Here is a 72,089-nt window from a genome sequence, read left to right as displayed (position 1 = left end):
ATGTAAGGCTTGCATTCAGATTTATTCCATTTATATGAAAGCCTATTAGTGTCAATAAGATAAAATATAGTTACAGTAATTGATACACGTTATATAACGCGAAAAAACACGTTATTACGGAAATAAGGCGCTTATTTGGGTTATAACGCGCAAAAAGGTGTAATAACGCGAAAAAGGCACAAAATAATGCAAATCGAAACACATAATAACGCGAAAAATGCACGTTATAACGTAAATCGAAACACATAATAACGCGAAAAATGCACGTTATAACGTAAATCGAAACACACAATAACGCGAAAATTGCAAGTTGTAAAGTAAATCGAAACACACAATAGCGCGAAAAAACACACAATAACGCAAATTGTAACACGTAAAAACGCGAAAAAACACGTTATTACGTATTCCAAGCCTATATAAACTCACGCATAAGACACATTTAGACATTCGATGGATGAGGTGGTGTATGTGTACATTGTACTTCCAACTAGGAATTATCAAAATAGAAATATTATCAATACTATAGCTCATTTAGAAAGAGTTCATATTAGCATTTTCAAAAGAACACATGTAGATGTTCATTAAAAAATCAGAAATGAGCTGCTAATATGTGCAAATAACCCTTAATTAAGATAGACCGTTTGATATTGGACTCTGTCCAGAATAGCTTCCGTATACATTACCAAGTCTGCAAATGATAATGCATGTGTTTATCATTTTATTTTCTGTTCATCACAATCAGCATGTGACTATTTTACAATATCAACCACACGAAAGTTTGTTTTCATATAATTCATAATCGAAAAAGTTGATAATATTTGATAAATCAGAACCTCAACAACTAAAGCACTACTAAGTTAGTTTCTGAATATAACTCATCCGACAGCCTCTAAAGTAATTTCAAAATTCAAAAGAAGAAAAAAAGGTAAAAAGCCTTGTTCATCATCATAAATCAAATAGGTCATTTTGAAATATTCATGGATGTCAATGGACATTGTACATGTAGTTGATTTAAACATATTTTTATTTGTAACAGAACTTTACAAAGGAATTGGGCACAAGTTATACAACTTATATAAAGCCCTTTCCCGATATAATTATACATAATCATTACAACAAGATGGCATATTTACATATTTAATTTGAGAGAGAGAGAGAGAGAGAGAGAGAGAGAGAGAGAGAGAGAGAGAGAGAGAGATTGCTGCTGGTACTATCGTTCATCACTTCCTATACCAATGTTTCGTTCTCCTTCCACACCGTACTTCCTTGAATATCAGTTTCTCTTTTGTTGTCGGCATCGGAAAAGATTAAGTATATTCAATTGACACTTTACATTTATATCTAAAAACGCAATCTATACGCCACTGCAACCAAAACTTAAAAAAAAAAAATGGCTACATCTCTATTGTAAGATCCATTATGCATGGAATATGGGTCTAACATCTGGGACAAAACCAGAAATTGAAAAGCATGAGAAAATCAAAAGACAGACACTCAGGTTCATAACCAAAAATTACCCCAGCCGAGAAGACGGTTATATGACAAAAATGCTTCAAGAATTGGATTTACCATCAATCTAATCCAGACGAACAGCATAGCGTTCAAAATTGTTGAGGGGTTTGTGCTAGCTATACTATCATCTGATTACCTTCAAAAACCAAGACCAAAGAGAGCCATCAAAACAACTAGAAACTCAGATACCGTAGCAGGTACCGTAAGGGTAGCATCATATCAAAGAACATTGTGAACATATCGATAATACATGTATATAAACGCCACCAGCAAACCCTAGCTACCAAGTCCAATATGCTATGTACCAACAGATGTACAAACATGTACAATTTATGGATGTTTTTAGAACTTTCTTTATTGGCATGAGCTAATAAGTTTTAGCGTTGGGTAGATTCAGCATCCCACATACAGCATACAGAGATCCTGACTGAATTTTGACGCGCATGGATTACAGAAGCCTATGTATGTTGGTGGGTACCAACGATGAAAGGATATAAGGCTCAAACTGTCTATATTACCTATATGTAAATTATTGGCAAGTCTGAGGCGCGTAAGACTCAAATATTTTATACTAATAGACAGTTTGTGGCTTATATATCTTGCTAAAAACACTCTTTTTTCCTTTTTGGTTATTAATGTTTATATTGGACAATAGAATTTATGGAGAAATTGCAACTACGGATTCAATGGATGTTAGGATTAATGCTGTCAATGTGTCCCAGTAAATTGGGTTTTTTTGATCATTGCAACATTTATAAACCCGGTACTTGTTCAAAAGTCACCGGATTCGGAGCCAAATGACAGGTCTTGTGTACTTAATCTAGCTAAATGTTTTTGGTTCTGACAACAACCGACCTTAAGCAACCGAACCCTATTTGACACTGCTCAGGTTCCACGGAAAGAAGAACGAGACAATAAAATATCAGTATTTTCAAGATCGTAAGCTCGTGCGCCACAGGCATACGAGCTGAAAACTCTCATTCTGTTAACACCTGGGCATACACGAGAAAACAGTACAATCAGTAGACACAATCTGCTACCCCACCAACTTTGATTTCGTGTGCCGTGGTCAATTGCACGCGCAACATCGAAGGCCGCTTATTAAACTTCCAAAACTGGAACGGAGAACGACCCATTCCGGTCATTTCATTGGCTAAATATTTAGGTCCTACGGAAGCAACAGAGTGCTTCCCGGTTAATAGTAAATTTATTTCTTTACGCATCGTTACATTAGTTTGAAGCTTCCAAAACTATCAATTTCAATTGTGACAACGTTATTTAACTTCGGCCCGTTCGTAAATCCAGGATCCCATCGTCTGCTACAGGCAGAAATTAATCATTGCGTCAAATTACATATTATTACAAATTATGATATCAAAGCTTGGCTTACGCTCTTACATTACGGATCATTCGTTTACATAATAAATCTAAACTTGATGACAACGGTGTGTAGTTATATTTTAGGTATTACATATCCAATTTTAACAGTCTAATCATTAATAAACATCAAGATAATAATACTCTGGCACGAAACACTTTGCTACATCGTTCTACCGGTTGAAGTAACCTATTTCGAACATGACGGCACTGTGGGTACCAAGTGGAACAAATGTTAAGTTCGAAGAAAATAGATTTTCGTTCGTTTTTGCTTTATGTTCCATTTTTTTTGTATTTAACAGGCCGCCATTTTCGATCCGAGTTCTTCCAGAATGAAGCATGGATATGTAAATAGATATGTCTAATTGTGATGGTGTACTTTTGATTGCTAATTTTGTAGATTTTATGATGGATTCATAAAAAAATGTTATAACATGACCCCGAAATGCATTTAAATGTAATTTAGCTGTTTAATATAATCAGAATCGTAACTTGGATTATTTACGATCTGCGCAGTGTTACACGACGCCCGTCATAAGTTTCACGCTAGATTGAAAGTTCTGCAGGTATTCCGTAACTAGGGAAGTTAGTGCGATCATGCGTGGCCACTGTGTTTTACTATATGAATATATTAAAATAATCGGATTTTCCTCTTGCGTACATAAGCGTCTTGAAATTGAAAATTATATTTAGACATATATGGTGCAGGGAGATAGCATGCGGGCGACTAAAATCCAGGAATGTGCACATTGGCATCGATGCAAGTGTACGTCCCACTAAAAATCGCGTGCTATCTATCATATCAGACAAGGTATTTTATTTTTATATACAGTATGTACACGTGTTATTTGTAGTCAAACTATTTTTCTTCAAAACTCATAACTATCTTGTTATTATACAAGCGTATCTAATTATTCATAAATCGCAAACAAAAGAACAATAATGGACAAAATGACACAGGGGAGGGAACAAGGTATGGTCGAACCTATTTACGTTGTTAATGTCATACATTTTCTATTTTGCTTTGTGAGAAAAATGAATGCTTATTGCGGGGAGGATCAACGATAATTTCTTTTTCGATTTATATGTTTTGGAGAACTATATGTTTGTTGTTGAAGGAAAACTTCGCTATGAATGACCGATGTTTACAATCGTTCAAACTTGTTTGTATTCATTCACATTTGTCATAATGTAATTGGATTCGCAAGCTTAAGCTGAGAAATGTTTTGACATGAGAATGGTATTTAAAACCATGCTGAACGTGTTGAATTAATTGGATTATCAAAAAGTCAATTAGAAAAGCACCTTATAAAAGTGAATGCAGAATATCCGTGACTGAATTAAAACAAAATCGCACATGTTAACATTGCGTTCAGGGGCGTAACCATGGTAAAAACAACTCGGCAAAAAACATGTAGTGTCCGAGGATGGCGTAGCGACCCGAGCCTCCTAGGGGGATCCAGGGGCATGCTTCACCGGAAAAAAATGATTATGGATCCTCTCTGTTGCGATTTCCTGCGTTCTGGGAGAAAAAATACTTCCTTGAAAATAGATCATTCATTGATAAATTCCACTTAACACTAGATACATTTGTATCGATCAGGATATAATGCACACGGTGCGTGTAATGGAGGTTGCATGGATAGCGGTATGGTACTGGGACCATCACCATGTAATTACATTTAGTGTAACACCATTTTTCAAAAAAAAAAAATTCGAGTAAATTATTGAACTTTCAAGTACTAGTCTAGATTTGTATCAAAGAAATGTTAAAGTGCTTAAAACATTACCAATATTTGATTTTCAACATTGAAATCTATGGAGAAACACAGAGTGTTGGATATCCATTCCTGAATAGAGCATCATCCTCAGTCATATTGGTCATATATCCCGAAATGTCAATAACCGTGATAATTCAATGGATGTATTGTGTAGACAACACCTTAACAGAATAGAAGTTAAATCTATTTGGCCTTCTAAAAAATTGTATCTATATCTCATACATGTAAACTAATAGCGGGTACTGGTTTGGTGATCATATAGTACCCTTGTACACAGCCCACGATATTAGAATTAGAAAATGACCAAACTAGTTGGTAGGGCGATCCACGCCATGACACGAGGGCATGTTTTGATGAGATTTTCCTTCAATAACTTTTTATAGAATATACATATAATTATCCCAAATATATCAATCAAAAAGAAATTATCGTAGATCATCCTCGCAATAAGCATTATTTTGTCACATGTCTGCTATCCCACTATACAAAGGATTTTTTACTCACTTCTGTGCTCCGAAGCGGATGGACGCAGCCATTTTTTTCTCACAAAGCAAAATATGACATTAGCAAAGTAAATATGTTCGACCTTCTGTTAAAATACAATGGCTCGAAATAACACCGAGATATTCAGATTTAGTGAGAAAAGTGCACGAACTAACAATGAAACACATAAACATAAGGATGGTGTTCGTTTCTGAAATCTTCTTCAAATTGGATAAATCATTATAAAAACACAATCTTGGTCAAATTCCTGTTTTATCAGTCATCATCTTAAATGCATCTACATGTATAGCGGAGTCTAGTTTGATAAAAGTCAAAAATTCTAATCTATTCAAAGCAGCATTTCTGATATTATTCACAATTAACCTTTGTTATGGAGATATAACCGGAAAGCGGTTTACGTTAACAGATGATTACATACCTTTTAATTATTATAAAATAAACCCAAGACATTGTCGGTATAGCTATGTAAGAGAACAGAGTTTGATTTGAAAACGAACAATCAGCAAATCTGAACATTCTGATCTTAACAGTGTTGGTCCGAAATTGATCATCTGTGTCCTAAACCCCATCATGAACAAAATACAATAGAATATTTCTCGCCTTTCTCATGAATAACGGTTATCAGAACTTTCCATTCGTGTTACGGTTTTCAGAGTGTAAAATAAACAAAAAACAAAACACAACAAAAAATTAAATATATACATGTTATCAAACAAGAAAAACAACGAAATCATCGAGTATTATTTATTTATTTATGTTTTCCTCCATGAAGAATCTCACAGACGGTTACACTAACAAGGTAAACTAATATGGGCTTTCAATGAACAACATGACATGTTTTATGTACAGGCTAATGGCAATTTACTGTAGTAACAACACATTTTATCGCGGTCAACTACCCCTAGTGATAGGGCGGCACAATCCGTGGTATGTACAGGATTTGATATGGATAAAGTTTGAACGACCTGTTAATAGGTTGGGTAACATAGGGTCACTGCACAGAAGGCAAGTAAATAGTAAATAGGCTAAAATGACACACCGAAAGATACACAAAAGTGAAGCAAAAACAAGTTAAGAATCACAAGAAAAAAATATGAACCCTAACGTAGGATCCACATTAGGCGCCTCCTACAGGGGATACAGCTGGAGAACACAACCCAATAATATACATGTATATACTTTAATATCTCAAAAGGGGGTACCCTTTAAGACAGGTATCTGTAATGTCAGGGCTTATTTTATGTTTTGCTGAAGGAGTGAATCTGCTCATGATGGAAGTCCAAAGTCCGGAGTCATACAGGACGGAACTATAGGTGTAAGTGTTTATATATCTCATCTTCTTGATAGCAAAGTACTTAGAAGTTACAGCAATTTATTGCACTTGGTACAGTGTATAATAACGACATTGTTGGAAATCACTGCACTGGCCCTGTCTCTAGAATATCGAAATCATTGTCCGATTCTAACCAGGGTGTGGGGGTAAGCTACTGGAAGAATTAGTTGGACAGGCCTATTGTATTTTGATTACTCAAACAAATCGCCCTATCATAATTATTTAGAAATCGTTTCATTTCTCTGACATCACCATGTCTATTCCTTATACACTTAATATGAAAATATTACATTTTAAACCTTTATCTTTAATTTTATCAGATTTAAACTGCAATAGAAAACACCGTGCAAAAAAACTATAGCAAGTCTATTATCATCGTTAATATTAGTCACGTTTTGTTCCTTTAAAGCCTATAAATTACTATGAAAAGAAACTCGACGAGCGTGATCTTTGCTTATCGATGATGGTGTATCGTATATTGTCGATAACGGAATTCATTACTTTAGGAATGATATGGCCATAGATACATCCATTGAACAACGTCCAAGACGTATCAACATGATGAATGTAAATGTGGCGAATGCCCAAGATATCTAGTGTCATACTTAGCACTTAGATAGCGAGGATGAAGAACCGCTAGGTTCAGGTGTTGATCGATTTTCCTATTGACCTTTCTCCCGGTCAGTAAATGACATAAACCTTACAAGACATGCACGTAGTTAATATTAACCATCGTATACATACACTGACTTAAAAAAGCGAGAATCTGAATCTATCACAGATAATCTATGTAAAAATTGCTATTATCGAGTAAAATATAATCCTCACCTGTGAAGTCAATTCCTCGGTGCATGAAAGAAGGTCATTCACCCAGTCTCCCGTCATCATTTCTGTATACTTCTAATCCAGTGCAGTCGTCTACCCACGCGTAAGTGTTATTATGATCGTATCAGCAAACAATTTTGTTGTGGTTGTAAGGCGTTTAAGGTTGTTTTGTTTTATAGTAAATTTTGTCACGTTCTCAAATCCAGCGTTTGGCATTAGTGTTTGTTTGTACTGCGTACAGCTGGAATGAATATAGAAAATAGGTTAACAAAGTAGAAATACAAAGATCTTTCATCGCAATTCACACATTTCATGTTTTTTCAAAAGCTTTTTATATGCATATTCATTTAAACAAAAATATGTTACTCGACTCCTCTCCATGGCCCCGGAACTTGCCTCGGTATTAAAGTACGTTTATATGTGAAAAAATGACTAAGGCAACATCTCACAGTGAAGCACCCAGCGACCCAAATCAAGGATAAAGTGAAACCGGATGTAATATTTCTTTATTTTTATTCCGATTGCTCAAAATTATAGAAATTGACATTTTTCCGTGATTAGATGTACGCCTTTTTAAAATATATTTAGTTTCGAATACATAATAGCTTCATTCAATTCGCAAATATTAATGAAAATTATTTCAATTTCTATTTTTAATTCATTTGAGTTTTAAACGTATAATAACGTTTTTTAGATGTCCGAATTAAAGCTATGTAAGGATATTGTTGGCTTAACCTTACTAGCTTAAGGATTATAATTTTAGACTGACATTTTAATTCAAAAGGATTTCGTATCTTTATCGTGTTTTTTTCTGTTTTTGTGTCAGCCGTAGTCTTGCAATATTTTAATAGTTTTAAATTTTTGCTTTTGTAAAAAAATAAAAAGAAACGATACATTTTTTTTTTAAATGATAACAAATAGATAAATGAAATATAAAGTTAATGTTTATTTCACTTTAAGGTGACCATATGAATTATTTGCGACCTGACTTATGTACATTATATAATCCCTAGTCACATGTGTCTGGTAGCTTGGTACGACCACTAACACTGTATTAAATAATAGACTGTCAGGCAGTCTTACGTCAACAGGTGGTGTCATCAGATTTTTGTTAACTGTTTAGTGGTATTTAAGCCAACTCGTTCTATTTATGTATTATCATAGCAGTATCAACTGATTTACTCACTTTGGTCCTGTCTTTTAAAGACGAACATGCGATAAACTAATGTTATACCGTCATTCACTATCGATTTTTTCCACGTGTTCATTGAAAAACACTCCTGATCTGTATTATCGCCGTAAACAAGCCTGCTGGAGTTATATGTCGTTTTCCTTCATCTGTTGGGATTGATAGATAATTTTAAACCACGTTTGAATAATACACAGGAACTACGATAATGAAGAGATATTACTAAGTATAAACATTGTTCAGAGAAACCACGTGACACTATACCAGTTGTTGATCTCACCACCAGATTGTTAAATCAACTTCTTTTCAGTTTCGGCCTCCTAGGTCACTGGCGAGTCAACGAATGAGGCAGCTATATAACACGGTTTAATTAATCTTGGTTAAAACATTAATCATACTACATGAAAACAGTGAGTTGTACATGATCGTCTATAGATAGTATGATATGAATACTTGCCCGAGTTTACTGTACAGATCTAGTAGTGACACTTGGTGGTATTTCACAATCCGTAAACATTCGTATTACACATAAATGCGACCACAGCCTTTTGGCATTTTTTAAAAATGTATTTTAGCAAGGCTAGCGTGTGATTCAACGACTCAACAAGGAAATACTGCATTCCATCGGCAGTTATATTATAGTGTGTAGCGCCTATGTATGGTAGCCCTGCGTTATCGCTTTAGAAAAATCATGTTTAGATGAGTGATAACCACGAGCATAAAACCAGGAAAGATGTGTTGACAGATTCATGCAAATCAACTATGTATATATATATCGCATGTAGATGATTCATTGAATTTCTGTTTTAAATACATAATCTTCTCTACACACTTAGCAATTGTCAGAATGTACATATTTGTATATGTGAATTAATTTTAAAGCCTTGTGGTAGTTGACATCATGCTGTATTTAATTATCTAAGCGTCTACATATTATATAAAACGACTATTAAAATTAGAGTATATCAGTTGTGTCTACAATTTACTTTTTACTTGTCATTATTATACTTTACAGTTCTCTGATGTATTTGTTTAAGACGTGTTTCTGTAGTGTGTGAATGTTTTGGATATAGAGAGGATGATTGATATAAGCTTATATATGATTTATATTTCACGAGTATGACAGAATATCGATATTTTTCATAAGTGCTAGGGATGAGTGAAAATATCGATATATTCTGTCATACAAGACAAATATTATTTCTTTTTTTTTTAAAGACGAAAAGAAACGAGAAAACAGGGTCGAAAAAGCGCGGGAATAGTAACATAATCTTTCAGCGTTATCTGCTTTTACCTGGTGCTCATCATATCTGTTGTCAAATAAGTATTTAATAACAATGAAAATAATAATGAAAATAATAAAAACTGCAGTGTATAAAGCAGAAGTTTAGTAAAATAACCACTTATTTTACATTCGCTTCCTTTGTTTCTGAAACTAAAAAATCGACAGGATTTCTATTTGGTAAATAGAATGCAACTTTCTGATTGGTCAAAAAAAATATCATCACAATGATAGTACGAGATTCTTATATCATCACTTGTGATGATTTTCTGAAGTTAGGAATTTCTTACATTTCACTGGTTAAATTTGATATATATATATATGTTTTTGTATTAAAACATACATTGTATATCATTGCATATCAAACATCTTTACAATTTAAAAGTAAAACAAATCTAAATCTTAGATAAGAACAATTAAGTCCACACAGTCCTTGTATTTGATATGTAAAACAAATCGAACATAAAACATAACATAGTATCTTAAATTAAAACAAAATCTCTCGAGTACACTATAATTTCAGAATGAAGGTTTATCACATTTTCTGTATCTGAATGAAACTTCCTGTTCTCGGGTTTTAAATTATATACATAAATATCCATAACAAAAAAATAAACACTATCTACTTCATTTCCGCCATTAACTCTCCAAATACTGTCTAGGTTTTGCTTGCATTCTAAAACGCTAAGGCAATTTAAGTACACTTGTGTATTATTAAATGTGTGCCATGTGATTGATCTAACTTGCCTACCAGATTTTCAACGGGAAGTATTCATCCATTTGACCATTGATTGATAAATACCACACATGTGAGAAGGCTATTTGTAAGACGATTTACAGACTCGTTCGGAAATCTTATTTATAAAACAGTGTTTTATTGCAGCACGGAATGTGCGATCAGTCGTGTAGAATTGCTTAGATTCATATAATGGTAATCTACAAATAAACACCGAACAAACAACTCCATTTCAGTGATATAACAACACAGCAAAATAGTTGTGCATGAGTCGTATAACAAAATACATGTATCTTAATGAATATTCAAATATCTTACTATCCCGTGGTTGTCACAGATTGACATACATGTCTTATTCGTAATATATTCTGTTATTGTAACAGACATGATGATTTTTAACCACGTTATAATTATCATTAGACCATTTGTGGTGTGTGTGAGATGAAATGTTCCTATATGTTTAGCATCTATCAGCTATTATAAATTAGAACTGCGAGGAATTTCTGGGAATAGTGTTAAATGATCAAAAATCTACTTAGATATCTATATTTCATATGAGAGATCGAGTCATATTTATAACCAGAGGTGTAGCCGGACCAAGTTTGATGTACCAGCGTAGTCGTTGTAGGCGGTTATGGTGGCATCCGATCATGTTTTATATTTGAAGTTCAAATGGTGACATTTGGTCGTATTTGGGCTATACAAATACCAGATACGGTAAAGATTTAAACGTACTGGTTAGTTAGTGAGATGATACCAAAGGTTTAAAGCACATTTTAACACTGCTTGATTTACAGTGTAAATACACCTGCTAACTGTGAATGTGATTCACCATACTGGAGGTCGAAATGGATGTTTGATTGTCGTCGAGTTATGAACAGACATGGAATCAAGAAAGATACAATCAGCTCTACTTTAGTTACATCAAATAATTATGTCTTACAGTCTACATTTGTAATTAATGTTTGTAACCTACCCACAATATATTATCATCATTGGACTACGACCGAACAATGGAGACTTTATCGTCAGGCAAAACGTGTGTGTCGTTCTTTGATGATGAGTGAAGTGATGTAACGACCTTGTACTAATATTGGGATATTGACAGGCTTCTGAATAAGTTAAATACTTATGTAGGAGTATGTTATCAGTGATTTAGAAAAATGTCGTATCAAATTGCAAGAGCGAAGCGTTATATTATTCACATATTCAGAGTGAAGCGTGCGAACTTTATTATGTGTGAGAGAGCATCAGTGCGCTTCAGGTATATAGTAGTCGTTAACACAAAGTGCCTGGCAAGTTTGCAAACACTTTGTTCAAATGTAATTCCTTACGGACATGTGATAACTCAGTATTGCATTGTATCTAAATTGTTTATATGCCAAACGGGCAAGTGACCGGCAATTATTGTAATATTGTGTTATGACAATGACTTCATTATCCGAGAGATTATTTTTCGGTGTCGGACAAGCGCCGATTGATCAGATCAGATAACGTGATCTCTAAAGAGTTTATTGAGTGATGGAATTCAACTGGCTTTGTCAGATTTGCTAAATCAGCGACAGATAAAGCATCGCTCCTGCAAGATACTTAGCCCAGGCAAGATGGCTTGGGATTATATGGATTTTCCATACATTCTTGCTATTACAAAGGGTTAATCAACAATACGAATTATTCAATAAGTAATTAAGAGAATTGTTGGTGACACATCTATACTAGATTATTCCTTATTCTACCATGTTTGCTATGCAACGCCAGTTTTGATTGGTTTAAAACCATGTATTATTTTCCAATAATACACGCTCGTGCCAATAATACACGCTCGTGAGTCAAGGCTGTTACAATTTTATATATCTAATATTCACACACTTTATGTAAGGTTACTATAGCCGAGTGGGCTAATGGGTTAGTCTTTCGTTCAATTTTTATCACGACGCGAGTTCGAATCCTACGAGGCCCCTTCCATTATTTTTCTTTTCTTTTTTTTACCCCTTTTTTAATTTTCAAAATCAATGCCATATGATAGATGCTCTTGACCGTAGAACTGTAGTGTCTGTAAAGAAATGTATATTTCATCAACAAATAATGCAATACTCAAGAAATAAATTACAAGGTTTTCCCGGGGTTTCTTTGCTGTTTTTCTATTAGAAAGAGGTCGATCTCAGAACTAAACAGTACATGGTAGAATAGAAATAATCAACTTTGACTCGTGTATTGTTGCAGGATATGCAACTCGGACTCGGATATTTTGCAATTTAAATTAATAACTCAGGCCTGCGGCCTTCGTTATTAATTTAATTGCAAAATATCCTCGTCCTCGTTGTATATCCTGCAACAATACACGAATCATCGTTAATTATTTCTTAAATCTCAAACAATGCTATATATGGTTATAGAAAGGGGGATCCCTACTTCTTTAAAGATTAATGAAGTCCAGATTCTTTACGGTCTGAAAGACCTCAAGAATTGTTTTTAGAACATGCATTCATCACTTTATGACTAGTAGCGATTTAAATGAATTACATTTATTTCCCCTAATGGGCCCCGCCCCTTTGGCCCCTCGGCGGTCAGAGTCATCATTTATGCAAAATCTATTCACCTACCCACAAGGATGTTTCTGGCCAAATTGGGTTCAAATCCATTCATAACTTTACCCCCCCTACAGGTAAGGGAGGAATGGTTCCCAACCTACTGGTAAGGGAGGTAGGGACCGCGATCTACTGGTAAAGGAGGTATGGGCCCCCGATCTACTGGTAAGGGAGGTATGGGCCCCCAGACTACTGGTAAGGGAGGTATGGACCCCCAAACTACTGGTAAGGGAGGTATGGGCCCCCGATCTACTGGTAAGGGAGGTATGAACCCCCAATCTACAGGTAAGGGAAGTATGGACCCCCGATCTACAGGTAAGGGAGGTATGGACCCCTAATTTACAGGTAAGGGAGGTATGGACTCCCAATCAACAGGTATGGGAGGTATGAACCCCCAATCTACAGGTAAGGGAGGTATGGACTCCCAATCAACAGGTAAGGGAGGTATGGACCCCCAATCTACTGGTATGGGAGGTATGGACTCCCAATCAACAGGTAAGGGAGGTATGTACTCCCAATCAACAGGTAAGGGAGGAATGGTTCCCAACCTACTGGTAAGGGAGGTAGGGACCGCGATCTACTGGTAAAGGAGGTATGGGCCCCCGATCTACTGGTAAGGGAGGTATGGGCCCCCGATCTACTGGTAAGGGAGGTATGGGCCCCCAAACTACTGGTAAGGGAGGTATGGGCCCCCAAACTACTGGTAAGGGAGGTATGGGCCCCCGATCTACTGGTTTTAGTTTAGTTTAGTTTATTCAACTTGAAGCCTTACGGCTCATAAGTATAACATAGAAGCATCAACATACACATATATACAATACGTAACTAATTGTTATAGAGGATGAACAAAACAGTAGGCGTAACTGGTGAAAAGCATCCGAAAACATTGATTTTAACAACAAAAACACAATCAGAGTATTCAGGGGGGTGGACAAAACAATAAACATAACTGGAGACAAGTACCTTAAGTCATTAATAAAAAGTAAATAATACAGACCGCGATCTACTGGTAAGGGAGGTATGGGCCCCCGATCTACTGGTAAGGGAGGTATGAACCCCCAATCTACAGGTAAGGGAAGTATGGACTCCCAATCAACAGGTAAGGGAGGTATGGACCCCCAATCTACTGGTATGGGAGGTATGGACTCCCAATCAACAGGTAAGGGAGGTATGTACTCCCAATCTACAGGTAAGGGAGGAATGGTTCCCAACCTACTGGTAAGGGAGGTAGGGACCGCGATCTACTGGTAAGGGAGGTATGGGCCCCCGATCTACTGGTAAGGGAGGTATGGGCCCCCAAACTACTGGTAAGGGAGGTATGGGCCCCCAAACTACTGGTAAGGGAGGTATGGGCCCCCGATCTACTGGTTTTAGTTTAGTTTAGTTTATTCAACTTGAAGCCTTACGGCTCATAAGTATAACATAGAAGCATCAACATACACATATATACAATACGTAACTAATTGTTATAGAGGATGAACAAAACAGTAGCCGTAACTGGTGAAAAGCATCCGAAAACATTAATTTTAACAACAAAAACACAATCAGAGTATTCAGGGGGGTGGACAAAACAATAAACATAACTGGAGACAAGTACCTTAAGTCATTAATAAAAAGTAAATAATACAGACCGCGATCTACTGGTAAGGGAGGTATGGGCCCCCGATCTACTGGTAAGGGAGGTATGAACCCCCAATCTACAGGTAAGGGAAGTATGGACCCCCGGTCTACAGGTAAGGGAGGTATGGACCCCTAATTTACAGGTAAGGGAGGTATGGACTCCCAATCAACAGGTATGGGAGGTATGAACCCCCAATCTACAGGTAAGGGAGGTATGGACTCCCAATCAACAGGTAAGGGAGGTATGGACTCCCAATCAACAGGTAAGGGAGGTATGTACTCCCAATCAACAGGTAAGGGAGGTATGGACCCCCAATCAACAGGTAAGGGGGGTATGGACCCCCAATCTACTGGTAAGGGAGGTATGGACCCCCAATCTACAGGTAAGGGAGGTATGGACCCCTAATTTACAGGTAATGGAGGTATGGACTCCCAATCTACAGGTAAGGGAGGTATGGACCCCCGATCTACTGGTAAGGGAGGTATGGACCCCTAATTTACAGGTAATGGAGGTATGGACCCCCGATCTACAGGTAAGTGAGGTATGGACCCCCGATCTACAGGTAAGGGAGGTATGGACCCCCGATCTACTTGTAAGGGAGGTATGGACCCCCAAACTACTGGTAAGGGAGGTATGGACCCCCGATCTACTTGTAAGGGAGGTATGGGCCCCCAAATTACTGGTAAGGGAGGTATGGACCCCCGATCTACAGGTAAGGGGGGTATGGACCCCCGATCTACAGGTAAGTGAGGTATGGACCCCCGATCTACTTGTAAGGGAGGTATGGACCCCCGATCTACAGGTAAGGGGGTAAGGGCCCCGATTCACTGGTAAGTGAGGTAAGGGCCCCCAAACAACAGGTAAGGGAGGAATGGGCCCCCAATCTACTGGTAAGGGAGGTATGAACCCCTAATCTACTTGTAAGGGAGGTATGAACCCCCAATCTACAGGTAAGTGAGGTATGGACCCCCAATCTACAGGTAAGGGAGGAATGGGCCCAAATCAACAGGTAAGTGAGGTATGGACCCCCAATCTACTGGTAAGGGAGGTATGAACCCCCAATCTACAGGTAAGTGAGGTATGGACCCGCAATCTACAGGTAAGGGAGGAATGGGCCCAAATCAACAGGTAAGGGGGGTATGGGCCCCCAAGCAACAGATAAGTGAGGTATGGACCCCCAATCTACAGGTAAGGGAGGAATTGGCCCCCAATCAACAGGTAAGGGAGGTATGGGCCCCAAACATCAGGTAAGTGAGTTATGGACCCCCAATCTACTGGTAAGGGAGGTATGGACCCCATACTGAACAATGCATCATTTCCAGGCATTGAAAAATGTGAAATATATAAAAAGTGTTTCGATAAATGATACGATTATGGTTATTATATCAAGACAGCACGAGTAATGTTACGTTATACTCCATACATATGTTAGTAACGTGATATAAGTATTATAATAGGTATGGATTTAATATCAATAAGGACAAATGTACTTACATGTTTATGTTCCTGGAAGCGTTCACATATATAGTACAATATATTAGTCTTATCGTCCTTCACGTGTGCCCTATATTGTTATCTTAATACGGACCTGCTTGAAACCGGTGAGTGACTTCGATATCTATTAAACCAAACGTAATTACAAACAAACTTACTCATATTTTTATTTACGTTTTATGCATTGTGAAAAAAAATCCCTTCAAAAGACGCGAAAAGCCGATGTCTGTTCTTCTGTTAAGTCACGAAAAATGCTATTTTAAGGATTGTGGATATGATTGTCTTGTCCGTGTTCGAAATCTAAATATAGTTTATTGTCAGGTCATTGATGTTTAAATACAATCTTAACATCAACACTCAATGCACAACGTTCAACAACCACACCACACATTATGGAGCAAGTGCAAATACGGATTGTGGAGCGAGGAGAGGCAACTTGATAGGTTGGATGACGTAATACAAACCGGACTACCTTAACCAACAGGTTTAGCTGGCTTAGGAAGAATTGTACAACAGTCACAAGATATTATAACAAAATATATAAGTGATTTAAAAAAAAACATATTCGATCCTTTTCTTTTTATTTTACATTTGCAAACATCCATTACGATTTGGCCTTGAAAATCAGACCTTCAAACCTCAAAATTTTTCGTATGTTATTTAGACCGAGATATTAAAATGTAGATAACTTATAACTCTAGTCTAAGATACCACTCTGCAACCGTTACGATCACATTATAAAAAAGAACGACAAAAACGATTATTTTATGTTTCAAGTTCAAATACAATTGCAACTACGATGTATACTAGTTCTGAAGCCCAGATTAGTTTAAAGCCGTATATAACTGAGAATTAATAGATAATTAGAGTGATGTTTTAATTTCTTGTTTCAAAATGTTTAAGATCATCAATAACATAATACCGAATCGGAATCGGTGGAAACGTTAGGATATGCGTCATATGAGGTACAGGAAACATTTTCTCCAGATCCGAATTTTTCATTCTACCCCGCATTTTGTTTCATGTGATGTAATATTTTCATATGGAGATTAAGTAGTTTCAGACAAACAACACAAAGGAGCAAAATTCTAAATATGGAATAGTTGATTACAAATTACCTTGGTATAGTTGATTATAAATGACCTTGGAATAGTTTATTACAAATGACCTTGGAATAGTTATTATTACAAATGACCTTGGAATAGTTTATTACAAATGACCTCAGTATACCACGAAGGATGACACATACGGACACATGTAACAGGCTGGTGTACGTGATACTACAGCGTTTTCATTGCATTAATCACCGGGAACAGGAAACTACAACTGGTTCAGAAGTGCAATGTATAGTATGTGCTCGTTGTAAGGCTTACACATATCAATTAATACCATGTATTTACACATACACACGTTTTTGTTTTGAAGAATCTTGATGCAGATGATTGATTATGTGTTTTAGACGTTATAAGAGTGGTCGACCACTTATTTACAAATCTATTATGTACATGTAGTCCTGAAAATATCGGAGTGCAGTACAGGGGAGGTAACTGATCAAACCTATCTATAACAACTAAATTGAATCAACACTGTCTTATGCTTTAAATTGGCTGGGGAATAATATGCTATAGTGCATAAGGATATTCTCAATTATACTGTAATTCAAACTTATATACTTTGAGGTCTAATTTAAAGTAGAGTGCAATGTACAAAATGTATCGAATCGGATACGTAGGATAGTCAAGAGAAATGGATTTTAAAGTTTGGGATAACATAAAATGATGTTAAAGTCAATAAGATAATTAAAATATATAAATATCACAACCAACCAAATGATATTGAACACCAAATTTCTTGCGGCGAAATAACAAATAACACAACATTTCATACTATAGTAGTTGTGTCAAGACAAGGATAATACTACAAAAAAAACAGAAGTCAAGATAGAATAGAATGGGATAATTCATACCCTAATACTAATGTCAACTTAAAAGAATGGGATGTTTTATACCCTAATACTAATGTCAAGACAAAATAGAATGGGCTGTTTTATACCCTAATACTAATGTCAAGACAAAATAAAATGGGATGTTTTATACCCTAATACTAATGTCAAGATAAAATAGAATGAGATGTTTTATACCCTAATACTAATGTCAAGACAAAATAGAATGGGATGTTTTATACCCTAATACTAATGTCAAGATAAAATAGAATGGGATGTTTTATACCCTAATACTAATGTCAAGACAAAATAGAATGGGATGTTTTATACCCTAATACTAATGTCAAGATTAAATAGAATGGGATGTTTTATACCCTAATACTAATGTCAAGATTAAATAGAATGGGATGTTTTATACCATAATACTAATGTCAAGATTAAATAGAATGGGATGTTTTATACCCTAATACTAATGTCAAGATAAAATAGAATGGGATGTTTTATACCCTAATACTAATGTCAAGATTAAATAGAATGGGATGTTTTATACCCTAATACTAATGTCAAGATTAAATAGAATGGGATGTTTTATACCCTAATACTAATGTCAAGATTAAATAGAATGGGATGTTTTATACCCTAATACTAATGTCAAGATTAAATAGAATGGGATGTTTTATACCCTAATACTAATGTCAAGATTAAATAGAATGGGATGTTTTATACCCTAATACTAATGTCAAGACAAAATAGAATGGGATGTTTTATACCCTAATACTAATGTCAAGATTAAATAGAATGGGCTGTTTTATACCCTAATACTAATGTCAAGACAAAATAGAATGGGATGTTTCAGAGAGACAGACAGAGATAATATATTTGTTTTTATCCTAATAACGTACAGTTGGCACCTCGTGCTTACCATCTTGTTAATGACGATTCAAACACATCCTACGAGGACTCGTCAGTGAATCTGACCGCTAAAGGAATGACATTTATGACGAAACTATGAAAATCGAAGTCGGCAAAAACAAACTAGAAACTATTTAAGAAAAACTGCAATAACGTTCTGATGTCATCAAGTTAGTGAATTTAGTATCTTAATTACACTGATTGCATTATAACTATCATCAATGTGGTTCGGAAATTGAAACGGAAATCTACAATATTGGTTCTATTTTGATTTACAATAGAAATAAGCAAATTCAACGAAGTCTGAAACATCTAAATGGATATTCAAATGTATTTAAGTCTTTTCGCATAACATGTGATTGTATTGTGATTGTCATTTATATGCTGTCTTAAAAAAATAATAATAACCGAATATTCCACAAATTTTTCAGTTTTGTGTTATCATTATTTAACATTATGAATTACATTTTGTACATTCCGGTAGAACTTGGCTTTTGTGTTTGAACGCATATACTTGAGTAGGAGATACAATGCACTTTTCAAAAGTAATAAGGCTCAACGAGCCTGATATTATAGCTATAATGTTCGAAATACTGTTCAATATTATATATTGTTTACAAACGGAGTGCAACAGCCATTATGTTTATCACGCATTTACCGTGACGAGACATTTTGTAAACAATAAGGTATCTGGTCTGTTGGGTTATAAAACCTGTGCCACTACGACACGCATCATTGGTTTATCCCACGTGTTTGGTCATTAATCAGCGCTTGGACAAAGACAACTCATGGTCTATCTGTCACATGTAGTGTTAACAGTTGTTGGCTGAAACGGGCAAGGTCAGCATTGCCGATAAACTCATTTGACGACAACATGGTTTCTATAGGTATAAGGTAAGTGTTTACCATAATATTTGACATATTTATAAGTCAGTTTTAATTCAGAACTTAAATTTTTATGTCGGTCATTTTAGTGTCTAATTTTGTCTATTTTCATAGAATATTCTACGGCATTGAAAGAAAGATTGGCATTTTCCATGCGAATAAAAACTGCAAATAATTTAAAGCTTTGCTCCATTATCCAAATGAATTGAATATATGTTTTATCTAAACCGTTATGTCGAAACGTAACGTGTTTGTTTATGTTTCGGAGTCTAAAGTAACTACTTTGTTGTGGACATACTGAAAGATATCAAATCAATAAAAAAAAACAAAAAAAACCAACAAAGCAAACAAAACAAACAGTATTTTGATCCAAAACAGCACCCTGGCGAGTTCTTTCCTGCTGTGCAATTAAGATATACAAGTAGGTAATGGAATTATTTATTTCTTCTACTTCATACTCCCTGTGCCCCGATGAAACCCTAAAAGCTGATTGGATACACCGATAGTTACACTTTTGAAGAAACAGATTTGAAAGCAAGTAAGTGACAATTGTGGTGATCATGATGTTTAAAAAGTTCTTTAAATTGTCTACACCCATACCTCTCCTTATTGCCAATATCAATTCTCAATTATGCTGCGCGGTTAGATGTTAAGGTAGAGTATATCCGTCTTATCATGTAGTGTATATTAAGGGGCCGCGGTAGCCGAGTGGTTAAGGTGTTCCGACACTTTATCACTAGCCCTCCACCTCTGGGTTGCGAGTTCGAAACCCACGTGGGACAGTTGCCTGGTACTGACCGTAGGTCGTTGGTTTTTCCCCAGGTACTCCGATTTTTCTCCACCTCCAAAAACAGGCACGTCTCCTTAAATAACCATGGCTGTTGATAGGACATTTAACAAAATAAACTGTATATTAAGATATGTAATCTAAATATATATGTATATTTATTTTCGCGAACAGTCTTTGGCATTTCACTTCGACCACTTCGCTTACGTTTGTTTGGTACTGTCGCACGGCAGATTACAAATAATTGACTGGACTAGTCTGGGGAAAAACGCAAAACTATCTCTGTTCAATTAACTGGTAAACCGTTTACTGGATAAAGTGAAATCTATTCACGCCCCTCTAAGAAAAGTGTGATTTGGAGGCACGTCGGTCTAGTGGTAGATTGCAGGGCCACGTGACGGAATGTTCGCTTGTTCAAGTTTCGGCACGGACGCTGTGTTGTGTCCTCGAACAAGATACTTTACTCCGTTGTGTTCCAGTCGACTCAGCACGTGGTAGTGCAGTGCAGGAAATGTCACGTGTAAGTTGTTAGCGCCGAAATGGCAGCTCCGGCTGTATGTCCCCAGAGAGTTGAAAAAAGACAATTGCTGGTCGCTAAGGCCCATTAACCACGGATTATAATTTTAGATGATGATTGGAAACATAGTTCGGACCACAATAAAGTAATTGTGGTACACTGTGTGATGATTTCTGATTCTAGACATATGGACATAATGCCGGGAACACAAACCATGTTGCGGTACATCTTCATCACAGCGCTAATATTGTTTGGAAATGTGTACTCCTTAACACCTTCACAGTGAGTACAATTAGCTTTAAGATTTAATCTTGTCTATGAAATATACTAATTCTAAATAACCACAGGCAATACAATTACTGATAGACAAAGCAAAGTTATACATTTAAAAAAATAGATGTATTAAAGTGCAATTATTATAAACACATTTAACGCAATAACTGAAGTATACACAATTTTGTAATTGTAAACACTCTTATTTTGCTAGTGTATATTCCAAGTAATATGAACCTTGCTCTTCTCCTGTTTTATACTTTTATAATTATAATGCGCTGCTCATTCATATATTTTTACAATTTCATCTAGGATTACTTCATATACCTAAATCTTATTTTTTATAGGAGACAGGAAATAGAAACCATGCTCCAGAAGGATCATTCCAACCCCCCATTTTACCACACAGGTAAAACCTCCTTCACGTTTATACGAGTCAGTGTATCGTTTATATGCTCTATATTTCTACCATATTATCTACTCCGTCCTAATGAGGCCTCTATCATCAACAATACCTCGTTGCTAACACTAGTTCACTATTTATGTTGCCCCTGTCGCCAATATGTTCCGGTACTCTGTATTTTAAAGAACAAACACTTATTTTTCATACTGCCCTGTGTAGCCAAAACACATGATTATTCCGAGCTTTATCAAGTGTTTTCTCGAGACAATATACATTGTATTTTTTTTTTCTTTCTTGTTGACGTATTTAGTTGTTAGTGGTATTAAGAGTGTGGCTCTACTGTATCAAAGTCTAACAACCTGATGTTAGTTGTATTAAGAGTTTGGCTCTACTGTATAAAAGTGTAACAACCTGATGTTAGTTGTATTAAGAGTTTGGCTCTACTGTATAAAAGTGTAACAACCTGATGTTGGTTGTATTAAGAGTTTGGCTCTACTGTATAAAAGTGTAACAACATGTTGTTAGTTGTATTAAGAGTTTGGCTCTACTGTACCAAAGTGTAACAACCTGATGTTTGTTGTATAAAGAGTTTGGCTCTACTGTACCAAAGTCTAACAACCCGATGTTAGTTGTATTAAGAGTTTGGCTCTACTGTACCAAAGTCTAACAACCTGATGTTAGTTGTATTTAGAGTGTGGCTCTACTGTACCAAAGTCTAACAACCCGATGTTAGTTGTATTTAGAGTGTGGCTCTACTGTACCAAAGTCTAACAACCTGATGTTTGTTGTATTTAGAGTGTGGCTCTACTATATCTAACTCTCATTCTATTCAGAAAGATGCCATTTTTTTTTTATCTTTTAGATATTAGTAATCATCAAACAACGAGAAATACCAGCATATCCATACTAACTATGATTTGTACGTGTTAACACATATTGCCGTCGAGAGCACACACAATTAAACAAAAGCATACATTTATGATTATTTGTCATAAAAAAGACACAGGTTTACTATTTTTTCTCATGAACACCTGATAAATCGTACATACCTTATTTATAGCGATGTCTGTAATTCTTGACCTGCTTGGTTGTGAACATCAATTACAATGTCATACCCTTTGCTTGCGTAATCAGTTATCATCTCGACGAAGTTATTTCACAATATCCGGAGAACATTATATATTGTGTAGGTGTGTTGCCATGCATCATCATCATCATAATTGGCCAATCACATCTAGAGGTGTTCTGGAACTCAAATGACATAAGCATTTTCAGTGCAGACCTGCTGCCACATTCTCCTGAGTGTTAAATAGTGATGTTTTTCAAATCTCCATGGACCATAAATAAATACAGCTTTATAAAAGGGAAACACGAGATCCGAGGTCCAACTTTGTATTGCTATCCCCAAATGGACTGGCGCCATGTTCCTTCACCTAAATAAATGTTATTGATTACAAATACAAGGAACATAGGTTTTTATTTTTATCCTAGAATCAGTATGATATTTCAAATAAGTAATACTTACTACAAAATAGATAATAGTAATAAATAAATAAATAAATATACATCCAAGCTGTTATATATTTTACAACAATACCAAACGTATACTTAACAATATTACTAGTAAAACCCTCGAAAAGTTTGAGCTTCTAATTTTATCATTTACCTTCAAAGATATCGTAGAGGGCGACTCAAGACTCGGGGATTTTCTTCCTTGTCTTCAGAATACATTTAAGAGAATACAATTGATCCGTTGCCCCCTTTGCAACACTTTGGATCTAAAATGTTCTTTGCTCCACTCCCTTGTCTTTATGTGCTTTGTTTTCTTACTCTAGGTCTATTCCTGAAACCCTCATTTGACACCCTCATATGACTTGGGCTGTTGCGAGGACGTTGAACCCTTAAAATAAAATAAATAATTCGAACCGAAAACGAGGTCAAAGTATAAATAAAAATACAAATTTGCAGGGAGACTGCTGAGAACAGATACGAATAAGACCAGGTGACCCGGAAGAGTAAGCGTCTTCTGCTGCATCTTCTTAACCAATTAACTGCATCATGAAGAAATCATATCGGGCTTCCTTCCATTTTGTATGTTGATATATAATAAGCGAGGCTTTTATTATTATAATTGTTATGCCTTTCTAAAGATATACATTCCTCAACATTGTTTGCCATTTCGGTAAATAGAGTCAGTGTATAAGTTGTCGGCGATGTAGCGTCATTAAGATATTGTGAACCGATTATCAAAATGAAAAAAAAATTGTTTGTGTAATTCTGCAGGTAACAAGACCGATATTAAAATGAGCATCTATATGACGGAGATGAGATTTTTGGAGCGGGTTAGTAGATCAAATTACGTGTCGTATACTCTATAATATATACACAGAAACAGCTATCAGTATTACAATCGAACATTCACTAAATTAAACTTTTAACAGTAATTTGTGTAATAAGGGTCATAAGCTGTGGTTCCAAACACGATTCAGTGTATATGAACTATAAGTTACCTTCTCCTGAGAGCGACCTTTATAGACATGTTACATATAATCTGTTTATGTAAATGATTTTGTTGTTGTTGATATATTTGTTAACTATTACAATGCAATGGTCGTTTAGTGATGTTTTACTATACTTCATTCATATATTGTAGAGTGTATCTATAAATTTCTTTTGATGGTCCTCCCGAAGTTTGTTGTATGTAAACGCTATATAAATAAATGATATATTTGCAGACTGAAGCTGATTTCACATTCTACTATTATCAAGTATGGGATGACCCGCGACTAAAGTACCCCTTTGCTAATAATACCGATTATGGTATTAAAGACTACCACGTTGTCCGCAGTAAATACTTCGACAACATATGGCTCGCTGAGAGCTATATTGAAAATGAGCTACGTTCCCGTGTCCACGACTCGACCATGTCTAACCGTTTTGTTTGGCTCCTTTCCAATGGGACACTCGTGTACAGCATGCGGTACGCTTCATTTCAGCACATTGTCTATATATCTGACTTTCGCAATTCAATAGAGACTCATTCACGTACCTTGATTTATGAACATTTCTTCAAAATACAAAAAAGTGTATAAGAAACCATGTGAACAATCTCAATTCATGTTATTAAACGTACTTTCGTGTTATATACATATGATAAATCATCTATTTTCAACTTTTCAGAATCACAGCTGGACTTGCATGTACTTTGAGAGGTGTTCTTTTCCCAAATGCTCTATTTGTCTGCAGGCTAAAGTTTAGAATTCGTAAGTTTACGTAGTCATAGTCTAGTCTACAATGTGTAATAAAGATCAAACGCATATTGTGGTCGTTCTCATAATGAAGTGGCAGTAATGACGTATTTTTATTTGTTTGTTTATGTAATTTTTCCTATGATGACCTCAAAACAATACAGATAAATCCCTTTCATGATTGAAATGCAACCTATATTTTTCACAACAAATTAAGTTTTTTTCGAAAAGTAAAATACATTACGAAGGTGTTTTATGTTAAATGACCAACATCACTTCAAGTTACAACCGAGAATTCCCTACACATTTTATAATAGTGATTTGTATCGATTTCTAGGCTATATGCTTCGTTCACTTTTTAACCAGTTACTATTGATTTGTGGTTTATACATAGCCGGTTATTTTCGTCGGTAAAAATTTTTCGATTTTCATTTTAAACGAAGGAATTAAATTTGAACGAAGAGGATATCTTCCTGAATCAGTTCCGAATGTATATTAACCAATGTTTTTTTAGCATTGAATACCAATATGGTTAATATGATTTAAGAACGAGTATTGCTTACAAACGCAAGTATTGTGTGTAACCAAGTTATTTTTGTTATAACATTTAAGAACTATCCAGATATATTCGGCGGAAGTTATATATATTAATCTGCATGCAAAGAATAGGATAAAAAAGAAAATAATATAATTTCCAACTTCTTAAGTTATATATTTCGTTTGGTTTGTTTTATTATTGTTTAACGTCCTATCAACAGCTTTATGTCAATGAAGTTAATGTACATTAATATGCATGCAAAGAATATAATAAAAAAGAATAACTTATTATTTTTAAATATTGAAGTAAAATATGTAAACGTGCATGCAAAGAATAAATATGATAAAAAAGAGTAACTTATCATTTTCAATCATTGAAAATATATTAATGTGCATGCAAAGAATAAGATAACACGTTATTTTCAATTGTATATTCTACTTAATAATAAAGTATCTTTATAAGATATTAAGTAGAGCTGTTTTCAGTAAACTAATATGGGAACAAATAGAACAGAAATGGTAGCATATTCCCTATTACGTGACATTACTTTCCTTTGAAATACTCAACAACCGATTTATAACTAAATAATCTTATCAACCAATGAAAATGATTTAAGTCATCTTATTGGAATATATCTAGCTTATAGTGTATTTGTCGAGGTAAATGGAACATGTACATATGAAAGAATAAAGGATGATACGGAAACAAGTAAATCATGTACTAACGTCCTTATGCATACTTTTTCTTATCAACTATAAAATTCTGCTGAAAATTACTAATCTTTACAACCTATGAAGAAAATATATATAAGGTAATGAGCAGTGAAATATTCAGAGGTGTATATCCTTGCTCGAAAAAAACGTGTTTTCTTATACATTTAGATTCGTACACAAAAGACAAAGTATCATTGAAATGGGATACTGATCTGCAACCGATGCTTCCTGTGGATTTCGACAATGAGGAAGTGTCCTTAGATAAATGGGAAGCACTGCAGTGTGTACTAGACAATAGTGCAGGTAAAATTATTAAAAGACAAAAGGAAATGTGGATATAAAAATAGTAATTACCAATTTGGTAATGCAGGCATAAGGTGTCGGATAAAACATTCCTTGAATTGATACATAAGAAGTCAAGTTTGATTAAACGTAAATAAAGTAGCGAAATAAATTACAGTTGTGCATATTGTGTTTTCACTTTAGATCTGTTTTTATTTTATACAGGTTCAATACTAATAGTTCGGTCATATGTTTACTAACACTTATTTACATATAATATTGTACATATTTATTTATAAGGCAATACAAATTCAGTTGGTATGGACTCTGAATGATCGCAATCCTTAAAGCTACTATTAATATCGAAGATATAATTATTCTATTTCAGTGACCGATAGTTCGTGTTTGGAGCTCAAGGTCAGCATCAAGGTCAGTTTTGCTAGCAATGTTGTACGTATATTCATGCCAAGTATCTTCATTGTATTAGTCGGGTGGTTAAGTTTCTGGATTGAACGAAACCAAGTCTCGGCTAGAATTAAGCTTGGAACCTTATCTATGTTAGCAATGATCACGGAACAAGTCGGCACGAAATTCTTCTTGCCAGTTAATTTCAAAGTGGTATCATTTGAAGTCTGGTACATTATGTCGTTAGTATTTGTTGTTGCTGCAATGTTTGAGTACACTTTCGTACATGCTGTTGATGCATTTCAACTGAAAATGAAACTGCAAGAGGAACAAATGAAAAAGAATCGTAAAGAATCAGACGGTATGATGGACACCAATGGAGACAGCAGGACCAGTTCTACTAACCAACTTGAAATGGACAATATTGACTTGGTATGTATGTGATACCACGCGTTTTTATTTAAGAGTAAAACATTGCATATCAATGTGGAAATAAAACGAACCAGTAATGAAGTTAATCAAATATGCTGTTTTAATAATTAATTTCATCTTTTCTCAGACATCGCACGTTTTTATTTCCAGGAGGGTCCCGTAAATGGTAAAAATTCCAATACAAACGATAGCGTGGACGTGATAAAGAACAACAGCTTCGGTGCAAAATACATCATGATGATTTCAACAGGCCAGGTGGAGAAATATTTCCGCATTGTGTATGCCGTTTCATATATTGTGTTCCAGTTCTTATTTTGGACCATTGCTCTGAACTATGAAGAAATTGATATCTGATACTAGTGACACAACTTTGAGCCTGGACTACGTTAGCATAGGGTACCGCTTACCAAACGCATACTTCCAGTCAAATATCATCATTGAAGGAATCACTTTCACAATGGGACCCTCCAAAGGACAGATATGTAAATAAGTAAAATAATGAAATTAATCCAGTCCTCAGGTTGGTATGCTAACTGATATCGCGTATCTATGCATACAGAAACTCTTTTATGGCGATTTTTATAATTGTTTAAAATGTCCACTAAACTTATAGAATGAGTTTTGTAATGTGAAACATATATGTATCATGGACATTTGATTAATATATTCTTTCATCTTACCTGCGTACCAGATACAGTCCGTTGCTATTTATGTCTTCATATTCCAAAACATCGAGTTCATTATTGATGAAATTATCATTTAAACTAAGTGTAAACACGTGTTAGTTCAGGTCATGTTTTTATGTTCGGCTATGATAAGAATGAAAGGTAAGACACATATGCAAATCCTTGGTTTTCAAGCCAGTAGATAATATATTGCTAGTAGTTTAGTATAAAGTATGTCTTTTGGTTGCAAATAAGAACAAATTAATATACCTTATCATTGTATTGCTGAAAAATGTGTGTGCTTATTAAAGCTTTAATACCAGTATCGCCTATTGCTTCTGATGAAAAATCCTGGTTCCTTTTCTTAATCTGTCCCTATGTCACAATCCATGAACTGCATTGGTATGTTTTCGTTCCCTTTGAATTGATCATGCTGGGTAAAAAAAAATCTGTATTTACTGTTGGAAAGTAATTACAGTATATATCACTTTTTTATATTATGAAACATTCAGCTTTGTTTACGACACTGTTTATGCATCACATTGCTAATTGGAATTTTTACGACAGGTGGAGGATGTTATAATTTACACTTACAGAAACAGAAAAATCAATACAATTGGCTACGACCGCAGGATGTACGTCATCTGTCGGTTACATTTTTCTGTGTCATTATGAACTTACACTTTTTTTCTAGACATGTACAACATTAATTACCTAGTAGCTTTAGATTTACATTGTAAGTCACAAATAATGAAAGTTAATCAAGTGGTACAGAAAATCAGCAAATGATGAATAAAACACACATAAACAACACGATTGTATTGAGAATTTGTTCAGTGTACCGTTCTCATCGGAGTCAACTTGTTGGAAAGAATAAAGTTATAAAATGACAGGAACACAAATTTTCGTTGAAAATGACGCTTTACATTATCGTTGACTTTACGCGATAAAACGTTCCGCAATAGATATGAGTGTCATGGAAACACCAGCAAATAAAAAGAATAACCCAGGTATTGCGATGGAGGCAGCGGTTCCTGAAAATCAGAAAACAATATCCTATTCTGCAGGGCGGGGTCACTTTTAGTCGCCTCTTCCAAGCAACATGCAGTTGGACTAATTATCTGGCTCTTCAATCATTCCCGTCGGTTAATTTTAAAGTGGTATCATTTGACATATGGTACTTTATATTGTTATTATTTTTGTTGCTGTAATGCTTGCCTACATTTTCGTATGTGCTGTTGCCACATTTCAACAGAAAATGAGACTGCAGGAGGAGCTAAAAACACAAGAGTCGTAAAGAATAAAATGCTAATATGGACACCAATGGAGACAGAAGGGCCAGACCTACCAACCAAATTGAATGGACAATATTGGCTTGATATGTATCCGATACCATGCTGATATAAAACATGGAATATCAGTGTAGAAATTCAATGAACCATTGTTCAATGTGTTATTTTAATTACCATTAGATATCTCGTATTTAATCTATTCTCAGACATTGCACTTTTTATTTCTAGGTGAGTCACGTAATTTTAAAGAATTCCATTACAACGATAGCGTTGAATATATATCCTGATGATTCCAACTGACTAGGTGGAGAAATATGTCCGCAATATATATATATACCGATTCATACATAGAGAATACATGGTCAGTGTCTTAAAATATAAGCTGTACTTTGGCGAGGGTAAATAAAGACAAAAGTGGCGAGCCTTGGCCATGTATTCTATTCATTCTGCAACAGTCATGAAAAGAAATCATCAAAACAATCATTTTGAAGTGAAACGATGTCAAAAATGACAGAAATATGTTCGCCTTTTAAACGTTGTTTCACTTTAAAGTAGGTCAGTCGAATTGACGCACGTGCTCAGATTCCAAACTACAGCTGTTTTCCGTCATTGCCTTATACAGCAAACATATATATGGTGGGTGTATTCCGACAATGCGGTGGCAGTTATTTGAGCCATTTCTCTGAACTTAAAAGAAATTAACCATGCCGATACAGTTGTATCATGAAAAAGAGGCAGTCTACAACTAGTATGTACCAACCTTTGGGATTTTTGTTTTCCCTGTTTTCTTTTATATGTATATCCTTGACACCCAATCTCATATGGCCCTGCTATTGCAAGGACAATAAACCCCTTAAATCAACAGGAAAACGAAGACAAGCACTACACCACTATATGTACACATCGTACACAATGAATACAATCGCTGTAATCAAAAGTACATGCACCTACACAATTTCACATTTGTGCAAAAGGAGAATAGCAAGTAATCCCTGTTTTTATATTGTTTATGTTACGGGACATAATTTCCTATTTTAAACAGATGGTAAGTAATGAAACCAAGTCACGTTCCAGCCATTTCCGTCTCATATTATTGATGTAAAAGTCACTAGGTACAAAATATATTTATTCAATCTGAGTGTTAATAGAAAATAACTCCTGTATTATGATATGCATAAAATAAAAAATTAAAATAAATGTACACTATAATTGGTATATTCATTATGAAGTAGTACATACAGGCTTCACTTTTATTAAAACTAAAGTAAATAAATTGGTTCCGGATTTTCAATTTTCGGGTTTTACGAAAGTTTGTTTACACAGGAAATTTAGTTTTGTCTACAGCGAAAAACGGAAGCTCATAGTCAAGGTAAGATAGCGGGAAAACTTAATGTACAACTTCTGTCAAAACAAGGTTAATTCTGTCTTTGGTATTGAGATATTTAATTTTAAATAGGTTTCAGAAAAAAAATGTGTAGAGAATTGTGTCATTTTGGGTCAAATATCATAATATTTTGCAATTTTGAAGCAATTTTGAAGTTGTTACAATGTACCATGGTATTCACAGCTCTAAAAACACAGAAAAAATAAGTTATCCTTCAGCGCTGTATTAAAATAGCAAATGTTGTACAGATTACAAATATATATACTTTATTATAGGTAATATGTAGGGTTGACTGGCAATGTTAACATATCTAAAACATGTGCCATATTTTTCAGAATTGGGCATTTTTACTGTACACTGCTACCTTGGCTGTCGATAGGACGTTAAAAAATAAAACAAAACCTTTTGTGGAAACCCTACAATACACATTAACATTAGGTAACAACTAACAGTGCAATTCCTTCAATATTTGCTAGCAGTAACTCTACTTACATATATGTACTCAAGGAATTTTTTTTAAATGTAAACATTAGCTTATTTCGTGAACTCCACACACAAACTGCGGTAAGTTCTTCTTCCTTACGCGAGTCTCAACGAAGCCCATTAGCATTAGGTCTGCATTCCAGTACTCCTATAGTTCCACAATATATGCATGCATTAGATATATTTGTTACGAGATTTCCACAAAATATGCTAGCATTCTCAGAGATTCCTACAATACATAGCATCATTGGTTCTACTTTCTCTTGGACTACAACAGTACATACTTCTAATTCGTGGATTTTTATAATACATACTTTTACTTACTTCATGATTCCCACAAACTCTGGCATTATGCATTAGCTGTTTTTCTTAACGGTTCTCACAATACACACTAGCATCAGTTCCTATTCCGCGAGTCTCACAATACACACTAGCATTAGTTCTTACTCCACGAGTCTCCCAATACACACTTGCATTAGTTCTTACTCCGTGAGTCTCACAATAAACACTAGCATTAGTTCTTACTCCACGAGTCTCACAATACACACTAGCATTAGTTGTAACTCCGCGAATCTCACAATACACACTAGCATCAGTTCTTACTCCGCAAGCCTCACAATACACACTAGCATTAGTTCTTACTCCGCAAATATCACAATACACACTAGCATCAGTTCTCACTCCGCGAGTCTCACAATAAACACTAGCATTAGTTCTTACTCCGCAAATATCACAATACACACTAGCATCAGTTCTTACTCCGCAAGCCTCACAATACACACTAGCATTAGTTCTTACTCCACGAGTCTCCCAAAACACACTAGCATTAGTTCTTAATCCGCGAATCTCACAATACACACTATCATAAGTTCTTACTCCACGAGTCTCACAATGTACACTAGCATCAGTTCTTATTCCTCGAGTCTCACAATACACACTAGCATTAGTTCTTACTCCGCGAATCTCACAATACACACTAGCATTAGTTGTTACTCCGCGAGTCTCACAATAAACACTAGCATTAGTTCTTACTCCGCAAATATCACAATACACACTAGCATCAGTTCTCACTCCGCGAGTCTCACAATACACACTAGCATCAGTTCTTACTCCGCGAATCTCACAATACACACTAGCATTAGTTCTTACTCCGCGAATCTCACAATACACACGAGCATCAGTTCTTACTCCGCAAGCCTCACAATACACACTAGCATTAGTTCTTACTCCGCAAGCCTCACAATACACACTAGCATTAGTTCTTACTCCGCAAGCCTCACAATACACACTAGCATTAGTTCTTACTCCGCGAATCTCACAATACACACTATCATAAGTTCTTACTCCACGAGTCTCACAATGTACACTAGCATCAGTTCTTATTCCTCGAGTCTCACAATACACACTAGCATCAGTTCTTACTCCGCGAATCTCACAATTCACACGAGCATCAGTTCTTACTCCGCGAATCTCACAATACACACTAGCATCAGTTCTTACTCCGCGAATCTCACAATACACGTTAGCATCAGTTCTGACTCCGCAAGCCTCACAATACACACTAGCATCAGTTCTATTTGCTACGCGAGTCGCGGAAACATACCACTCTATAAATTAGTCTTACATACTCCTTGAAATCTCATTGATATGATATTATTGTGTATAACAAAAAAAATAATTAATTTTAATAGCACGGCTGCGATACCTGTGGTTGTAATTTCTGTGTTACAGTTTATGCTGACGTATGCATATTGATGTAAGTTTGTTTTATTTAATTCAATTGTAACGAGCAAGTGTGCTTTATTACTTCTTAATACTTACTTTTTTAACACGATTTTAACATGATTCTATGAACTCTGACCACGACTTATGTCACGTTGGTTGTTTGCATGCACATCTTTACCCTAGTTTACATACATAAGCTAGTGTTATACTTGTTTCCAATCAAATGACATAAATGAAATTACCATTTCCAGAGGCTATGGTATTTAGGCGAATTATGTAATTTTCGATTTATCTATTCTATAAGTCGAGCGCTATCAGCTTTTATGCATTTGCGCTTAGGAAAAGACAGTATGATATAGTATGTGTGATAGTTAAGATTTTTTTCAAATGTTTCAGAGTTCATCTGAGCTATGTAAACTTTGATTTCTCTATGCTATAAGTTAACTCCATCAGGTTAAATTAATCTCTTTCTTTGATAGGTAGTTATATGATATGACCGAAAGAGATTTTATAAGACATACATTTGTCGGAGTAAGGGTGATTAGGTGAGTTATATATAGCATAGTATAGTTTAGACGTACATTTCTCAACGTTAGGGTATTTAGGTAAGCTATATAATCTTAGTTATTTAATTTACTTAATTATTATAGCCCAGTGCAATAAAACTAAACACATTTGTTTTTCGATTTAGATGGTGTAGCAATATATAAGGTAGTCTTTAATAACCCATATATTTTCACGAAGGTTTGGATGAGCTTTGGTACTTTCTGTTTTGCTATGTCACTCATGTTTCCTTACTTACTGTATGGACACGGTTAATTACAGCCAGGTACACATCGGGCCCTGATATTGTACAACTCTGATGAACAGCGTGCACAAAGCCCTTAAGTACCTCATAAACTACCAATGATTGATGCTACCGATATCCCTGTGCGGTCATTAATGTGCAGGTGTTATATTAGTGATATACGTATGTATTCCCTGTTTACAACTATGAGACATGGTCTACCTAGGGTAAGTAAAACCTAGATTGATGATTTGGAATTTTTCCCAACAAGAATATGTTATAATTTAGTTTGATGTGTGCTTGTTAATTGACGTTTTCTATTTCATGTCACTCAATGATAGATGTTGCATACAATTTTGTACATGCCCTTGCTGATAAACTTCTTAATAGTCAATGCTGATCAATATCCACCGATCGACGTCAGTGTTACATCGTTTGTCGATCTTAACGAGATATGATTACCGCAAGTTAAAGTAAAGGGTTTTTTATATTTCAGTTTCAGTTTCAAAATTATATTTTAGATACATTAACTTATGGATGTTGTATTGTCCGATATCTAATCACTTAAAGTAAAAAATAGCAACGTGGCTACCATTTCCAAGACTGTTGATGATAAAATTATTTCATTAGCTGCAGATTACCTGTTTTAAATTACGAATATAAAGCGAATACAAACAAAGATTGTAGAAATACAGAGACACTATGGTTTGTACTGAAGAGAGCTTCAAGAACAAGGTTAATAAAGCTTTTCGTTTCACACACATATATAAACATATACATAAAATGAAGTTGCTTTTTGCCAAGACATTTTTGTGACGTGTTCTTATATCTCATAACATTAATTAAAAAAAAACCGTTGAAATACTACAGCAATGTTAAAGACTTTGGATGTAGTATACTCAAACATCAAATATTTGAGTGCAGGAATAAATACCAATGAAATGTTCACTAATAAACATTTCGTCTTTTTGTGTTTCATTCCAGACCTATATACTTGACATAATTTTGTTGACAACAGCCGGTTATCATGGCTACCAAATCATTGAAAACGTGTTGGATGCTACTTGCGATAGCCACATATGGCAGCATCAAAGCTGAATTAGCACCAGCACAGTACGTATTTATATAATATTATTCAGTTAGTATTTCTATTATATAGAGTAAACCATTGTAACCTGTCATATATTTTTTTAATCTGTTTGAAATAATTTTAAATGAATTGTTGGTCAATTTTTTTTTCAAAAGTATCGCTGATATCAATTCCATTATATTTTTTTCAGGCGACATGAAATAGATAAAATGTTGCAGAAAGACCAGTCTAAGCCACCCTTCTATCATACAGGTAAAATGTATATTTTTTTAGATTAATTTCCCATAGGTACATGAGAAACGCGTCCACCAGACTACGTGACACTCACACAACCTCATATATACCCATTTCATGGTGTTGCTTAATCTGTTTTGTTAGGATGTCGATTTGATTTCAACAGTTGTCTCATCGTATCCATGAATGTTTCTCTTCGAGAAAAAAATGATTTTACTCAGAAGATGTAAGTCACACATTTTGTACATGCAACGCACATTGACAAACCTGCTACGTTCAGATGATTTTCATTTCGGTAAACTATCTTAATACATTGTTTGGTATGGTATAACATATTGTTCTCATGTGGCGTATTTTCAGGATTGTACATTTCAACACAAACCTGATATGTTTCGCAATCAATAATATGACTCAAAAGTATAATATTATTATTGTGACGTCACGATTGTTGTGAAACACATACCGTCCAAGTCGACAATTCGTTTGCCGAAATAGAAATTTATCGAACAGAGTTTAAGGCATATCATGAGCTTGTTCCATAAACATTTATATATGATACGTAGAATATCAAACGATTGCGTCGTCTAGGATTCGGCTAGTGTATTACACATTTTGTTAGCGCTATCTCTCACGAGTTCATTTCTCAATGGAACTTCATGAAATGTGTTACATAAATTTATCATGGCAACATCTCCGATGGAATTGATTTTCAGAGCTGGCTCTCTCCTCTATACAGAGTTATTGCCCTTAGGTTATCTCACTCAAATATGATTTTGTCACCAATCTCAAAAGTTTATATCCGAAACTCAACGGAATTTCATGGAACTTTATATATGATTTTATTATCGCAATATCCTATACGAGTACAGGTTTCATATTGCCCTTAGGTTAATTCACTCACATTTATCATTGTCAAAGCTCTCATAACACCATGCCTCAACGAGATTTAATGATACCTGATACATTAGTTTATCATTCCTATCTGTTGGACAAATTCGCTTTTCATATGCAGCATTCCCTTATTTGCATAGTTATTGTCCTAACTTAAATTCAGTCAAATTTAACTTCATCAACGGTCACAAAGGTTCATTTTTCAACAGAATTTCAGGAAACTTGAGAAACGGAGTAACCATAGCAATATCTCGAACAAGTTGAGGGTAAAGATTTTTCCTAGTTGTCTTCTTACTTTAAACACCTCTTACAGGAACAAGATGCGCAAGTATAAATGTGTTGTGTAATGCGAGGGGATCGCTATCACTTGTGACACTCGTCTAAAACCTTGTATCATCAAAATCAAACCTGTATCTGATTATAAATGCACTGTACATAAAATAGTATATTTCCAAAAGATAATTTACAAGACATACATTGTAATATATAAGATATGTTATTAAGAACGAGATTATATCGAGATAAACAAAAACTTTGATATCATCACTGCACAACGATTTGGAATTACATTTTAAAAATAGTGTAGCAAAACTTGTAAGTACGAAATACCTTTCCGAAATCCGGCAAAGCGTGTTCTACATAAGATATTTAATTGGTTCAAGATTTGAGATAATGTATCGAATCTGTGATTCATTTATGTTAGGTAGATTTGTTAGTTTAACGTCACTAATCATCGTGTCATCGTTTAAAAACGTTATATCCTTGTGGCAGTTGCTACATTTATACATGTATATACCTGTTTCAGATTTTAGTTTCGGTCTATATAATGTAGGTGATTATTGTTAAAATACCATCAATGTCTAGGCTATATTGAGTCTTGTTCGTGTACTGACATAGTAACTCAAATGTGCAATTACTGCATACTGTAACGTAGGTTGAGACTTGTCATAACCCTGAACACCTACCGGTAGTTAGTTATTTACAGCCGTTGTAGCACAATTCAATGTATCTCCTAAACGAGATAAATTATATATATATATATATATATTGTATATGTTGTTTCTCGTTTGTTTTCCAGGTAACAAAACAAATGTCCGCATCACTATACATATGACCCAGATGAGGTTCATAGATACGGTTTGTGTTTACGGAAATGTTTATATTATACAAGTAAAGCATTTTGAGGGGGTCGATACATGGTTATATCGACCAAAGAAAATATGGGCTGAGGACAAAGTCAATAATTTCCCCAGGTCGATATAAACATATATCGACCAAAATCAAAATGCTGTTATTGCTTTATCATTTACTAAGTACCTTGATTTTGTGAAAAAACGGGAAGTTGGATGGGTTGGATGACACAACATAAAACACATTTTTATATTAGAGCCTTGGTAGTTTTAATCAAAATAATGTAAACCGTAATCGCACTTATGTATTGAATACCTTCTATGTTACTCAAGCATGTATTGGCCAAATCTATCTACTTTCAATTCAACTACCGTTATATACAATGTTGCCTAACATTTGACTTAATTTGTGAGGTAACACTCTGTTCATATAATTGTGGTTTATATCTAAAATTCCTTCTCTTAATGTCATCGAATGGCACTGCTGTACATTATGATGATCACTTGAAGTCTTCAACGGCATGAACATCAAACTTAACTCTGCAATGTTTATTACCTACCTCAATCACTGTCTGAAGAGTATAACTGCAAGCCGTCCACTTTGTCTTTGTCGAGTCTGCACTATTTAAACGTCAATATCATCTTTGATAGATTTGATAAATGTGTTTAGCAACGTGTATACCGTCATCTATACCCAGGTCAGCGAAACGTCTGTTTCAATTCAATTCATTTTATTACATTTGGCTTGACAGCCAATCAGTTTTGAACAAACATAATACATAATACTTCATATTGTAAAAATACAAAAAAAAACGTATGGAGATCAACATGAGCATACATGATATGAATATCACATAAGGTACATAATATAGAGATCAATCTACATTGTTTCACATATATATGGTGATACTTATTACTTTGATCAAATAATTTTACCACTATGAGAACATCAATAAATTTGCAATATATATGTAGCTAAACACATATCATAACGTTCGCTGTTTATTTGACTGTACAATGAATTTACCTAATCTATGCTGTTCCTTTATTTTATTTGAAATTGGTAATTAAAAAAAAATAAAGACCGATGGTTTATAAGCGGCCTGATATATTAAGCGCGCTTGTGAACTAAATGGTACAGACATCTAAACATATATACATAAATCGCTGTACAAAATGTAGATAATTCAATATGTCTTTAATTCACATGAGGTGCATAATTTGTTATTCTATTTTATATTATTTGTCACTCAGTTTCTATCTATAATATAATTTGAGCATAGTAATGAGCCACTTCACTCTGTTAACGTTAACACGATCACGAAATCAAATCAAATTCGTTCACTACATACTGATGTACATATATACAGGCATATCACTGCTAGACAAACAGTATGATCTTGTATCCTGTGGGGAAAAGTAACACAATTTTGATTTTCATTTCATCACGGAATTCCGTATCATTTAGTTGCTTGCTTGCTTGCTTACTCATAGTACTGTAATTTAATTGCCAACTCTTTGTGTAAGGCCTAAATAACAGTACTTATTTTCAAAATAATTGCAAAAATGCAAACATCTGGTACTTACCCACACTTCATAAAGATGTTTCGTCCAGAGGACATGGCACTATCTTTTCTTCCGAGGGGCTAGCGCTCATCAAAAGCGAAGCAGTGTCAAAAAAAGCATTAGGAAGAAAGAAAAAAACTGCTTACAATGAATAGCAGCGAGTGGGTCTGCAAAAGAGCCTCGAATGTAGGCAACTCTATTCGACGTTTGTTTTCAGCCGCTTGTGTTATTATTTCATGGCTGGGACAGAATTGATTGAGTTAAATGTAAAACTTAGATATATTATCTCTCCAAAACCATCCGGCAAGAAATGCGTTACTTTAACCCGATCAATTCCTCTGTATATATTTGTAAATTACTATGTTAACATGTCCGACATCTATACTATAAATCATAAACTGTAGAATGTATATGGATTATGTATTTATTTTCTTAGGCGGAAGCCGACTTCACATTTTACTTGTACCAAATCTGGAATGATCCTAGACTGAGTTATCGTTTCGAAAACAACTCTGACTTTAATGAGACGTACCACGTTGTCCGAAGTAGATATTTTGGAAACATATGGCTAGCTGAGAGTTACGTTGAAAACGAATTACATTCCCATATCCACGATTCGTCAATGGCCAACCGTTTCGTATGGCTCATGGCAAACGGAACTTTGATATACAGCATGAGGTATGTTTTTAGCATTTCACCCTTAATACAAATTATCAGTAATCGCTTAATTTGTTTATTTTTTCTAAATAAGCATTTACTACTGCTATAGTGGAGGGAACATTTGTATGTAGTAAGCCTTTATCGTTGGAAATACTTAGCAATGAGCCAAATCACTCACTTTGTCGATGGGACGTAACATAAATAAATAAATTATATAGATTAATCAATTAATTGATTGAATTAAATCAATTAATTGATTGAATTAAATCAATTAATTGATTGAATTAAATCAATTAATTGATTGAATTAAATCAATTAATTTAATAATACAAACTTTATATAACTTCATAGAATGTGCATATACAATAAGAAAATCAAATAATTTACTTTTTCAAATTGATTCGGGAAGAAGTTTTGATTTTCCTTGAATCAGTCTCTGATTGTTTTTATTGATTTGATAAAAAGAAATAACAGCTAAATTATTAGTTCAATTACAGAATTAATTTGATAATTTCAAAGTTATGTTGGTAATATCATTTTCTCTTTCGGTGATTTTAGAATGACAGTTGGACTTGCGTGTGAGTTGAAAGGCTTCCTGTTTCCCAACGGTCTGTTCGATTGCCTCATGAAGTTTCGCATTCGTGAGTATTTGTTGAGTATTTTTTAACAAACGTTAAAAACCACATAATTTCTTAACGAAATGCTCTCAATCATAAACGGGTCCAGGGCTTTTCATATAAATACAGTTTGTAATGCTATCTCACTGAAGCACACGGCCAAAAACACCCAGCAGGACACCTCACCAAGTCACATTACTAGTAAAGTGCGGTGCTTAGGCTTGGTTTAGTATTGTTTTAACATCTTATCAATAACTGCAGTCTTTCCTTTGTGAGAGAGGCATGCAAGCGGCGAATTTATATAGATTCTGGGAATCTGCGATATATTCGTGTCTGTCTCCTTGTGATAGCACGGAATTGATGCCTACTTTATAGTGCAGTAGTCAGGGAGATATTAAGGAAGAAAAAAGTTGTTCAGAAAGAATAGAAAAGATAATGTTCCACAAAGTTAGTCGCCTCTTACGATCATTCTTACGACCTACCTGCAGTACAGACACTGAAAAAATGTGATTTAAAAAAAATCATCATTGTCCTGGGTATTTATTTCATATGGTATACGTGTGTTTTTATTTTCTAAATTCAAATTTCAAAGTTGTATATGGTAATTCGTTTTCTTGCTTTTTTTTTTTTTTTTGTTCTATTGGGTTTTTTTTTAGGTTTTTTTTAATTTCTTTTCTTTTTTATCATTTTATACTTCATTTTCATAGCGATTGTATAATTTGATGACAGTGCATGGTATTATAGAAACATACAGTTCCCCAAAATTTGAAACTTTTGTAATATTACGTGACGTTTTAGAACGTTCTATAAAGAAAAAAAAACATTTTTCACTTGCCGTTTTTAAGTGTTATTTAATGATTCATATTTAAAACAAGTGTTTTATGGTGTATTTTTTTTTTAAATACAATGTACAAATGTATGTATCTTTTTTGGCCTGTGATTGCAAGAGGGTTTGGTAACTTGGAAAGTATTCGCATATGTCTAATAAACTACCGTACTAATCTAGTTGCTATATTACAATAGTTTCATTTCATATATGTATATTGTTTTTGTTTTTTTGTTTTTTGTTTGTTTTAAGATTCGTATACAAACGACCAAGTCTCCATGGAATGGGACACCATTCATCAGCCGAAGATCAATGTAACTTTTGCAAACCCCGAGGTGACCAAACATGCTTTGGAGTTCACGAAGTGCTCGTCAGATACGAGTGCAGGTACTTTACACAATATTTACACGTTGATATTATAAGCACAGCATATAATTTTGACAAGCAGCTATATGATGTTTGAGTGACCATTGTATCATACAGAGATATATTAGATGTTTTGTTAATGTTCTCAACTAGAACAAAAAAAATGGGAAAGACGTTTGACGTTGTAAATCTTACAATGATTTGACTGGAGTTGTTTTTCTATAAGAGTGTTGGGAATTTAAAATAATTTGCAACATTGGTGCACGTTTCGGAAATTGCGTGTCGGGAGATTTTTCGCTACTTAAACACAAGTCGTAAATATCATAAATACAACAATCCAAGCTTTGGAGTTAAAGCACTACTGATTCGAAAAAAGGCAAACGTGAAGACATTTCCCTATATGTTTTGGTAAAATATGGATTTTACAAGAAACTGACACTGCAGATGACAAAACGGATCGCACCCTACCTTCAGATTTTGACAGAACTCTGACACCGTTGTAAATGTAAACACTTTATTTATTTTACAATAAGGAAACAATTTATATCAACTTATATTAATCTTGCTACGCCATTCCATAATCACACCCGAAAAGGTTAAGTTTTTGACCCAATAAGGGTACATATTGATTACTTCCTTCCAAATTTAAACAGGCGAAACGGACAGTCCATGAATATCACCTGTCCAAGCAGTTAATGTTATCGGTCTAATTTGAAGACTTTACCCTTTTCGGTCGGACCTCGAAATATAGGCCTGTGCTTTGACGTACTTACATATGTAGGAATGGCAATACAAACCATAACAAAATAAAGTCAACCTCAATTGTTATACTGTACATATGTGTACTTAACGAGATTTTTTATTTTATTTGCAGTTGTAGATAGTTCGTGCATACAACTATTGGTACACGTAAGATTCAGTTTTGCCAGTAGCGCAGCACGTTTGTTTTTACCCAGTATTTTCATCGTGCTTGTCGGATGGCTGAGTTTTTGGATAGAGCGTTCGGAGGTGTCCTCAAGAGTCAAGCTTGGAACACTGTGTCTGCTGGCTATGATCACAGAACAGGTGGGAACGAAGTTGTTCCTGTCAGCCAAGTTCGTGATATCAGCAATGGAGGTGTGGTTTGTGGTATCACTGCTTTTCGTTGTGGTAGCCATGTTTGAATATACATTTGTACACGCTGTGGATATCTTCCAAGATAAAGTAAGACGACAGGAAGAAATGAAGAAGAAGATTCGCACAGTAGTTGGGGGAATAGGCGATCCCCAGGATAGTAAGCAAAGGAGCAATGTAGATCTCATCGAAATGAACACCTTGCCGTCGGTAAATAAATAAATACTGACTGAACCTTCATATAAACATAATTTCCCACTTCTCCAAGATGTGAAACATTTGAAAAAAAAAAACCATATGCATCAGATAATATTTCCTTTTTGTGCTTTTAGTTCTCTGATCAAGATTATTATTTTAACATTTTCTATTTTGTACTTGTACAAAGATAACAAGAAAAATGAAGCATCAAAATCAAGATATTCGATAAATGAAACATTTTATCATTACAGCATTGCAGTTATATAACAAGGAAAAGTTTTTTCAGCCTTCTAAAATATTTTGTTTTTGTTATTGAAGGATGGTCCGGTCAGTGTAGAATCAGAAAGCGACGACCTGATCAACAGCTTTGGTGCGAAATTCTTCATGTCGGTTCCCACTGGTGTCGTGGAGAAGTACTTCCGGATCCTGTATCTAATTGCGTATGTCTTATTTCAGTTTCTGTTTTGGACAGTCTACCTAAATTACGAAGAAGTGTACTGATAAACTCAATATCGTTAACATGGCTGAAGACAATCCTTTCATTACATTTGTGTATGATAATAGACGCAAACAATTTTATTACATGGTGAGCGAATATTTAAGCTCCGAATAAATGAATGCGCCTTCGAAATGTGAGTTATCTCATTAGTTCAGTTTGTAGCTTCTTCAAGTCGGGGGCCGCGGTGGCCGAGTGGTTAAGGTGTCCCGACACTTTATCACTAGCCCTCCACCTCTGGGTTCGAAACCTACGTGGGGCAGTTGCCAGGTACTGACTGTAGGCCGGTGGTTTTTCTCCGGGTACTCGGGCTTTCCTCCACCTCTAAAACCTGGCACGTCCTTCAATGACCCTGGCTGTTAATAGGACGTTTAACAAAACAAACCATCCAAACCATCCAAACCAAATTCTTCAAGTCCGCGTGATTACGCCGAGATACTACAATCTGAAACAAGCTATACAAACACTGCCTTTAACGGATGCCGGGGATGGGGGCAACCGGTGTGTAAAAGAATACATACTTATTACAAAATTGATAATGCGATGGCAACACATGAATACAAGTATGATATTTGTATACAGAGGCCCATAATCATTCCTTTATAAGCACTACAAATCAGCGGAGTAAGCTTGGATGCAACTCAATTGAGAAAAGCAAGGATGTAATTCGCTGACCTTCCTCCGCGATATTGATCACAATGCCCCGCTACCACTTGGAACTTTGTTTTATGTATTTGTGTACAGATGAGACGAAATGAAATAATGAATTCATAAAAAACGCTAAAAATTGTACTCAAGTATGAAATATGTGCTCAATCCAACTTCCTTTAAACTCGCTTAAATCATGAACGTATGTATTTGAGTATGAGTACTGTTTCATGAATAAGCTATTCTAGAAAGCTTCTGCTTCATTAGCTGCGATAACGTAGCTCTGGACGACGGATGCTCTACTGCTTCATTAACAGGTGTCTCCTTTCACGAATCAGGAATTTTTAATATTATGTGAAGTTGCCAAAGCAGGATAAAGTTAATGAGACCGGTGGTTAAAGCATACATTTCGCGATAGTCGCTTTACATCAAATAATCATAATATCACGTTCTATTTTTTTTTAAACGACAAACTATTGAATATCACTTTTCAAATATAGATTTAGTAGTTTATACAATGTCGAAACTATACTTTAAAGCCTGCATCATAAAGCTATATGCTCCTTCTATTCTAATCAGCGGTACTAGGCACCAGATGGGTTGAACTCCAGACGGAAAGTTCCGAAAACAAAAGTTGACCACGACAATATCAAAATAGTGTGAAGAGTGTTTTAGACCCATGGCTTACTCATTTTCGATTTTCGATTTTTTGGACGACCAATTATAATAGTTTAAAGGTGGCACGCAGGATAACAGTAAACCTAGAAGCGCGTACATCGCTGACAGTGTATAAATACCTGTTACAGACATGCATAAAGACATCTACAGTATAGAAATATATCTAAAACCAGCACACGTAACAATAGCTTCCTATCAGTTATAGCTTATCAGACCAAAATTTACATACAAAAGTTGGAATTGATTTGTTAATCAGTCCAAATAAAAAAGATAAAAGGACTAGCTCGAACCATTGATGGTGGTAATAAATTCAGGTATGCAAGTTTTAGAGGGCGTTAATAGCGGAAAACTATGTAACAGTTTGAGGGTGTTGATAGCGAAAATAGTCTAGAGTCTAGAGTATGTGGCTTTTGGAGGGTGGTAATAGTGTAAAGTATGTAACATTATGAGGGTGGCAATAGTGTAAAGTATGTAACTATGGAGGTTGGTAATAGTGTAGAGTATGTGACTTTTGGAGAGTTTTAATAACGTAAAGTATGTGACTTTTGGAGAGTTTTAATAGTGTAGAGTATGTGACTTTTGGAGAGTTTTAATAACGTAAAGTATGCGACTTTTGGAGAGTGGTAATAGTGTATAGTATGTAACTTTTGGAGGGCGGTAATAGTGTAAAGTATGTGACTTTTGGAGAGTTTTAATAGCGTAAAGTATGTGACTTTTGGAGGGTGATAATAGCGTAAAGTATGTGACTTTTGGAGGGTGGTAATAGCGTAAAGTATGTGACTTTTGGAGAGTTTTAATAACGTAAAGTATGTGACGTTTGGAGGGTGGTAATAACGTTAAGTATGTGACTTTTGGAGGGTGGTAATAGCGTAAAATATGTGACTTTTGGAGGGTGGTAATAGCGTAAAGTATGTGACTTTTGGAGGGTGGTAATAGCGTAAAGTATGTGACTTTTGGAGGGTGGTAATAGCATAAAGTACATTTGTTTGTAACTTTTGGAGGGTGGTAATAACGTAGAACACACCTTTTGTATGTATGTAACTTTTAGTATTGTAAAAGAATTAATAAACAACAGTCTATTGATATTTTCATTCGAGCATAATTGCTACTTGTCGGCGACATAGCATCTCTCTAGGAGATTCCAAAGCCAACAGCAGAGAGCTAACCTCCTAGCCATATCAAAGACTGTAAGTAAATTATGCAGAAGGCACAAATTTTTGAAATCTTGATTCCTTTTTGGAGAACCTGAGATTGAGAAGGAAATCATAGGAAATATAAAAGAGGGCAATTATAACCAAAACATATCCGTGGTTGATAGTGTGTAAATGTTTCAATATTATTTCTATACCATGTACATGTAGTTCTTGTTCTGAATCCCGTAATTAATGTTCGAAATGATATTTCAAAATCGTGTGAATACAAATAAAAGCTTTACAAAAAATAGGCTTTGCAATAAATTGCCCAAGACTTAAAATGAAAATAACAAAACGTATTGTTCCGATACATTTGGCGTGCTATCATGATGACCGAGTAAATGACATCATAAACTTCTTTTGGTATGAAAGTTGTTAGGGCGTAAACTTAATTGATCAACTCCGGACACGACCTACTGGAGACACAGACACGATCAAATCCGGACACGACCTGCTGGAAACACAGACACGATCAAATCCGGACACGACCTACTGGAGATACAGACACAATCAAATCCGGACACGACCTACTGGGGACATAGACACGATCAACTCCGGACACGACCTACTGGAAACACAGACACGATCAAATCCGGACACGACCTGCTGGAAACACAGACACGATCAAATCCGGACACGACCTACTGGAGATACAGACACGATCAAATCCGGACACGACCTACTGGGGACATAGACACGATCAAATCAGGTCACGACCTACTGGAGACACAGACACGATCAACTCCGGACACGACCTACTGGGGACACAGACACGATCAAATCCGGACACAACCTACTGGAGACACAGACACGATCAAATCCGGACACGACCTACTGGAGACACAGTCATGATCAAATCCGGATACGGCCTATGGAAACTCGGTACAAGATAGACATAACACACGATCAACACATCACACGAACAACCAAAGGCTCGGATACAATCGACAGAACACACGATAAGCATGAAATGTATATAGATCTACCGGTGTGTCAGAGATTAGTTCCGCTTGAGCGAACGGGTAGATGAGTTGTTGACTATCGTGTGTACTAATATCGGCGACCGCCTTAGGAAATTACCTGATGTAAGTAAAGCAGTACTTTTTATCACCAAGACATGTTGTTATAAGATTCAACCGACAATTTCTTTTATGAATTTATGAAACACTCATAATAGCATGTAGGTTAGTAGTGCCGATATGTTCAGTATTACAAACGGAATTTAGCTCTTAAAAAATGTCGGCGTTTACCACCGATCGCCGAAAATTATACTTCGAGTTATTCGATCATTTCAAATAGAATTTTTAGTGTTGGGACCAAATTTTCACTTCGTATTATCCGAGTTCTTCGAGTTTTCCGAGTTTTCTTTACTAAGATAAAGAGAGAATTCGGCCGGGACCGGCGAGGTACTTCGAGTTAAGCTGGGTATTCGAGTTATCCGAGTTCGAGTTAACGAAGTTCCACTGTATGATATGTTGTATCATTCGTAATTTTTTTTACTGTGATTTACGTTCTCGCAACCGTCACGAAGACGGTTTTATTGAAAGATGAGACCATTGATGAGTGTTTTTATAATATTATCACACATACATTTCATACTTATATAGACACTGTAACTGATATTTCCTGGTCATATGATATTTATACAATTTTGTAACCAATCAAAACCACCAACTTTGGGTCTCATAATGTCCAGCATGGAGACTTTAATTTAAGAGACAAAAAGTGCTACTTTTTAGCAAGTGAGACGAAAGAACGGAAAAACGTTGTTAGGAAAACTGAGACATCATATAGAGATGATGTTGCAATTAAATGGATACAGTATGTTTATTTTGCAAGTCGTTTCCTTGTCCCAAGAAGGCGCGAAAGCAAATTTACAGTTCTGTCTGAGGTTCCCACATTGGTCGCCTCTACCAATATTACATAATGTAGGTGGATAACTACCAAACCTGCAGATGGCATTCACGTGGTAAATTATCAGCGAGTGTGAAACACATTACATGAAGCTACGATATACAAAACAATAGGAAGTCCCATAACTCGTGATTAAGAAATAACAATAAGACAATGATATAACCATGTAAAATCATTTCACCTTATAAAGACAGGAAATATGTAATGATATGGCCCAATCTGATTAAAATCGGCTGTTACATGACTATGTTTACTACATTTGAAGGTACATTGTACTTTGTTAAGGCCCAGTACGCAGTAAACGTAGGCATGCGACAGCTGATTTTAATTAGATTGGCTATGGCCTTACAACACATAAGTATTTCGTCACATAATATAATTCGATATTGCACTATGATAGATAACAAAAGATAACTAAAAAAAAGATTTTGAAATGCGTACAATATTATAAGAGAGTATGAGTCACGGCCTACTAGAATTATCATTTACTCATTATAATGTATACAGTTGGACAAAAAAATGGATTGAATCTTCATCTTAGTTTAAGTACGTTGAACTAACTGGATTCACAAATATTAAGAACCCAGCAATTAGCTTTCCCACCTTGATGCTGCTCGAATCCACAAACACTGATATCGTTAGAATAGGTAAATTATTTTAAAAAATACAATATTGACAATATATCAACACGTTCATATAATTTAGTTCATGTTAAAAGAATATTTAAAAAATGTTTTAGTCAAATACTTAGAAAATTTATGATGCAAGTAATTATATCAGCGTACAATTCAATTTTCACTTTGTTCGATTTCATCAAAAAATGACATTTGCTGCGACACGGTGACAACCTGTCGTAAGGCAAGAGCAAATAAGGAAAATGAATTGCTTGTATATTTTAATTATGATCTGCATTTATGCATGGTCGTACAACTAGAATACTAGCAAGCAACCAGTCCAAGGTTTCGTTTTTGTAGGTTTACAATTAATTATTTCAACGTAAGATTATCTCCCCTTAGTTTGAAACATTTAACGACCAAAAGTATAAGGTTCAATTTCATTTATGATTATAATATTTTAGCTGGAGAGAGGCTAGGGGCCAGTCTATTTCACGTACATGTACAACCAGCATATTACGTCGATTACTAATGCGAACCAGAGACCTATGTATACTAATATAGGTCTCTGTGCGAACCAACAAATATAGACTAGTAGACATACAATTTTACGGACCTGATGTTAATACATAGCATCCACACGGCATGATTTTGTCAGTATTCATTCGTTGTAAACCAATATCACTAAATACGTCGTTACTTCAAAAACGAAACAAATATGGTCTAACCGTTTCGACCGCCCTGCTAAACTACATAGTTTGTAAATATATCGATCCGGAAATGTTACGGATCCATTTTACAACACAATTGACAACTTCCGGGTCGGTGCTTTTGAAAGGTTGCTAAGGTTGACAAATTCTGTATTTTGTCTTTTAATAACATTGTGGATTATTTTGTGATGTACAAACAAGTTACCTTGTTATAATATTGATCAGGCTAGGTTTGTTATCAGCCATGCGCTTTCCTATCACTAACCTCAGTTGACTCTAGTCTACCGAACTTAGCCAATGCCATTCACCAAACTCGCCAGGTCATGGTCACTGGCACATCGAATCAACATAATTTAGACCTACTGGGTCTCGTCTCTTCCTCCAGATTAGCTTGTAAGTATTTTTTTTTTACATTTTGTGCTTATCCTGCTGAAATGTATCCGAATGGGATGTTAATGACGATATAGAATTATACTTTGAATTGTGTTCAATCAAAGAATTGGAACGAATTATTATTTTAAGATACAGTATATTTCCCAGCTGTTCTATGTAAGTGTAAAAGGATCGGCTTTTCACCTCAAACCGACACCTTTAAAATATTTATACCAAGGTTCGGTGATCTTGGGTCCGTCAGGGTCTTACTTTCTGAGCCATAATTTGTACGTGAAGTCTGGCAAATAAACACAAACTCAAGATATATCAAGTTCAGGTAGTTTTATTATACAACACTAGTAATGTGTAAAACACACTGACATATAGACAAATTATACCACTCTGTTATACACTCCAACACACATACTCTGACAACGTGACAGTAGTGTCTAGTGAACTCTCAGCCACATGGTCCTAGTTCTAGAAAATACTAACGGCTACACGGCCATACTCCTATATGATAGACGACGGTATAAAAACCTACAAACAATTCAGAGTCGAAATATACTGACGACTACATGACTGACCACGTGTACAATGCCCCCGGACCCCTAACGGGTACACCTGAAATATGTTTATCTGCCATCACTTCAACTCAGTTTTCACCAATTTTATCGCACCAAAATTTCAAAAATGCCCAAAACGGGTTGCCAAGATCCTGGTCAGTACGGCACCAATGTAAAAGGATCGGCTTTTCACCTCAAACCGACACCTTTACGAACATAAATTTAGACGTGTACATGTCCACATGAACACCATATAGTCACACTAAAGCATACTTGTCTGAAAAATCAGTCTTCCAAAGTTGTCACCAGTTTCAATTAAACACAATTACTCAACAATATTATTCACAATATTATTAAAATTTTATTTGTGTTTTGTGTACATTTAGCGATTTATGTCTCATTCATTTAATGTGTTATATGCATATATATTTGGGCATTTACATTATACATGTTATTCTGCTAATAGGAAAGTAAGAATCATTTGAAAAAATAAGTGTTGCCAAACCTGCATTTACAATGTTGTTTCATTACAACATGAATTTATTGTTGATTATGACAGGTCTATAGTGATAAAGCTATTATCAGTCAAAACAAAGAACAAAGGATAGACAATATGATATATTCATCAACAAGATTAAATGCTATGACATCAATATTATTATTAATTAGATGGCACTTAAAAGAGGATTTACGTATGTATATATCCTTCGAATTCATCATCACAGCTTTAAGGGATCTGCAAGCTTAAGGTCTCTGACCATTGAACTATTTGTTGTGAACTTGTGATGTCACTTTGTGTGTACAATCTTGATTAAGTCTGAGAGTCTGAGGGAACCTTTAACATTCATCACATTTGTTGTTGAAAAATCATGTAAAGTCATACATATACAATCCAGCTGAATAATTAAAAACTTCAATTAATTAAATCAATAAGAATAGTCCACAGAGGTGATTTTTCTGTATTAAAAATTACGATAATTAAGGAATGTAGTATTAATGTTAATATATATATATATGCAATGTGCAGGATTATGGACATATTTTGGTACAGAAAAATATGTTTGTATTTCAATTCAATTTTATTAGCACTTTGTAATTACAAATTTAAGTTGATGGCTAAACATGAACAAAATAGAAATAACAATGTAATGTACACAAAATACTAAATCAATCTGGATGTAGGCTTTCCTTCCTCAGCTTTACTGTAATTATAATAAATAAGAATTTACAATTGTAATAATATTAAATGTATGACGTAATATTTCATTGTTACAACAAAATTCATTTTCATCATTATCAATGTCAATGAAACAATTTAACATGTATCAAAATTCTTTGTGTTTGGCTTTGAACCACATCTTTCTTAATTTTATATTTTAGATTCCCTTATTGGAACGTGATGACTTTGTGATGAAAACTGATCACTGAACAGCATGTACACACTCAACATATTGAATGTATTGCAGGAGGTAAAGAAGTATCTGTTTTTATCTCCTCTACTTCTGCTTCCCTAACAAAATGATTTTATTTACTGACCTGTCCCACACATTGAGCCATGGCTGTAGCTATGCACAAGAGCGCTACAAAAGTGAGTAACACTGCAACCATGAAAGACAAAGCAATGAATCATTTGGATTTCAACCTTGCACAACCTAGTAGTGCTGGTGCTAAGTCTCTTCGGAAAAAGAAAAGGAAAAACAAAAAATGTCCTAAAGTCATGAAGCCTCTAGGTCGACAAAAAGTTAGATCATCATCAGCTTTGGAGTCAAAGTCAGAAAACACTACCAGTAGTACTCCTCATCATGGCATGACTTCCTCATCATCATTCCGTTTCTGTGAACGCCCTAGCACAGCAGGAAGTCTTCGTCTACCATCTATCAATACTCCAATGTCTACAAGTAGCACTGCCCTCTCTTCCTCTATAGACAGATTAGCCACGCCACCTGGAAGACAAAGAGCTACACTACCAGAAGCATCCCAACCCACTTCCAGTGAACGCAGAAAGAAAATTCCACTTCTTGCTGCAATCAAACCAGCCAATGAAAAAGCAGAAAAAGAAAGATTTCTACGAGCAAAATGTCAGTACAATCCATACTTCATCTACAAATTCCCTGCTGATGCTGAAGTTTTAGAGAGGGTTAGTGTAGCTTCAGACAAGTTTATACCACAGGTAGGTACATGCACTTCATGTTTTAATTGCTACTCAAATTTAACAATTAGCTCAGATAGTACCTCCTTAAATATTAGGCTTGCTGATGTTATAGACTTTAATGTCATACATAGAATTTATTGTTTAATATAATTATATAAAATTTACCAAAATATAATGATTAAATTCTTTACCTGTTTTTTAGGTCATCTGACCCGAAGGGTCAGGATGACCTATAGCCATCATGCTTCGTCCGTCCATTGTCCGCCGTCCGTAAACATTTCACATTTAAAACTTCTTTTCAAGTTCCACTTGTGCTATTGAGCGGAAACTTGCCTGAAATGATCCTGAGATGATCCCGACCAAGTGTTATAATATGTTAATTGGGCCGATCCGAAATCCAAGATGGCCGCCATAGCGCCATCTTGAAAAACACATTTTAAACTTCTCAAGTTTTACCTGCAGTGCTGTGGAGCTGAAACTTGCCTGAGATGATCCCGACCAAGTGTTGTTATTTTTCGGGCCGATTCGGAATTCAAGATGGCCGTCATGGCAACCATCTTGAAAAGCACATTTTAAAATTCTTCTCATGTTCCACCGGTGCCATTGAGCTGGAAATTGGTGAGGATGTTAAAGAAGGAAGGCCAACAAAGTGTTGTTATTTTTCGGCCTCGTAAAAAAGTTGACATGGCAGTCACATCGGCCATTTTGTAATATGATTGCACAATCATGGTTTTCCTGAACGACGCTTATTTCAAACTTCTCAAATTCCACCAGTGGGATTCAGCTCTAACTTACCAGAAATGATTCTGAGATAGTCTTGATCAAGTGTTGTTATCTTTCGGATTGATCCAAATTCCAAGATGGCCAACAGTGCCACTACACTCGCTACAGAGAATGCATACTACAATAGTATAAGGGTCTTTAATCTAGAGTCAGATGACCTTTAAGGCCCTTGGGCCTCTTGTTTGCTGATTTTGTATATGTCTGTTGATACTTCAAACTGCATATACATGTATATATATACAGTGTATTGATATGTAGATACAGAAATTTAGTGAAACAAAATATAAATTAAGAATAAGCACACATGTTAACGAGACTATGCTTATTAGATACATGAATATGCAGCATGTTTCTGTTTTTTCATCAGGCGATCTTGATAATGGAGCGTGCTATTGATCAGTATGGAAGCTATGAGAACTTTGAAACAGAGACCGGTGGTCAGATAATATCTCGTGGACAAATCAACAATTTGGTGCAACGCTATCTCAAGAAGGAAGATATAGAAAAAGAAATTGTTGTCAATCTGACTGAGGAACTCCTTTCTAGGGGGTCAATGACAAGACATAAAGGCAAACCTCAGCTAAATGTTCGTGTTAGTAATCTGAGGGAATATTGGGTAGAAGGACTTCTTCGACATGAACTTGGTTTGTATAAGATATTCTTTTGTTTTCATATATGTATTTGATTTGATTTGTAATCTAAAGATTAATGAATCGGGCTGAGATAAAGGCTTGTACCGTATTCAATCTAATAAGTGGACTCCCAACTTTTTTTGTGAGGAAAAGATCAGAGTATGTGTGCGCTAATTGAAAGATAGAAAATCCTTACCTCACTGATCTGCTAAATAAATATTATCTTAAGTCTTTTAACGAACTTTTCCACCAAGATTTCACATGGACACATTTCCCCATACATGGTTTAATTCAGTGTGCCCATTTTGTGTTTCTATAAGTGCACAGTGAGCTTGTTAGGTTGAATGAAATGATAATTTTAATATTTTTTTAAGCTTATTTGGCACTCATAAATAAACCACAATTTGTATTTTAGGTACTCACTATGTCCGCAGTTATAACAATAAATTTCAACCATGGTGCAACTGGAAGGTACGTAAGGAGCTGGACTTGTTACCGCTGAACCCAACAGAGGAGGGTCTGGCCTCTCTGCATAGTGTGTTGTTCCGTAAGAACCCTTGTCTATGGCGGTCAGCATTGCTTTACTACACAGTATATAAGGCCTCAAAACTATCTCTCAAGGATCTGTTTAAAGATCTGGGTCGGTTTGTCAATGACCCAAATGTACGATGGGATTACTGCATCCGTGCCAAACGTGGCCAGGTAGACACCTCGACACCAGGTACAGATTTTATAGTTATTAAACATTTATTATTGTCAGTTTCTTTTAGTTTTTACACCTGTGATGATCAGACCGTTATAACATGGCCTATGCATGTCTTGAAATTTCTTGGATTTAAGAGCAGTGATTTAAGAGTAATGAAATATTCATTTTTTTTCCAAAAAATCCCATAAATACAAGCAGCTTAACTTGATACCATTATGTATTTTATTTATCCTTGAATGCTACTGAAATGTGCTAATTTTGATGTTGAGCTCACCTGGTTCGAAGGACCAATGTGTGCTTATGCCATGCCATATACACTATGGCTTCCGTCGTCCATCCGTCAGTCTATCAACAATTTAACAAAAATGACTTCTTAACTACTGATTGGAATGTAACCAAATTTGACTGGAAGCATCTGTTAGTGATGGGGATTCAAAAAGCTATAAATCGTGGGGCTGACACCACAGGGGATGACGGGCAGGGCTAAAAGGGAGCAATTTGGCTATATTGCTATAAGCAACTTCTTTTTTTGAACTAAGCAATGGATATCAATGATATGTGATAGGTACATGCAGCATCCCAAGGGGGCGGGGATTCAAAAAAATACAAATGCTCCCCAAGGAGGGGCTGAGAGACGGGACCAAAGGGGAGTAATTTTGCTATAAACATCTTCTCTGGAACTAAGCGATGGATATCTCTCATATATGACTAGTACCATCTTCATGTGATTGGGATTCAAAAAGCTATTAATTGTGGGGCTGAGGGGTGAGGCCAAAAGGGAGCAATTTGGCTATATTGCTACAAACGACCTTTGAGATCCTGACCCCATAACCATATATAGCATTGCTGGGCATAAAGAGATAAACACAATATTGATGTAAACAAAGGCCCAGGGGTCCTTACCAACCAAAAGGGACTTAGTTTCTGGGTTATATCCTTGAAGCAGATGAGATCCCCACCCCATAACCATATATAGCAATTTAGTAAGAAAAAGCTGTTAACGAATTGAACATGAACATTATTTTGACATTTGGTCAAATCCAACCAGGTGAGCTGTACAGGACCTCTGGGCCTCGTGTTTTACATAGAAATACAAAATACTTTAAATGTAATCTGATAAATACTGCTGTTGGTTGCAAAAATATAAACTACATGTACATGTATTTGAATTCATCTTCATGGATATTTTTGTTTAACTATACTCTGTATCTTTATGTACTATTTTGTTCGGATATAAAACTTTTTAACAAAAAAATTCACAGGTGCATTTTCCAAGGACCAGGTGTATTTATCTGGAGCACTTCAAATTCTGAAGTACCGCCGGCAGATTGACTTCCCTATGATGATGAGACTTGGGAAAGTGGCATACCAGGATGTTGATCGTCTAAAAGGTTATGCTGATCTGGAAGGGACACGGGTGCCAACATTCATGGAGGACAGAACGTCCTACATCAAACATCTGGATCGTATTGCAGAGGCTAATGGCCTTACAGACCTTGTACTACAAAATGTGTGATGATTTGTAAACCTATAGGTTGTTAAATACACACCAACTATTGTGATGTTTTTTTTTGTGGTCTGCTTATTAAAGTATACCTTTTGATTTCACACCATTAGGATTATAATGGTATGCTTTAATGTAAATTACCTCAACATGAAGTTCTTTTCTGAAGAAGTGAACTCTGAACCATATCTCCTGATCCTGTAATATATCTACATGTATTAGCTTTGTAGCATAATTTTCTTCTAAAAATGTTCATGAACCAGAATTATAACAGACACAGGGATATTATTGTGTTTATACATTGTAATTTCATACATTTTTGCATGCTTTATAAATGTATTAAAGATAATAACTTGGTATTACTTCAAAAATTATATTTTTCCATTAGTCTGAAATCAAGATACCCTGACTGTACTTCCATGTAATTTAAATGTACATGAAACAATGAAGAAGACAATTAATTATTGGTACAGAGGCGTGACAAAGGGTATTTGTTATTGTTATAGTTATTGTCGAAGAGACAAAACAAGAGAAAGAGTTGTTTTAGGGGAAGAAGTTGTAGAACAGAGAGAAAAAAGTGTTGTCACAGGGAAAGACAAGGAGAAAAAAATGTTTTCTGGGGTGGAAAGACAAGGGGAAAACTTGTTGTCACGGGTAAAGACAATGGGAAAACTTGTTGTCACAGGGGAAAGACAAGGGGTTAAGTTGTTGTCACAGGGGAAAGACAAGGGGTTGAGTTGTTGTCACAGTGAATGACAAGGGGGAAAGCTGTTATCACAGGGGAATGACAAGGGGAAAGCTGTTATCACAGGGGAATGACAAGGAGGAAAGCTGTTATCACAGGGGAATGACAAGGGAAAAGCTCATCTCACAGGAAATAGACAAGGGGGAAAAGTTGTGCCATGGGGAATATAAGGGAAAAGGTTATTGTCAAAGAGACAAGACAAAGAGAAATTTTGTTGTCATAGGAAAAGACAAGAGGATAGTTGTTGTCAAATGGGAATAACGAGACAAGGTAAAAATTGTTGTCACAATATGAGGAGAACAATGCTATTGTTACTTTGGGCAATATGCATTATGCTATCTATGTATTTCATCTGACTGTACATATATATCATGTTAAAAACAAAGCATCCTGTAAAGAGATTGATAACATTTCATTTTTATATGATTGACCTGCATTTTGTTAGTAATATCTGGATGCAGAATTGAATTTAGCAACTGTTGAAATATAGTATAAATATAATGTGTTATGTTCATCTGTTAGGAAATCCTACAGTATTACTCTTCGAGTGTAATTTGTCCCTCTGGTTATCTGTAAATGTTATAAATATCAATATGTACCCTGTTTTAAGCTGTGCCAAAAAATAAAGTTTTTTCTGTTTGTGCTCTTTGGTAAATGGTGCTATGGAGATTGGAAGAGTAACAAGAGGAATATAAAGATTTGTATTGCCACTGGGTATTGGATGTGGTAGCCATAACATAGCCACCTTGACAGTGATAACATATCATTTGCTCTTGATTCAGCTGAATTATTTTCATTCCATTCCCTCTTGTTTCTGTTGAAAGTAACTTATCATACTGACATATGGTTCAAATTAAATTGCTACACAATTGTTACACAAATTGCTTTTATTCTGAAGATTATTAATACTCATGGTACTATTGAGTTTTTTTTACTTTTTTATTTAATGACAGCTCAATTAAGTAAATTGTAACTGAATTATTGATTAAAAAAAGACAATTGATTATATTTATACTTATTTTGTTGCACGCTGTGCAATGTAGGATTTTAAATGTAAATTTTCATGATTTTTTTCCAATGACCAAAATAGACTTTCCAAAAAACATTCCTCCAATAAAAAAATGCATTCCTTTAAATCTATTATATTTACAAATACATTCTAATTTGGTAATTTTTAAGTATTATTTGGAATTTTATTGATTTCATGATCATTTTTTTCACGTCGGGTTATTAATTGTAATATCACACTGACAAATTGAAGTTTCTTTTTGTGTACAGTAATATATGTTAGTATTATAACATGAGAATATCTGACTGACATTTCTTTTTATTTTAAGATACTTTTTTGTGAATTATTAGTTGACATCAGGGCATAATATTTATCATACTGACCAAGACTATTTATTTCTTTATGTTGGCATGAAGGTAAAGTCTCTTAAGGGTAGCATAAAATTACTGCTTTGTCAATCTGTCTGTCTTTGCGTTTTGTGTTCAGAGCATCACTTTGACAACAGTTAGCAAGGATCTCGAAACTTGGTGTGTACAACTCTAAGGCTATATATACTTAATTAAGTTATTACTCTTTGTTTAAGTTTTGTGTCTGGAACATAACTTTGCTTGCATTTAAACGGAAAATGAAACTTGGTCAATACATTGGTCATACTAAGATGATCTGCAGTGTATCAAAGTTTGGCCTGCAACCCTTTAATTACAGGGTTATTGCCCTTTGTTAAAATTTTGTGGCAGGGTCCTACTAAGACAATGTGCAGTGTAACAAGTCTGGGTCAACAACCTCTTAATTACTGCAGTTATTAACCTTTGTTAAAATGTTATGTCCAAAGTATGACTTTATTTGAATTGATGCCTATACAGATAGCTGACATGTACATCACTAACATGCTGTTACTTTCATAGCTGAAGCATAAGTGTGTGTCGGACCCAAAAGCGTGTATTATATGTTCAAACATTATTCTTTCCTCTTTGAAATTCTCCATTTTAACATACTGTTTACAGATATGCATCATTAGTGTGGTGTATGACCAAATACAATCCGGAAGCATTCATTAGTTTCACTAATACTCATGCTATAGTTTAATGTATGTTGACATGAGGATATATATATTTATCATATACAGACATGACTCTTTAGAGGGCCAATTATGATCATATTTCCCACCTGTTATGTTTAAATGGCTATAGACATTTTGACAAGAAAAGTAATACTGTGTATTACTGTGTATTACTTCTGTCACAATTTACTTAAACGTGCCATTTGATTTGAAGTTATCATGAGATATGAATGTTTGTAAATGGATATGTTGTATTGTCAATTATACTGAAAAATCGAACACAATCAAGGATGTAAAACTTTAATGACTGAACCTGCTGCTCAAAAACAACATCAAACATGATTGACATGTTTTTGCATATTGACAGAGCACTGACTATAATCGGTGAGACAAAACCTAACGAGTCATGTACATTGAAGGTGGTAAAACCATGCATGTGCAGGAAACATTTTTTAACGATGTAGCTTTTGCAGGAAAAATGAAATTAAAAAGAAAAAAACTACTTGTCATAGATTTTACTTTTAATATATTAAGAAGTCATCAGACTGTATGTCAATTGGCTGATGAAAATCAGTAGAATATTTAATCTGCAGCATGAATCACTGTATATTGGATAGCTGGTTTCCAGAAATGAGTTATATTATGAATATGTATAATGATTGATGACAAAGTTATCACTTTTTATTTTGTTGTTGTTTAAATAGGTTTATACATTCCTGCAATTGCCTTTGTTTTATTGTAACAACTGTGATATTTTTGTTAAAACTGGAGTAATTTGAAAGCTCCAATGCTGTGATAGAGATTTTATTTGTAGGTATAAATAGTTGTGTATCATATAATCAGTGTTCTTTTGTATATTAAATTTGTTGTATGTTTTCTTTTCACTTAATATGATCCTTGCTTTATTCATGAAATTAATCTAAAATCTCCTGTTTTATGGGTTAATATACCTCAAAAGTATACTCAGGACACCCACCCTATTTTTAGCTCACCTGGCATTCAATTGTCAACTTTTTCGTTCAAACAATTTCTTCTCAATAACAAAGAGACCCTTCACCCAATTCATGCTGTGGTGAAGAGCTATGAAGTTTGTTCAAATGAGTGACCCTTACTTTTAAGGTCACGGGAGCCCTGAATATATTAAAATCTTAAATCAAGATACCGTACCTTACATGTATATTGGGCTTGTCACATACTTGGAGGAGTAAAGGCTACTGATAAGTTTGTTGAAATGAATGACATTGACCTTCATAAAGGTCACATGTGTAAAAATAAATTGAATTACTTCTCATTAATCGAAAGCCTAGATGTACCCTATGGATAATATGTACGGTTGTTGCCTACTAACTGCATTATGTCGTCAAAAGGAAGGTCAGTCCTTTATTCAATATATCTCGAAACAAAGTTCACAATAATCAACTATCAATGACTTATTTTGCAAAACAAACTCATAATACTTAAACCCATGTTACAATGTCAGGCGAGCCATACAGACCCATTGAACCTCTTGTCAGTTTTTAGAGACCTATATATAGTATTGTTATTTATTACTCTGTTCAAAGAGAAGTCGGATAAAAATCTTAAAAGGTGCTAAAAATTTGAATTGAAAACACAGGTCTTTTTAAATGGTTATAATTGTATAAAATCTGCATATTATTTCCTCCAAAAAGCATTGTCTATTTGACGTAATATTTTATTTGAATATTAGATCCTGTGACTTTAAGTGATAATAATCTCGCTTTTAATGAAGATGGTTTCTCAACAATAAAGAGGTATATAGAGTGTATTGTTGGATTTATTATCACACCAAAATAAAATTAAATGTAAATATGCATAAAAAATAATTGTGTATTCATTTGGACCCAAAACCTTTAATATAAGATATATATAAATATGTGTTACAAGTGTATAGTAAATAAAAGTGTATCTTAATCCATTTATTTTCTTTGGTTGAAACATTATCACCTTTGTAATTGCATATCTATTAAAGATAACAGTACTTTATATAAAGATAATGATTTTTAGGACTATTATTGTAGGTGTTTTACTGATCTGGAAGGTTATATTTTGATTGACAATCTCCTACAGTTTTTTAGCCCACCATCATCAGATGGTGGGCTATTCAAATCGCCCTGCGTCCGTGGTCCGTCCGTCCGTCCGTAAACAATTCTTGTTATCGCTATTTCTCAGAAAGTACTGAAGGGATCGTTCTCAAATTTCATATAAAGGTTCCCCTTGGTACCTAGTTATGCATATTGCATTTTGGGACCAATCGGAAAACAACATGGCCGACAGGCAGCTATCTTGGATTTTGACAATTGAAGTTTGTTATCGCTATTTCTCAGAAAGCACTGAAGGGATCTTTCTGAAATTTCATATGTATGTTCCTCTTGGTGCCTAGTTATGCATATTACATTTTGAGACCAATCGGAAAACAACATGGCCGACAGGCCGCCATCTTGGATTTTGACAATTGAAGTTTGTTATCGCTATTTCTCAGAAAGTAATGAAGGAATCTTTCTGAAATTTCATATGTAGGTTCCCCTCTGTGCCTAGTTATGCATATTGCATTTTGAGACTAATCGGAAAACAACATGGCCGCCAGGCAGCCATCTTGGATTTTGACAATTGAAGTTTGTTATTGCTATTTCTCAGAAACTAATGAAGGGATCTTTCTGAAATTTCATATGTAGGTTTTTCTTGGTGCCTAGTTATGTATATTGCATTTTGAGACCTATCGGAAAACAACATGGCCGACAGGCAGCCATCTTGGATTTTGACAATCGAAGTTTGTTATCGCTATTTTACAGAAGGTACTGAAGGGATCTTTCTCAAGTTTCATATGTAGGTTCCCCTTGGTCCCTGGTATTGCATTTTGGGACATATCCGAAAACAACATGGCCGACAGACAGCCATGATCGCTAAATCTTAAATTTTATATATAGGTTCCCCTTGTTTGAAAAGTACTAGAGGGCTGTTTCTGAATTTACACAGATTAGTAAGACTTAGAGGAAGGGAAAAGTAGAGAAAAGATCAATCTGACATTGAACCTATAAAGATCATTCAATGGTGGGCGCCAAGATCCCTCTGGGATCTCTTGTTTCACATCTTGGTGAAACTTTGGGGATGAAGTCATCAAACACTGAAGTAATTTTTGGGATCTTCATATCTTGTGGCAGTTATGCCCCTTTTACTATAATTGTAGACTCATGAATCTTTTCTGGACATCTTTTTTTTTTTTTTTTAAACTTTGGTGATGTCAATACTAATCAGCACCCAATGAAGCTTATATGCATCATGCTTTCTTTCTTGATACATACACAAGGTATTTCTATGGCAGTTATTCTATATTTGTACTGCTTCTACATTTTTCATCTAAACCTTATTTTAACTTCTCTGATGTACAGTTAACATACACTGGTGCACCTGCAGTTAGTCTCCTTTGCCTATATTTGTACTGAGTAGACAGTTGTACGCCTTTGCTTAATGTTTTGATCTGTTATGTTGTTTTTCATTTTTGCTGTCCTTCATTTCACAGGGAAATATATCCCAAAAGATGGTAAAACATTCCGATTTTGATTCTGTAAACAAGATACGAGCTCACTCGTAGGCTAAATGTAACCCAATACGTTGATATAGCCATGTATAAGTGTCCATCGTCGGATTTAGGAATGTTTCACCTTATCTTAATATTTCTGATACTTGTGCCATGTCTACCTTTAATTAGTTTCAGGATTAATTTGATGTACATTTATAAATTTCACATATCTAGTGGTAATTAAACCAATGACTTAGCCTACAGATTAGGCCCTAAACAATTTCTGGGATGGATCTAGGTTTTGATAATTACACTTCAAATTTGTTTTCAAAAGTTGGTGTTGTGATGAGGTTTGGAATAATGCACATATCATCACATGCATGGATTAATGTACATGATCTACATTTAAGTACTTTGTTTCAACAAAGTCACAGAACAATCAGAGAACTGATAATTGCAATGTGTAGGAACAAAATACTCTACTGCTGAATAGTCCCAAACTACAAGTCAGAAACACATGGCGTACACACATAATGCTTGATTAATATATCAATGTACATTGTATGGTGGCTGTGTAATCGCCCTCATTCTCTGTATTGTCCTAGTATAACAGGCAGTTTCTTTGCATTGTGCAATTGCTTCATGTGAATAAAGTTTCAAAATTTATTGCATCCGAGGTCTTTAGTTTTCTTTTAGAAACAAATTTACAATATAACCAATCTGTTAATATGTGGCTACCTCCTCTCTGTTGGTCAATAATTTTTACTGTAAAAATCCAAACTTACTGCTTCTCAAGTCAATAAAATAAGCATACACATTTATGGACCAAGGTTAACCTACAAACGAAATCTGAGGTACAATTAGCATCAATAAGCACTACATATTTTGAATGACCAAAACACAAAATTGTACAAGGAAAAGAAATGAAGTATGTTTAGATGAACTACAAAGTATAATATGTCATAATCTTCAAATACTGAGCCATCAGCCTATAAAATCATAATTCTTCATCATTACCACCAGTGACAATACAATTTCTCTATAGGCCTTCTGGACCTTTATAAGAAGGAATGGGAAGGTTTATAAGTATTTCGTTAAATACACAAATATCTTGACCTTGTTAGCCTCTTAGTAATAGACTGAAGGTTTTCTTTTTTAAAAACAACAACATCACAATATGTTTATGTATTTTTAATATGTTTTATGACATATACATGAATAAATAAACCCCCTTTTTGTAAAGTCTTCAAGTATTTTATGTTCTTTAGTTTTGCAGTTTGTACATTGAAAGATGTTTTGACTTCTGTACCTAATATATACAACAACAAACTGACTTACATAGTAATGCTGCATACATCTCTGTAGATTACATCACCCTCTGTTATCAAAAAGAAAATCACTTTTCCATATTGATTGTAAATTGGTAAACAAATCTACACATTTTTTAAGCCCTTTATGTAGCAAAACATACAATTTTGAACAAATATTAAAGTCTTTCCACAAGGACTAAATCACTTGGCATTGAAGATGATCATAGTATGATGATGTCCTTGATCTAACAGAGGACCTTTGGTGACTGGATTACAATCAGAAGATATTCCCTTTCTGAAAAAAAAAATATATAAAAAGTAAGTTGTCAGAAAGAGGACAATGTTATCTCTATTGTATAGAGTATATGATGAGTTATCTCCCTTGCACAACACTCAACATTTAGCATACATGTATTATGACCAGTGATTGTATTGTTACTTTATTGTACTATTTAATATACAACTGTAAAATTCCGATTTACCAAATATATTCCTAACAAGAGAGCTCTTTTCATATCATATCAACAGAACAATAATAGTAGAAAATGCTTTGAATTTTATCACCAAACCTGAAACTGAATGAGACACGCATTTCAAAATTGAATGAATATGGATCAAGTAACTCCATAAGTTATAGTTACTATCTTAGCTGATTGATTACTACAAAATAGGTCATACATAGATATTTATTACTACAAGTCAAACTAGCCATCCCAACACAACATGTACTCAAGCAATATTAGTACAGGACTAGTTGTCATTTCATATATTTGTAGCAAATCAAATTAATAATTAACTTTCACTCAAGTAGCCATCAAAATCGATACAGATTTCTTAATAATTCAGCAGCGTAAAATATATTAGATTGTGAATAAAAATCTGGTGTCTTAATCTGGATTAGAGCTGGACTCCTAAAAGTTTAATCTGAAGCAGACAAGTTGTTATTGTACATATGCTTGAAATTGCAATTTTTATTGTAACCTTCATTTTTTAATAGACAATAATTGTGAAACAAGTTATATTAATTTATATTAATCACTCTTGTTCGGCCGAATGGAACCACATGGTCTGAAGGGTAGGTTACCCCATACCTTTTCATGTCCAATTGAGGAATCAAACCCAAACTTTTCTCAATCTGATTAAAGTAATGATGGTCATTCTCACTACGTTACATGAACATCTAACGACATCCCATTCGTCACAGCATCTGAAGCTAACCATTTTGGTACATCATTATATGCTTCGTTGGACGAAACAGATTGACAGATTATGCAAGCTATATTTCGCAGATACAAAATTCACTTCCAAGATTCTGCAAGTAGTATTTTGATTGGGTAATCCAAAAGGTCATCCTGAAATGACCTCTTATGCGATGTCGTTAGATGTTCTTGTAGCGTAATGGGAATGACCATCTATATTTTGATTAACAGATTAACTTTTCTGAGGGCTTTTTGGGGCCAGTAATGGGCCCCATTCCCAATTGAAATTATTTCTTATTTTGGCCAAATTCACTCCATATTTGCAGTATACTCATGAAATTACCTTTCCTAATTCAATTTAAGGAGACAAAAATACCCCATCCTAAACAAGTAAGAAAAACCCCTGGCACTGGCTGTCTAGGTGAAAGGCAGGTATGTTACCACTGTGCCACCTGAACACCCAAGATCCACATTATAATGAATTTTTTAAGATACAAATATACATTGTGTCATTGTATACATATTTTGAATAAAAAATATTCAATGTATCTTTTGTATCTGGATTCTGGACTGGAGTCCTCTTTTACCCTTCCAAAATCTAATAACAGGGTCTACATCCATTCCAAAAGCTGTAGAATTATACATGTACTGCTGAATCAACCAATTCAAAAAGTGGAAAGTTAGAATGTAAATCATAATACCCAGGTAACATATAATCCAATTAGAACTTTACCACATTAGATGCCTTAATTTAACTTCAGCACACAATTTCTGGCTAGATTAATTGATCACACAATATTGCATTCCATTTTAACACAAAGCAGACACATGTTTAGCAGACATAAATCACCCTGACCTATACTGCTTCGTTGGGATTCTGGATTACTATCAATAAGTACTCAAGATCTGTGAACCAAAATGAAGTGAGAGCAAACATTAATAAACCACTTTTATCAATATAATTCATAATGCACGAGCTTCAAGATAGTAAAAGTAGAGTTATCGTGAACATTTTCAATTCTGAAAAAAATGTAGAAGAACAAAAAGATTGTTAGAAATCATTACCTGGGGCCACCATTATTTCATGCTTTTTTGACCGGATCCTGAGAAAGGTGAGGTCATTCTGTGGGTCAATGTCGCGTATAGTGCTGCGTGCCTTCTGTGTGAGCTGATGAAACAGGCCAGCATACTGTACTGTAACAGCATTTTCTAGTGTTGTTCTAATAGGAATGCCTGGGAATATGAATACTTTATTAGTGGTATGTATTTTTAAATGACAATTTTCTCATTAAAAACATTAAAGTTAGTGTATCTCTACAAAAATTTAGATAATAAATTAAGTAAAAAAGATGACAACATGATTCTATAACTTTTACACAAGTTTTATGGTACAACATGTCAACATCTGGTTAATTGATATAGTATGCAGGTCCCACTAGCATACAAGTATGAAATTAAAAACATATCACAAAATCATCAAAACTAATTCAGCATTAGATGTACTGGTTATGTTTTGCATGTGTCAAAGGAACGGATGGTGTGGTTTATACAAATTGTTAAATATGGTATGATCTAAATTAACTGACGGACCATGCTTCTTGTCAGGGAATTAAACTTGACAGGAATGTGTTTTTCCCTATTCTGTCACATTGGTACGTATTATCCCACTGTGGTGATATTGAGAGCCTTGGGTTGAAATTTGGGAAAGAAAGTGAGTATTGTAAAAGGAACCTTTCTGTGTTGCTTGTACAATATAGTGTTAAATACGGTCTCTGTCACTCAGCATTAGGTGCATGCTTCTTTGGCTTAGGCAGCAGAACCGTGGTTTAAATTATCATGCCGGAGACCCTGTCCGATTCCTGTCGGGGGAACAAAGCGGGAATGTGTTTTCCCCTGTTCTTCCACAAGTTTGCAAACTTTAAGAAATTCCTATTAAGTTTTTCAATTGTATACAGTGCAGGATATGTGCACAGCTAACAGAAGAAAATATGTGTTGTGGAAAATATAGCTGGAATGATTTGTAAAAAAATAAAATGAGGACAATTGGCCATGGGCGTATGTAATTTGGTTGCCAAACTTGTGCATACATTTAATTGTCATAGTCCATCAACTGAAAGTTATTATGCCTTGTTTATTATTCATTTTAAGATTAATTAATGTAAATATATAATAAAAAATATCTTTGCAAGGATTAGTAGTACACATGTACATGTACAATACAAACTACAAAATAGAATTTTAAAACATGTAATTTGAAGTAAACTTTAAAGTGACTTACCTTCATTATTGACTATAACGGTTCCCAGTACACCCTTGTGCGCACTAATTCTTTTGATGGTTTCATCAATTTCAGCCTAGAAATAAAGCACAGTAATCTACAAAATTGTTTGCATTCGGTAGAAGTGTACGGTCGTTTCGGTACCTGGTCGTTTTGGTACCTAAAAAAGAAAGTTGTTTCGGTACTTTTCGGAAGTCGGTTCGACATTTTTTAAAAAGTTATACAATCACGCACATCACACTTCAAACGTGATCACGGTTGTTTTCTTAACTGAGTAGATCAGAGTAGCTCGAAATCATTACCAACTTGTCATAAAAATGAGAGTATCACTCTCAAAATTATCAATTATGTCATTATGGCATCGCTTGACATGTGCACCGAACGCGACACCATTGTTCGGCCTAGGCAAGAGGCCATACAGTGCGACTCTTGCAGCAGATGGCAGCACCGGATCTGTGGAAGTGGTGAGTACAATTCGATAAATACGTCCTGATATACCTAGTAACTTGTTTTATTGGTTTTACATGTTATATATTAGTCCCGATATACCTAGTTACTTGTTTTATTGGTTTTACATGTTATACATTAGTCCCGATATACTTAGTAACTTGTTTTATTGGTTTTACATGTTATATATACTATAGTACGTCCCGATATACTTAGTAATTTGTTTTATTGGTTTTATATGTTATATATACGTCCCGATATACTTAGTAATTTGTTTTATTGGTTTAACATTTTATATATTAGTCCCAGTAATTTGTTTTATTGGACGCAAGCCGTTTACAGGAAAGTCCAGGAGCTTGGCCTGAAGGTAATTATAAATGAAAAGTTCATTTGTTAATGAATAATGGATTAGCGACGGATTCCCATACATACAAATGCTATTGTAAGTTCTTGATAAAATTTTGTGTTCCCATATTAATTTATGTTTTATCATAATTTATTGTTTCCATTTACAGAAAGCCTACGAGGAGCATGGGAAAGTTTACAGCTTTCTTTCCGAGGTGATGGCTCTACACTTTCTACCCAGAGAACACATCTTTGCAGCGTTTGACAGTCTCCGGGAGAGGGCATCGTCTGGGCCCCTCCTTGATCTGATGATCTACATTGAGAGGACCTGGATGATGAACAGGTAAATCAGAGTCTTTTTGTAATATTAAAATCTGTTTGGTAACCAACACCTGAAAAAAGTACCATCTTGAAAAATGACCAGATCTTTAAACTACTTCACGTTATTAATTATCTGCTATAAACAATTACTTACGAAAGTGATAGATAATTTGAAATACTTATATTTTTTTTTTTATAATTTCAGGGTCTTCCCAATCAGTGATTGGTGCATGTTCAAGACTAGCATCAGGACCAACTACGACGTGGAAGGGTGGCACCATCGCCTGAACAGTAGAGTAAACACGAAAGGTCCAGTGCCATTCTACCTGCTCATCCAGGAACTCTTCCAGGAGACGGCCTCCATCCCCCTACAACTTCGATTGGTGAACGAAGGGAAACTCAAGCGATTCCAGCGGAAGAGGGCCCAGAAATCACAAAGACGTCTATTCAAGCTTTGGAAAGAATACGAAAGACAGAACCTCTCAACATCGAAGTTTTTGAGGAAGGCCGTTTCCCTTCTTGGCTAGAAGTGCAATGTGTCCATAGAAGCTATTTCATCTAAACGAAAACAATAGTAGCTAGTATGTATAGAAGATGAATAAGTGTAACGTATAGAAGATGAATGAGTGCAACGTATAGAAAATGAATATTCTCTCTTTTTGTCATTTATAAAAGACCATTATACTCAAAATAAACTGTTGACTATCCATTCTCGCCAGCACTTGCAAGCAACACTGTTCTAAATTGATATTATTTGCAAACAATAATTTGCAAACAATAATTTTCATTGGCAACGATCAAAACTTGTTCAAACAACCGAAATTGGCGGGAATAGATATACGCGGTTCAATTTTGAGGAAGATATCAAATAGCCATGGCGCATGTCTTCAAACCTCTGACATTTATAGGGACTCTAATCGTAGATTGTGACGGATTTAAGATGATGATAATAGGAACCATGAACAATGAAGCAATTCTGTTTAGCTCGAACGGAATAAATAGAGTCATTCATATCACATTCGTAGTCTATCTAAGGGACGTTTATTCTGTTTGACTGTTAGAGTTTTCTCCCTTTGTTCATTCAGGATACTTGGTAAAAATAGCATAACAATCGTCAAAACATGGTCTTAAGACGTTCATTATTAGTCAAAAATAAGACTTATATTCAAGTACCGAAACTACATTTGTAAGTACCGAAACGACTTTCGCAAAGTACCGAAACGACCGAGTACCGAAACAACTGGGCACCGATACGACTTGAATTCAAGTGTGAATGCAGGTCAGCTTGTGGTTTTAAGATAGACGATATGAAAATAACACTTTTAAAAGCTAACAGTATTTACCATAAACGTACTGTAGTTTTTCCGTATGATAAATTCAATCTAGTCTACAGCACAGGTGCCGGACTCGTTTTATAAAATAATAACATATAAGAGTACATATAAATGAGACGAGTCAGGCATCTGTGGTCTACAGTTACAGCTGGACAGCTGATTATAACCAAAATCATTATCAAGAGATCAATCTCAACCACTCTGTGCAGTACAGAAACAAGTGCGCGTCACACCATCGAAACGACTTTAAGTATTGGTTGGTATATTGCTAGATTTGTCCATCATTTATCACTTAATTACATGAATCAAAAGTCTTTGGTTCTACGTAAACAGTCTGCAGAGTTATTGATGTCTTACCATGACGCAGGACTTCCTAAACCTTACTTTACTTGTGTTGGTAAATTTTTCCTTTCGTTGCTACGACCCTTTCGACATGCGCAAGCTGTCATTTCCGGTATTTCTAAACATTGATTTCCGGAAACCGAATGACATTTAAAATTCCGCATTCAAAAAGTGCTTGTGTACACACTTATTTTCAAACTTCATTCAACCAGGGTTAAAATTTGTTAAGAGGTTTGAAAATACTAACATACCACAAATTCATTTTTTCCATGTAATCAGACCGTATATCATTCGGTGGTGTCGAATATAATATGGAGAAGGGAGGTAACTCGTTCACCGTTGAAACAGATGTTAGAGAAATTTCATTTATTTAAAGGGCTTCATGTCAATTAGTTTGATATTCTTATTTTTTTTCTATTACGGGCGTTTACTCAGATGCCCGAATCACTGACTTGGCATTGTTGATGGTTAATTGAGGCCTGTAGTTGTACATCTTTTTTCAAATTAATGTCTGTATATAACATGATTAAATGTAATGGCATATTTGTTTGAGACCAAGTACTTCTTTGTCACTTGTGGGACTCATTAAATATACCAGTAGTGTATAAAACTACCAATAACCATTGCATACGCCATTTTAGACGTTTTAGGGCATAGATAAACTTTCGGTCAAAACTTCCCATTACTGTTTATAGTAGAAATAAATGTTTCTAGATAAAAAAAACAACAACTATACTTCCGGTGGACGTGAACATAAACATGCTTCTACTTGTTCAAAAGAGCAATATTTATTTTCATTCACTTTTCGAAGCTGCAATGTCACTGACTGGATAGCCAGACAGCTATATTACTTTTAAATACAGCTTTCGTGATATTAACGATGGTCCCGATTAGTGTGGGTTACATTAGCCTTACCTGCGAAAGTTTACCTTTATATACCCAAATGAACCCCAGCGACACGAAATGGGTGGGGGGCATGGAAATTACAGACGACACCGCACATGCTATTTTAAACTCATCTGGTTCGATTTCAGTAACTAATTCGCCAACAATTACATCAACAAAAGGGCATACATTATCATGTATATCAACGAAGAAAAAACGTACATTAAACTGAAATTGTCAAAAACAGACAGACCAGTCAGATCATTATCAACATTATGACGGAAGCAACATTATTGTGACATCTAAAACACCTCAACATTGATGATTCAATAAAACATTGCATCTTAGTCACACAGCTGAAGCATTAAATGTAGATCAAAATCATAAGCAGAATAATTATACAGTGTAAAAATATTAAATTAGCTAACCGGATATTGATTAAACAAGTCTATCGATATATCAAAGATCCGTCATAGATATAGCTAGGCTCATAGCCGTACACGCAAGTAATATATTATATATTATTCCTCCTATTTCTGACAATAACGATATTTTACTTGACGACCTGGATAAGGCAAACGCTTTCAACACTTTTTTCTCTTCTCAATCTACTATTGATGACACTTACATTGACCCCCCTGTATTAAACCAGTCTCATACACATATACTTTCTGATATTGTAATATCTCGCCAGGACGTTCTTGATGCTATACATTCCCTCGACACGAAGAAAGCCTCTGGTCCCGACCTTGTAAGTCCACGTTTGATTAAGGAAGCTGCCGATATTTTAAGCTATCCACTACAAGCAGTATTTAACCTTTCGCTCACTGCATGTATATTCCCATCATCTTGGAAAATTGCTAATGTTACACCAGTATATAAAAAAGATGACCCATCTACTTTAAGTAATTATCGACCTATATCACTACTGTCAATTGTTGGTAAAATGATGGAACGATGCGTATATCAATATGTTTACAACTATCTCGTTGACAAATCCCTACTAACACCCTGTCAGTCCGGTTTCAGATCCGGCGACTCCACTATTAATCAACTCGTATCTATTGCTAATGATATCTTCTCCGCGTTGGATAAAGGTAATTAAAGAAATCAGAATGGCATTTTGTGATATAAGTAAGGCCTTTGACCGGGTTTGGCATCGAGGCCTTCTTTCTAAAATAAGATCGTTGGGTATCACAGGAAATCTTTTAACTTGGTTCACGGATTACTTAAAAAATCGTTGTCAACGTGTTGTTATAAATGGTAAGCAATCTTATTTAGCATACATCACAGCAGGAGTACCCCAGGGATCAATTTTAGGACCATTACTATTTTTAATTTTCATAAATGATATTGTTCATGACATCCATTGTAATATAAAACTATTTGCTGACGATACGTCTCTATATGTCGAAGTGGAGTCACCGGGTCTGGCCACAAATCAGTTAAATAACGATCTAACCAAAATTCTTTAGTGGTCTCAAACATGGCTCGTACATTTTAATCCAAACAAAACTGTTACAATGACTGTAAGTAAGAAACTTGACAAACCTATCCATCCACCCCTAATCATGAATAACATTTCCCTAACTGAAGTAACGTGCCATAAACACCTCGGTGTATCAATATCTGCTAACGGGAGTTGGACTGACCATATCCAATACATAACTAGTAAAGCCTCTAAAAAACTTAGTTTACTTAG

The 72,089-nt window shown here is 35.0% G+C and overlaps 6 protein-coding genes across 8 annotated transcripts in view; 4 read left to right on the top strand and 2 right to left on the bottom strand.

Annotated features, from left to right (window-relative positions):
* LOC117335675 (vitamin D3 receptor-like) overlaps nucleotides 1–7,569 on the bottom strand; it is a 23,319-nt gene extending 15,750 nt beyond the window's left edge. Inside the window, exon 1 of the mRNA XM_033895830.1 lies at nucleotides 7,336–7,569. Coding sequence (XP_033751721.1) covers nucleotides 7,336–7,395 — 60 coding nt within the window. The 5' untranslated portion in view covers nucleotides 7,396–7,569. The remainder of the gene's footprint in view (nucleotides 1–7,335) is intronic.
* A 12,295-nt stretch (nucleotides 7,570–19,864) lies between these two features.
* On the top strand, nucleotides 19,865–29,058 carry LOC117336366 (glycine receptor subunit alpha-3-like). Its single transcript, XM_033896871.1, has 10 exons — nucleotides 19,865–19,990; nucleotides 20,468–20,519; nucleotides 21,469–21,567; nucleotides 21,906–21,967; nucleotides 24,245–24,303; nucleotides 24,697–24,941; nucleotides 25,142–25,224; nucleotides 26,629–26,763; nucleotides 27,131–27,579; nucleotides 27,730–29,058. The coding sequence occupies exons 3-10, from the start codon at nucleotides 21,473–21,475 to the stop codon at nucleotides 27,931–27,933; spliced, it is 1,332 nt and encodes a 443-aa protein (XP_033752762.1). The 5' UTR covers nucleotides 19,865–19,990; nucleotides 20,468–20,519; nucleotides 21,469–21,472; the 3' UTR covers nucleotides 27,934–29,058.
* Nucleotides 29,059–33,831: 4,773 nt separating this feature from the next.
* On the top strand, nucleotides 33,832–43,237 carry LOC117336365 (glycine receptor subunit alpha-1-like). 2 transcript variants are annotated; one of them, XM_033896868.1, is made up of 9 exons: nucleotides 33,832–34,142; nucleotides 34,900–35,028; nucleotides 35,196–35,257; nucleotides 37,209–37,267; nucleotides 39,263–39,504; nucleotides 40,045–40,127; nucleotides 41,182–41,316; nucleotides 42,170–42,618; nucleotides 42,925–43,237. In XM_033896868.1, exons 2-9 carry the CDS (start codon nucleotides 34,943–34,945, stop codon nucleotides 43,105–43,107), a joined length of 1,299 nt encoding a protein of 432 aa, XP_033752759.1. In that variant the 5' UTR covers nucleotides 33,832–34,142; nucleotides 34,900–34,942; the 3' UTR covers nucleotides 43,108–43,237. The 2 variants fall into 2 exon arrangements, with proteins under 2 accessions (XP_033752759.1, XP_033752760.1); XM_033896869.1 differs by lacking the exon at nucleotides 34,900–35,028 and having other exon boundaries at nucleotides 33,834–34,142.
* A 5,722-nt stretch (nucleotides 43,238–48,959) lies between these two features.
* Nucleotides 48,960–56,304, top strand: LOC117336361 (uncharacterized protein KIAA0895-like). Its single transcript, XM_033896864.1, has 5 exons — nucleotides 48,960–49,252; nucleotides 51,178–51,967; nucleotides 53,100–53,376; nucleotides 53,780–54,085; nucleotides 55,333–56,304. The coding sequence occupies exons 2-5, from the start codon at nucleotides 51,353–51,355 to the stop codon at nucleotides 55,584–55,586; spliced, it is 1,452 nt and encodes a 483-aa protein (XP_033752755.1). The 5' UTR covers nucleotides 48,960–49,252; nucleotides 51,178–51,352; the 3' UTR covers nucleotides 55,587–56,304.
* A 6,803-nt stretch (nucleotides 56,305–63,107) lies between these two features.
* Nucleotides 63,108–69,623, bottom strand: LOC117336364 (dynein light chain roadblock-type 2-like). 2 transcript variants are annotated; one of them, XM_033896867.1, is made up of 5 exons: nucleotides 69,518–69,622; nucleotides 66,714–66,789; nucleotides 65,501–65,668; nucleotides 65,292–65,341; nucleotides 63,108–63,531 (listed from the first exon to the last, which is right to left on the bottom strand). In XM_033896867.1, exons 1-4 carry the CDS (start codon nucleotides 69,518–69,520, stop codon nucleotides 65,292–65,294), a joined length of 297 nt encoding a protein of 98 aa, XP_033752758.1. In that variant the 5' UTR covers nucleotides 69,521–69,622; the 3' UTR covers nucleotides 63,108–63,531. The 2 variants fall into 2 exon arrangements, with proteins under 2 accessions (XP_033752758.1, XP_033752757.1); XM_033896866.1 differs by lacking the exon at nucleotides 65,292–65,341 and having other exon boundaries at nucleotides 69,518–69,623.
* On the top strand, nucleotides 66,800–69,507 carry LOC117336362. The gene is made up of 2 exons (XM_033896865.1): nucleotides 66,800–67,848; nucleotides 68,032–69,507. Exons 1-2 carry the CDS (start codon nucleotides 67,724–67,726, stop codon nucleotides 68,351–68,353), a joined length of 447 nt encoding a protein of 148 aa, XP_033752756.1. The 5' UTR covers nucleotides 66,800–67,723; the 3' UTR covers nucleotides 68,354–69,507.
* Nucleotides 69,624–72,089: the final 2,466 nt, after the last annotated feature.

The sequence above is a fragment of the Pecten maximus genome, chromosome 10 (genome assembly GCF_902652985.1).
Source record: "Pecten maximus chromosome 10, xPecMax1.1, whole genome shotgun sequence".
Classification (NCBI taxonomy): Eukaryota; Metazoa; Mollusca; class Bivalvia; order Pectinida; family Pectinidae; genus Pecten; species Pecten maximus.
This window is presented reverse-complemented; position numbering and strand designations above follow the sequence as displayed.

Bases quoted from the DNA above. Each gene is read 5' to 3' on its own strand.
- LOC117336366 (XM_033896871.1), top strand. From the start codon at position 21,473: ATGGACATAATGCCGGGAACACAAACCATGTTGCGGTACATCTTCATC. The intron at 21,968-24,244 runs GTAAAACCTCCT...GTAATTCTGCAG, and splicing joins CCCCCCATTTTACCACACAG to GTAACAAGACCGATATTAAA. The intron at 26,764-27,130 runs GTAAAATTATTA...ATTCTATTTCAG, and splicing joins TGTACTAGACAATAGTGCAG to TGACCGATAGTTCGTGTTTG.
- LOC117336365 (XM_033896868.1), top strand. From the start codon at position 34,943: ATGGCTACCAAATCATTGAAAACGTGTTGGATGCTACTTGCGATAGCC. The intron at 35,029-35,195 runs GTACGTATTTAT...TATTTTTTTCAG, and splicing joins GCTGAATTAGCACCAGCACA to GCGACATGAAATAGATAAAA. The intron at 42,619-42,924 runs GTAAATAAATAA...TTGTTATTGAAG, and splicing joins AAATGAACACCTTGCCGTCG to GATGGTCCGGTCAGTGTAGA.
- LOC117336361 (XM_033896864.1), top strand. From the start codon at position 51,353: ATGGCTGTAGCTATGCACAAGAGCGCTACAAAAGTGAGTAACACTGCA. The intron at 53,377-53,779 runs GTTTGTATAAGA...TTTGTATTTTAG, and splicing joins ACTTCTTCGACATGAACTTG to GTACTCACTATGTCCGCAGT. The intron at 54,086-55,332 runs GTACAGATTTTA...AAAAATTCACAG, and splicing joins GGTAGACACCTCGACACCAG to GTGCATTTTCCAAGGACCAG.
- LOC117336362 (XM_033896865.1), top strand. From the start codon at position 67,724: ATGGCTCTACACTTTCTACCCAGAGAACACATCTTTGCAGCGTTTGAC. The intron at 67,849-68,031 runs GTAAATCAGAGT...TTATAATTTCAG, and splicing joins AGGACCTGGATGATGAACAG to GGTCTTCCCAATCAGTGATT.
- LOC117336364 (XM_033896866.1), bottom strand. The intron at 65,669-66,713 runs GTAAGTCACTTT...TCATATTCCCAG, and splicing joins CGTTATAGTCAATAATGAAG to GCATTCCTATTAGAACAACA. The intron at 63,532-65,500 runs GTAATGATTTCT...TTTTTTTTTCAG, and splicing joins TGAAATAATGGTGGCCCCAG to AAAGGGAATATCTTCTGATT.